Consider the following 72089-nt stretch of genomic DNA (forward strand, 5'->3'; position numbering starts at 1 on the left):
ATATATGATTGATTGATTTGAGTCCACTTTATGCACAGTTAGGCTAATCAGGACTGGACCTACAGTTTAAAGTGAAATCCCAATCACTTGTGCCTCCACCGGGTATCGAACCCGGGACCCCTTCATTACAAGGCGATGACGCTACCTTGCGCCATCGGGGAGGCCATTTCAAGTATAGTCCATGATTGTATCTAGTAGTATATGAACGAGATGTGTCCCTCCATTCAAACAATACGTGGCTTGTCCCTATAAGTGTGTCACTTATAAATTAAGTTTCCGAAAGCAGGTATTATGCATGGACAGAACAAAATATACTCGTGAGAAATTACAAAAATTATAAGTAAGTTCGTGGCGGGAGTCATTGACGGTTTTCCCCACAACCTATCCGCTTTAGGTTCCGGGTTCGAGTCCTGGTCTGTAAATATCTTTTTTAGGTGTCTCTTCATTAATTTAATCTAATTATCATCCATCTTCATAGTTTCGATTAATTATAAAAGTCACATAAAAGCGAAGCAAAATAAGAACAAATAAAAATAATTGCAAAATGATTACAATGTCAGAAGTACGTTTGAAAAATAAAATGCGGACAGAAGATTCATTTTCAAACAGGTATTTGGGTAGAATTGTGTAGACAGACAGCATGCTCCCGAAAGTTGCCAATCCACATGTGGCATGACCTTCGATACTGGGGTTGTGCTTTTTCAGGAAAGTTTGCTCGACGCTCCTCAAGCGTCTTATCAAGAATGCCTCGGTGTTTGCAGCATTACCAACTTATTTTCCGTCGGGAAAATCTTTTTTCTCCTATTTAATCTGCGGTTGACTCTACAATACAGCATATTAATCAAGATACAACAACTGAATTACGGCGAAGTAGGTTAGAAACCCTGCGTGCTCAAGAGCAGCTTCGATAAGGCACCTGAATTGTTTCGAGCTGAACCAGGAAATGGGCGATGTTTATTCCCCAAGGCCATTCTGTAAAACTAATGCCACAAGAAGTTTTCTGTGTGGATTTGTGAGCATGAAATTGTAGGTTAATGATAGTACTACAAGACGTCAAGTGGATTTATTTTTCTGTTTCGTTATTTTATATAGCTTTCCTACCTATATAGTTTGAATAACTAATTAATCATTTCATAAGCAGACAAACACGAAGAAGCCGATCCCGTGGCAAATTGGTTAGCGTAATAAACTGCGAAGTCTAATGTCGGATTAGATTGATTGATTTAGTTTATTTTACTTCGCGTTTTGTGCCTCTAGGCTAATTTGCGAAGATGGGGATGAGTGATGAAATGATGAAATTGATGAATGGACATTCACAAACAACCAAGCCCGACCGGGATTCGAACCCGGGAGATGTCGGATTAGAGCCTGGACTAGAAAATATGGATGGGTTGGGTCATTGTCTTTATACCACTTTCATCACCTATCACATCCTTTATCATCGCGATTAACCGAAAGTGGTAGACGCGAAATAAAAATAGAACCTTTGCATGGAAGTCCGAAAGAGAGGCAAGGGGGGGGGGTGCACGACCCACCTGGAAAATGAAAGTCAACCAAAAATTATATATATATCTCACACAATTCCATTTCAGCTGCAATAATATATGTTAATTATTGCATGAACATAACTAGCTAACTAACTAACTCTCTAGCCTTCTTAAACCCGAAGGTTCATGGCTGCAGAACACAGGCCTTCCATCTGTCCCTATCCTGAGCAAGATCTATATACTCTTTTCCATCCCTACCGATTTCCTTTAGGTCTATCTCAACGTTGTCCCTCCATCTTCGTCTTAACCTTCCTAAAGGTCTCTTACCATCAGGTTTCCCAACAAGAATCCTATAAACTCCTCTTTCCTCTCCCATTCGTGCCACATGGCCTACCCACCTAAGTCTTCTTGATTTAATTATTCTAATTATCTCCTCATCCCTTTTAGGTCCAAATATTTTCCTAAGGATCTTATTTTCAAATAAGATGAATATGATAACTTCAAATTAAAGCAATGTTTTTTGAGGAGACAACACTGTTATGCACCTTGTTTGCCTCCCTCCCCCCGGAAAAACTACCTTGCTTGCGCCTCTTTGGAAAAAATCCTGCAGACGTTCATGAACCTTTAGTATCGACTTCGGAGTATAAAGCATTGATTCTTCAATGTATAGAGCGGCAATATACCGCGGCAGCCTCTTACAGAGTATTTGCCAGGAAATATCAACACGAGAACAGGGATAGGAATTCCTCTTATTTTAGATTTTCTCAAACTAATTTCAAGTATCTGGTGAAAATTCTTTCTATTTAGTATGCAAATAAAGGTTTTAAATTTGAATGGGCGTATTAATTTTCTGGGTTTTTCCTAGAGACGATATGAAGCACTGCGGATACGAAGGGCGAACTCAACAAAGTGCATTGTGAGGGAAATGCGTTTCAAGTTGTCAGGCACAATTCGAGCTCCACAAAAACTTGGTAACTGTAGATCGGAATGTTTCATGCGTGATTTTCAAAGATTTTATGGAGTTTGCACTGTGCCTGGCAACTTGAAACGCATTTCCATCACAATGCACTTTGTTGAGTTCGCCCTTCGTATCCGCAATGCCTCATATTTTCAATTACTTTGAAGCATTTTGGACCATTTTTTATTTTTATAAGCAACTGCATTAATTGATAGAATGATCTTAAACATGAAACTAATTGTTTTTTCCAATGATTGACTGTTTTCTTTGCCTTTCATTACGCTAGGTCACTCAGCCGCTGTCTTTGTTGTGAGCCTAGATTAAGTGTGATTGGAGCTTATCCTATATGCTCTCTTCATACAACATGGCTGTCGGCTACATGTTTGACATCTTAACACAACTTCTTTGAAACATCGCTCATGAAATGTATTTCACCTATCGTCCTACGGGAATCAGAGGAACGTAACTACAAAAATTCTGTCTTCAGTTTCGTTAAAAAAAAAATCCTCTGAAGAGTATTTGGAGAAAATCGACATTTTCCACTTCTAATTCTTATCTGTAAGGCGGAGTCACGTTTAAGAGTCATATTCCTAAGAATACATTATTTCCTCTCCTATTAATTTGATAAATTAGAGTTAAGTCGCTCTGGTTCTCACACACGCTATCAGCCCCTATTTTCCAAAATTTGGCACGTTAGGTATTACGCCAGATGTGTCATTGGGTATGATGCATTTTTGTTATATGCCTGTGGAGATTCGAACAGTGTTCTCGGCTTGCGAGCCAGGTTATATCGGCGTCAGCGTCCAACGTTTGGAGCGCATACATTGCTCTAAGCAGGATGCTCTCTACCTTATGATGGGACACTTTTTTACCCATTAAAGTTATTGTCCGTGGCCTGCAAGCAAAGTTCTTGCAACAAACTGCCTCGAGAGAATTATGCGTAGGCTATGTGTGACTTTTCTGTTTCTCAGACCACGTGTGACTACCTACAAATTATGTGAAACAATAACATAAACAACTTCCCATGTGAGTATGAGAAAACACTTGCATTCTAGCCGGGTTCGATTCCTGTGATTCGAATTCCACTTTAAACTGTAGGCCCACTCCCAATTAGCCTATCTGTGCATACAAGTGAACTTAAAACAAGACAAACTTTCATTCTAACCTCAGTCACTTATGGGAGCTGCTTAGAAGTAGTAGTGTTGACTGCCATGACTAAAATTTCTGGATCCAAGTTCACTTCCTCTCAACGATTTTATTTGTTGTTTTAAGTCCCCTTTATGCACAGTAAGGCTAATCGGGACTGGACCTACAATTTAAAGTGGGATCCGAACCACTTGTGCCTCCACCGGGTATCGAACCCGGGACCCCTCTCTCGACGATTTGACTGAGTCTGCACTCCTGCGCTACACTCCGCTGTCTATGCAATGTAGTTTTAAAAGTTGTTAACTGAGGTATCCTAGTCACTAATTCCACCGTGCCACCGGTTAGTCAAGGTATGACTCATCATCAGCCAGGCTCGGGCGAAATGCAACTCATTAAACCGTCGCGGACGAACTGTGGCATTTTTCTAGGAATTTCGCTTTCGGACCAAACGCTACTGAACGTACAGCAGTCCCAGTGCCTGCTCCAAGTTGCACAGCTGCTTTCGGAGCCCTTGGTTTTGGAAGGGGATGGGGGTGAGGAAAGGGTCTTTATTTTTCATACTGAAGCTCGTTCATTTCGTTCTCCTATTTCTCTTGGTTGAATTTTCTGAGATACGGAATCTACCTCATTTTCCTTTTCATTTTGTTTTATTGCGTCACCCACGGTACTCTTACATGTACTTAACATTTTTAATTTCCCTGTACCTGCACCCTTTGGTTAGGTAAAAATAAATAGCTGCAGTTCGTCAAATGTTGTATTTTTGTTTTTGTTACCCATTTTTCTCGTACTTCAGTCAGGGGCAATGGAGCTACTGGTAACAGACGTAGTTAGGAAATAGCATGAATTGTTTCTTCCCCGCACTGTAGTTGACCGATAAAAGAACTATGTAAAGTCTCGTTTCTATTACCACAAATTTTACCGCGCAACATGACACGCGGCATGCGACGCTGCATGTGCCAAGCATTTGTTGAAATGGAAACTGTCTGCAACATGCCGCGGCGCAAGTGCCGGGGACAAAATTGCCCCAAACGATTAAGACACACAACGTGCGCGGCGGACAATGGAAACAGCCTGCAGCAAGTTCCTGGGGCATACGAACTAGAGTAGGAACAGACGACGCGACTACAATCTGTGGTCCAACAAAATTTAATAACAATGCAAAATCACTTGCAGTCATTCTTACAAAGTTTTCGTATCCACTTTGAAGACGTAAGTCTCTCATCAACGAGTTAATTTTTTGCTAGAAAACTTCTAATCCACCATCTAGGTTGTTTTCGCCTCTTTTTTTAGAAATTCATGATACGCGCCTGCCATAACCACAAAACCCGCCATAGCTTTATTGTTCATCTTTACCCAAGTTAAATCACCACCAAATTATTACAATACAAGAGAAGGAACACTGACTACTCTAAAGCACTGCACAACGCTACACTGCGATCCTGCACTCCAGTGTTGTTGCGGACGTATTTTGAAGAAGTAGTTTTGAATTGGAAGCAGTACGAGTACACTAAATGACGCGCAACATGCGCCGGCACATGTTGCACGTCATGAGTCTGGAACTTGTCTGAATGGAAACGTAGCTTAACAGAAACAGAAGGCTTTCACGATTTGTCTGAATATTAAAGTGATCTCTTCTTTCACACCAAAACATAAATAACTATTCTCAGATTTGAAAACGTAACAGGGGTGTAAGGGGTGACCTTCCACGTATTACACCCAATCGTCAACTTCATTCCACGTAGTACACCCTGGACTGCTCTTTGCAGACTAACGAGGCTCTGGCGACTGACCCTATGGCCAGTATAATTCTGTGTGTTCTGTTTTTTGTCATGTGTGCTGAGTGCCCCTTTAGAGCCTCAGCTTTTTACCTAAGTCAGAATATTTTAATATTTCAGTTATTCGATATTACAGTTACGTTATTTGTTATGGTAAGGGGCTGGACCCCGTATAACGTGGCGGTTGCAAAATAGCCTAAGTGCTGACGCACCCAAAATTAAAAAAGAAAAAAATGTAACAGGGAATATAGCTTTAATAAATGCCTATAAATATTTCACTATCGTTTATATTTATGTACATGTTGTTAATTTCGAAATATTGTGAAGAAATGCAGCAAAATGCTACATATTCGATTACTAATTTGAGCCACTATACATGTTATGTTTTTATTTCATGAACAATGCGACACCACAGTTCCCGAGTTCAGATCCCAGCCTGTGTATTGTTTTCATTATTTTCTTCGTGATGTCCTTTCATCAATTTTGTCATTGCATCACCCATCCTCGTCTTCGCGATTAGCCAAAAGTGGCAGAAAACCAAAGTTAAATATAACAAATCAAATCAAACATTACTTGCAAGACAAGAATGGATAGGTTATTTTGAAGCTTCTGTTATTAAAAGCAAATTGTGTGTAGCTTTCCTAGACAGAAGTTTCAAACACAGAAAGTGATTGATTGGATAAGGGCTGTGGATTCCTACTCGAGCAGAAAATATATATGTTTCAATTTATTACTTACAACAATAGCAAACTGATTTCCCGCTAAATCAAAGAAAACTTGCATTCACAGTTACAAATTGACGTGTTGAATGACCTTAACTACAGATTTCTCTCACTCCAATTCTGATTAATCGAACAGCACACCACAACGTGGGTCATTAAATATTTCCAACTTACTCTCGAGTTCCTCAACTAAAAATAAATTGACTGCGAGACAAAAACTCCTCTCCGATAACACATTATATGCAGAGTATACGTAAGTTGAAATTCCATCATAATAATTTGAATTCTTCCAGTAGTAGCTACAAATATAATTTTTCATGCATATTTTCTTAGCAGAATATGAAGTTTCTCACTTCAGATGGATAACATATACACAGTATTTCACAAGCGTTTTTAGTTCGAGCTAGTCGTAGGCCTAATATGAATATAAACGTGACTTCATTACTTAGTTTAAAAAAGTGCCAGGCAATCAAAATTCGAGGGTATGCCTGAAATTATTTGTAGTATCTCATGTGTCAAGGGGGCTTTATAAGTAGTAGTAGTAGAAACTTAATTATACTGCATGTTGCAACTGAAACCGTAGCCTCGAAGACCGAAGTCGTTGAGTGGTCCACTCATACACTCGGTACCAAACATTCCAAGTTCGAGTAGACACCTGGGCATGGCTGTTTTTTTTTGTAAGCATCCCTTCATAGATTTAATATGATCATCATTCATCTTCATCGTCGCGATTATCTACAAGTGGCAGAAAAGCGATATAAAACAAGAATAATACAAAAGTATAACAAACAAAAGAGGATAAAAGGATGAACTGAGTTAATGATAGGAAGTTTTATGAAATTACTGTTTCTTGAAGAATCCTGTCCTTTGTTACGATTGTATTTCTCAGTCACACGTTGCTCAATGTTCACGTCGACTGTCGTCCTTACGTACTTGAAAATTACTTTCATGTCTGCCTATGCTCTTCTTTCAAACGTGGTAGGTGGGCGCTCTGTCTGTTTCTACACCAAAAAAGTTTAATGAACCTCCTGTCCAAGAAGACAAGAATTACTGAAAGTAATTTTCAAAATTGTAAGCGGATGAGGGCCCTTGTAAATGATAAAATATACTGTCCTTTTATTCGCTTAGTTTTGAGAATCACTTCCCATACAATTCTTGCCTTCTTGAGAGTCCAATGGCCCTGTCTAGCCACAAACCAGTTGCACAAACGCGGTTTCGTTTGTTTCGTACAACAATTCCATCTAACGTTTCGTTTCTACGTAGTTTCTACTTGCTAAAAGTGCCTTTCATATCGCCCCAGGGCGTTGTCTACTCGGCTGCTTCGTGACCGAAGGTCACGTGTACAAAGTTTGAGGATTCACATTTTCCGATTTTGCGTGGTGCTGCTGCTGCTACGAGCGAACACAAGTGAAAAAACCTTGGACGAAAAGTCCGCGCACAGCTCTTCTACTCTTCAGCTCGGCCCATAAGGAAGAACGGTCAACTCTCCCCCTCCCCTCCACGTGGTAGTACAGTGCACAGGAGTTGCGGGTCTGCACAGGTTTCTTTCCTTGTGGTTCAGTTCGTCTTATCAAGGTCGTGCAGCAAATAATTATTTTTCGTCTTCCGATAGGAAAAAGCTTGCCTCTCGCTTACGTGGATGAACGCGTAGCACAGATGATTCCTTGGTTGGTCCTTTATGTTTCGTCCTTCAGCAATTTAATCTAAGCATGAATCATTCTCATCGCCAAACATACTGTATTTTTTAATTGATGTAACACATGTAAACTGAAAGAGAGAGACAAAGAGAGAGAGAGAGAGAGAGAGAGAGAGAGAAAGATATACATAAACGTTTTCTTACAACAAACGTTTGTTTTCTATCGTATAAAGTGAACGCACATGTTAAAATTCATCTTGCATACATAATCAAATTAGAACAAATCCACGTAAAGTGATTTAGTATGCAGAAAATAAATATATTTGTGATAAATACATAGTTAATCAGTAAATTCCAATAACCAGAACTTCTGTCACGCTGAATCTTGTTTACGGATGTTTTCAAACGTTTTGTTTTACAATTTCATTTTTTCACTGACATCCAAAACGAAAATACGTATTATAATTTAATGACTTTCAAAATGTCAAATGCTGTAATGTTAGTATGCTGCCGATCATAATTGTGAGGCTTCTTCGAAAACGCCTTCGATAACGGTATTTACTATTCGTAACGGATATGTGTATCACTTTTTTGAAACAGACTTTTGTGAAGGGAAAGAACTGTAACGTTACAAAGGTAACGAGCACAATTATACGAGAGACCTATGTTATTCTCTCCGGAACACGGCATCGGACACGTTATTGCACATCGGAACGTCTGTATGATACCAGCTATAAATAACGTTGTTGCTTTGAAGCAAAGAGTGTAACGTTTTTACAGTCGTGACCTCAATTAAGTTACTGGTTAATTGTAACGTTACTATCACTTTCCACACACACTAAAGTTACTAGTCAATCGTGACGAACTTGTTTCTTACCCTGTAACGTTACTGGTTGCCGGCAATGGATGGAACGTTAAAGCGTCACCTAACGACCTACTGATTTACAGATCAGTTATGGTTCGGTACCGTTATGCACACCTGTAACGTAATGTTCATATACCTGAGGTAACGTTTCTGTTCACGAAAAAAGTTATTCAGTTTCTGGTTGTAACGTAACGGAAACCGTAATTGAAAATACCGTTCCATTTCGTTACGTTACGACTCCCTGCGTTGAATAGCGTAAGCGCTATGTCTGCTAGGAACAATGGAAGCATTTCTTTCTTCCGTGGTTCATCCCAGTTCATAGCGTTTGCTATACTTTCGAATTTAGGAAAGAAAGTTTCCACTTCTTCTGGGCTTTTTCCGTTAAAGGGTGAATGGTAGAGGGCTTGTGGGATATGTGTCGTCATGATCAGGGGATGAGTCTGGTTGTCTTGTTGTGGGGTACTTGTCAAGGGGGTGATGGGTTTTCGTTTTCGCCGGGGTGTTTGTAATCCGTCCAGGAATCTTTGGTATTTTGGATGAGCTGCCGGGGAGGCGTCAGGGCTGTCGGTGTTTGGGGGAGCAATAGCTGTTGCCAATTATAAGATTTGATCGAGGGATTCGTTTAATTCTGCATGGAGGACTCGTTCATCCGGTGGGGGGAGGGGGTGAGCGTTAGTGTTGTGTTGGGATAAACAACGATGTGATTGGTTAGGCTTTCAGTCTTAGGAGAGGTTATTGGTGGAAACGTTAGTGATTTGGGATAGCTTACATTAAATGTTACAGAGACTTGGAAGTTGAGGGAGGTAGAGCTTTTATAGCAGTGATTGTAAGAGTAGTAATTGGAGGATAATAAAAAAAATAGTCATGGAATGCTTATATCTTCAACAGAGGTGGAGTGGGAGGGTCTAGAGTCGAAGGTAATGTGATTAATTGAAGTTGCCCAGCATCTGCACTGCACCATGTTGCGTGACCTAGGAATGTAGCTCAAAGGTACAGCGATTTGGAAACAGAATGGCGCCGTTGGTGTTATCGACGGAAGGAAGTATGAGGTAAATTAAGTGAGCACTCTCTCGTACTACTTGCCTAGCCCAAACTGCCGCTGGCTGACTGGTTTCTCGATAGCCCCTTGGCTTGTTGTTCGTGAGTCAGAACGACACCCCACGTGCCTGGTAATGCGGCTGGAATCAGACTGTCCGTTTTCCCAAAAGACTAGGTCTTTTATTTACAATTACAAACGACACTTATGTGTCATTCTTGCAATTTTTGTCTCCTTCGTTACTACCGGGTTGAACTCCTCTATCAGGAAGACAAACCCGGTAGTGGCGAAGGAATTTCCTTGTTTAGCCAGCGGCATGCATGATGTTGTTTGTTTTAAGTGGGTCAGCGTACTGTACAGAGAGAGTGATGTATTTCATGATTTTCGAGGTTCACCCATTTTCCCTCATCAATTATATATATATATATATATATATATATATATATATATATATATATATATATATGTATGTATGTATGTATTAAAGAAACATGGAATACGTGCACAATGTAGTTTTAACATGTTACATATGTATTTTCTTATTGAACGTAGCTTCATGTTGCATAAATAAAACAATGTTCTTCATGAAAGTTACACATGTCATATGTACAAAAGGAATTGTATTCGTCATTTTTGTCTTTCAAAAATACAGTTTCTGTTGCTTGTTTTCCATTATTAGCTAATGTGAAATTGAAAGTGTTGAAAGAATACGAGGAAAAATGCCAATAATAATTATACCATTATTATTATTATTATTATTATTATCAGCCTATTATTATTATTATTATTATTATTATTATTATTTTGGCACGTTTATCTTCTTCATACTTGTCACCCTCCAGACAAAAATTCGTGGTTTCGCCCCTGTACATATATATGTTTATACTTCCAAAGAATTCATTTAAACTCCCCTCATGACCTGGAAATATTTCAAATACACAGGTTACAATTTATAACCTATTGTAGCACGGTATAGGATATTTGAAAATTGTAATATTCTGATAGAAGAATGGCAATGTGCTGATAAGTGAAAATATGATTTTTGAGGCAAGATGACGAACCCTTCATTTTTCTTACCCATGAAGACTGGATAGTGTTCACGTTGCAACGAACGGTGGCACGATGTAGGTGATTCATTTATTTCTGACATGCTTTGAGATCTACGTCGCTTTGTATGTAGACAGTGATCATATGATTCGACATTCTACTGTTTATTTTGAAAATGTTTGACTTTTCATTGTTTTGAGCCTACCACACGTTCAAGTGGTAGTACATTTTGTGTATTAGCCTACATGCATTGATAATATATTTTATTCTTCATTCATCTCAGAGTTTTTGTTTTTCATCTTGCCTAACATAGTTTTTGAACTTACCCACCCATTGGGGCAAGTCGGCCCCTTTACACTGCTATGTAAATTGTTCTACCTGCTTTACGTAACATTGTTGCTATGATAGCGTGTGTAGCACCTCTTGTATATCTCGCATATCTGTATCTTGGCGGGTTCATTGAAGTTCTCGAAGTTCCAATCTGTAGAAGACTCTGCCTTCGTATGTATCACAGTTATTCGTAAATTGGTTAGTCATTTGTCATGGCGGGATCTCTTGTAGCAAGAGGTTCTAGCTATATATATATCTGAACAATTAGAGTGCGCATCAAATCTCCTGCATATGGCGATAGCCAATAGCAGCGCACTGCAGCGGTGCCATGTCAAAATCTCACACGGAAAACAGACAGCGTGGTTGAGAGAAACGCCTTGTCACGGAACTAGGCAACGCCGCACGTCTGTGATTCGCTGGTGCTGTTCAGCCGTTGAAGGCCATATGCAGGAGATTTGACGCGCACTCTAGGTCCATTTCCATGTAATAGTCTCGGAGTTATGAAGCAAAATATTTCGACATCGTCAATTTGCCTCAAGTTCCTCTAATCATTTTACGCAATGTTTTGTTCGTCAGAAAGTATGCGTAACGGTGTGGTGAACATTCTTTCATGCCAGTACAAATTATTTATTTATTTTTTCGTTACCAGATATTTCACTAACATCGCATTTTCTGTAGAATAGTCAAAATCGTTTTCTATATTTGGTTTGACAATGTTGTTTTCGAACTTTCTCTATTTAGAATTCTCTATATTACATATTCCCCTTATACTGAAACAAATAGTGCTTGCAGACTGGCAGCCTAAAATTCCGGCTCAAAGCCACGTAACGTATTTCCAAATGATCTTAGATTTGCTTCGGAACTACTGTCACAATTCTTCAGATACAGTATGGGTAAGTCTATCTGAGGATTCTTTACAACTGAATTAATGAGAAAGAAGGATTCAATTGCTACATAATATACATGGCGATACATAATTTCCTTCGAAACCCCTGAGGGAATTATGAATCACCCTGTACTTTTCCACAAGTATTAAAATGAAAACACGTTTACTTTCTGAAATGCTCCAGAAGTAAACCAGCCTGTGACGAAACTGCAATTTTTTCCACACAATACATCCCAAAGGTTAATTTGATTTGATTTTGTTACTTAGCGTAGCTTTCCTGCAACTTTTGGCTAGTCTCTTACGGGTCTCCCGCGTGGCAGTCAGACGCCCTACCACCGCGGCCTAGTACAGTCATGGACACTTCTGCGTTGTAACAACTACATTGAAAGTAATTAGATCGTTACAAACCAGAACTGCCCGTGACTGTACATCCCAGATTCTGCATTCATGTAGGCGAACGAGGCTGTGGCGCCTGACCCATCCAGTATAACCCTCTGTAGAAGTTTCAATGTGTTATAATCACTGTTTATCTTCTTCGTCGCAATTATTCAAAGTCGAAAAAAGCGACGTATCAAAGTTTCGACAATAACATATGCATGCTGTTGAGAAAAACATAAAATCAAACTCCACCAAATAATGCCACAAATAAATAAAAAAAACTATTAGATTATTCATTTAGGTTCTACAAGAAAAAACAATATAATTTCTTAACAATAATGTGAATTTATTATTGACGATAATGCACATCACACTTTTTTCCACAGTTTTCTTAAGTAGAAACATCACAACAAAACAATAATCCGCTGTACAGTTATAAAAGTAATTCAAACATAGATTTTGCTGCGTAACCTATATAATATTTATACATGTCGAACATACATACATACACACACACTTAATAATATTACATGTGCTGCCCAGATAATCGTAATTGTGCTGTTTATTCGATTACAGCAAGGACATATACAAACTGTAAATATGCAATATTACTCAAGGCAATACTGCTTCTAAAAACTCATTATCACAATAAAATAAGATATTTTGTTGTTTATACCTGCGTGGTCAATGTTCATTTTCGATATATTGAATAGTCATAGTGTTTTCAAAGACAAACATATTTTCCCACGCCTTTTCACAGACATACAAAGTTGTGATATAAATTATTGATTTACCACAGCTGGAGTGTTAAAATCTTTAGCACATTCAGAGAACAATGCTTACATATGCTTTGACATTCTCAATGTTAGTTTAACGTCTGATGAATTCTTGAGTAGAACTTCCAAATATACAATTACGAAGTATGTACATGTGAATATGTACAGCGAACCGAAAAGAAAATTTATCATTTATACAGTGCAATATGCCCAAGTATATATTCAGAGCTTATTTAAAATTCATTAATGATTTTGTTTTCATTTCGAAGTACAAGAATAAAGAGAGCAATTGTAGTAAATCAAAATAGGACCAAAACGAAACAAGCATTATTATATAAAGTTACATCCTGAGCAAATATGCTGTGCACAATGTTTATTGGCTCTTTACATTATGGTTAGCTTTACATGAGGTAGAGGAAAATAAATGAAGAGACACAAAAACAGCACAAAGTGAGTCAATTTTTCTAGTTTAGTTCAATACTATTTTCATGATTAAGTATAATCTAAACTAAAATTAATAATTATTGGCTATTTGCATTTAGTTCCAGTACTCGAAAATTTGTCAACAAATGATTTAGTTTATCAATGTAGTCGTTCGGGCATAGGGTATGGAAGCTGGACCGAAATAGGATGTTTTAGGAAATACAACAGGATTTAAAATCTCTCGGCAGTGATAGGTTTGGCTCAAATTGAAAACATCCATGGATTTAGTAATTGAAGTTTGTCCGTGGGTGTATGAACCAAATATTATCTTGGGTATAGGTGGGTTTCATGTGACGTCAGGACGCTTACAGCCGCCATGTTTGCGTCCAATTTTATTTGTCGTTTGCAAGGAAATTTCCACCACGTAGCGTTCGTTACATCTGCAGCAATTTGCACGTTTTTTTTTAAATCGCGAATGTCTGTGTTAGTATCTCCCTTCCGCCCGCTTGCATTCCGTATGCTTACAAGAACTGGCCTCAAACATGGCTGCTCGAAGTCACAATTCAACAGGTGCAACACACCTATAAGGAAGCGCGCTTTAGATGTGATGCCACATTTCGCACATGCGCCTGAGCAAGAAATACTGCTGTGGGCGGAGAAAATTCCGTGACGTAATTTACAGCTTCCAATATGCACCGAGATTTATGGTAAAGAATGCCGGTGCAAAAATAGATTAGGACAAGAAAATTAGCAGGAAAACGTATCGATGTAGCTAAATTGACAAGAAAAATGCATTACTATTCGGGGGTGAGTTAAAGATACATTCGTGAAGACTGGTCGTGTTTCCAACGCCATCTATAAATTGCAACGCAGGAGAGCAGGTGCAAAAAACGCAAAACCCATTCTCTTCCAAAATGTCAACAAGAAAGAAAAAGCTGGAATTATGGACACTCCACAAGAGAGGTGGATATCATTTCAAATAAATCCTGAAACCCACACCTGGTATCATGCGACAATCGAATGCCGGAAATAATGCAAAATGATTCATCCTCAATTTTTGTTTGAGTTTTATCTGCTTCTATTATTTAGTTCTCTCTTGTCATTTTTCACATTTAGATGTCAATGATACCGTTGCTAAGGGAAATGTGTGTGAGCGAGATAGGCCTGTGCTGAAGTGTTGACAGATTTCATAACAGTGTGAAGAAGAGTGGTGCGTTAATGACGAAAACAGAAAAAAACTCACATGTGCAAGGGTTGATTACAGACATGATGTATTATGCACATGTGGGATCAAGGGGCGTTCTGATTCGATTTCGGATGGGGGTACAAGACTGTGGTTTGTATCTCTCTTTAAACTGTAGCCTATACGTACTGTGCAATTCCAGAAAAAGAACAACTTTTGATTACGAATATATGATACAAGTGTTTCTAAACTCTAAAATTTGTCTCTAAAAAGTTACCTCATCACGTACTATTTCACTAACTTTGATTCAGAACATCCAGATTTATAGATTACCAGTTGTGCCAGTCTGCTACCATTAAATTTATTTTTGTATACTGATGGCAGACTAAATTTGAAGAAATTTTGCTATGCAGAAATTCTACTACTTGTAAATTTCTTGGTTATATTTTTCATTTTATCTTTCATGAATCGTGTACAAAGAAATAAAATAAAAAAAATCTTCTAAAGTGTCAGTTTGTTACCTCCGGAATTGCTCTACTAATGTATATCCTTCATTTCAACTTAAGAAATTGAAATTAAAAAATTTATTATGTAATTGTTGTGGCAAAGTTGCCTTTAGTTTCTCATCATAAAAATGCTTGCGACAAATGAACAGTACTGGACTAAGAACATATGAACATGAATTACTCTGTTAAACAATGTATACGTGGACTTCCTCCTGTAAATTAGCATATTATTATTTTTCTCTCTGCCTTGTAAACACACACACACACACACACACCTTGAGAAATGAAAATGTTCCCTACAGAGATGAAATGGGCTAAAATAGCCATATTTATACAGAAATTTTACAAGATAACCACTGAAATTTTTAATCTGCAACTTCTGAATGTTGCAAATAATAAAAGACTAGAGAAAAACAGGTATTATGCATACCATAACTTATCAATAATGTATGGGAATTATTCGTACTACCAGCTAATTACAATCGTCATCAAGATTCCTTAATTTAAGTTAATTTAAACGTTATTACACAGAGTCGTTGCCTTGAACGTAATAAATTCCTGTTACATTCAATACGTTCACTTTATAAGATACCGTCTCAGAAAGATTCAGCAATATTATTGTCATTTCTGTGATTGGAATTGTAATAGAAGCTTCATTATTATATCTTCTTAAGGCATTACATCCAAAAATGACTGATTTTGTAAAAGATATGACTCAATAAATCTATACGTTGATACCTACAATGCTATCAACCAAAAGTGACCCATATGATCATTTCTTTTGCAAAAACGGAAAGCATTTTCTCAATCTCTAACACTTTATGACAATGTAAAGCATGGCTTTAATAATGATATAAAATATTTTGTAAAATTTGCAACAATTTACCCAGCTGGCTACTGCTCCTTATTGCGTTAGGAATCACTGCTCTGTGACAAATAATAATAATATATTATTTGTCATGCCTTTTTGGTTAACATCAAGAACAATCAATGTTGCCACAGTTGAGAACTGTGATTACCTTCCGGATTCTCTTACTGAAAAGTTACCAGAACCTACTAAACCTATGAGTCAAGAGAATATATACTATATTAAACAAACTTTTTTTATATTCATGGAATGGCCCAGCACAACATTTTTGTCACGTTCTAACCTTTCATACCTATTCCTGCAGCTGCTAAACATTAGATCGACATGACACTGTTCCGATAGATATCAGAGAGTAATTCCTAACGAAGACTGCATAGTTATAATTAAAATCTCCCAGTTCCAAAAAATCTGTATAGAATTCTAGCCAACTGTTCTGGCCAATAGTGTAAAAAATATATCCGATTTACTGTCATTTTGATTAAGTTTCCTAAGTTCTATTACTAGTAACCAATAATTTATGTCACTAATATTTTTAAACAAGTGTCTACGCCATTATTACCAAATATTTAGCACGACGGGAACAGGCCAGCTATAATCTAATGCAAAATTTTATAAGCCACCAAATTTTCGTTGTTTTTTTTTTTCAATTCAATTAAATTTAAAACATTACAAGGTGATAGCCCACCAGCAAACCACAATGGTTTACATGGTTGTATTTCTACACCATGTGCGATTTCCTGGTAGCTTGAGCATTAAGCGACGAAGAATAGCACACAGAATTACATGAGGATGAAATCTTATGATAGATAACATTAAGATAGAGTTTCTTTACACGTGGGGAGAAACATGTAACATGCTTCACGGTGGACACAGTCGAAGGAGGACGAAGTTGAAAAAAAGAGAAAGTGTTTTCAAAAATGTTTTTAGACAAAGTATTTCTAGCACCATGGCGCCTTCCATCTAAGGATTTAATATCAATGCTTTCTAAGTCATCGCGACTTTCCAGTGCAACTAGCTCAGCTTGACTATATCGTTGCTCTCATCCTACGCTACATGGTATGACCCGTATTCTCACTTCAGCTCTCCTCGATGTGGAAATCTTCTTAACGTCTCAGAAGATTGTCTCGAAAGATAGTCCCCCCTATGGACGGCGCCTCTCGAATCGTGCGTTATCTCGTTTTGAGCTAAGTTCATTGTCTTCAAGCGACCGTGCAAGAGTTTCTCTTCAGCATGTGCTTGTTCCTGGCTCCACCTGTGGTCGAGTAGTTGGGCAGGGACTGTCTCCTCCTCTTCACGGCGGGGCTGAGGTTGTAACGAACCTTGGCTTGCGACAGGAGCTCCTTGAAGACGGTAACTATATTGGAATTCTCCTTCGCAGAACACTCGACGTATCCGTTCTCCCAGTCGAACAGGACGACGGTTTCGGCAAGTTCCCTAGGGACAGCTCGCTTCTCCAGAGGAAGATCGGCTTTACTCCCGACGACCACGATCGGAATCTGAGGGTATCTGGAATCGATGATGAGATCCCTCAACCTCCGGACCTCCTCCCACGAGTCGGCGTTGTCCACGGAGTACACCAGGATGAACGCGTCCGCTGACGATATGTTGAGGGCCCTCATGGCTGGGAATTCGTACGCTCCTGTGGTGTCGAGGATGTCAAGTATCAATGTGGCGCCGTCCACTTCGTACTCTCCCCTGTGCATCTCCTCTATCGTCTCCTTGTATACGGGTAGAAATTTGTCGTAGAGGAACTGCGAGATGATGGCTGACTTGCCGACCCTTGCGGAACCCATCACGACCACCCTGTACTTCTCCTTGTGGGTGTCGCTCTCGGAGCTGAGGGAGGGGAGCCGCATACGTTCTCCTGCGCCTGGCATCTCGGGAAGAAGTGGTCCAAAGTAGAAGAGTAAGCTGAGACCAAGATGTGGTAGCTACTTGCAGAACAATCTCTCAACAAATGGTACCTGCAATCACAAAAGGAACAAGTCAAAACTTTAGAATTCTCACAAACAGAAACTTATTAAGCAACTATGTATACAAGAACCTTCAAACATAGTAAATATAACTATAGAATTCATAATATCAACGTGTAGCAATGTCACAAGCTAACAATGGCAAAGAACAACTTGAGACCGTGAAACGAGACAAAGTAGGAATATATAGTGTTTTGCTCAGGAGATTATTTTGAATGTGTAAGTAATAACACACTAACTTCAGCAATAGCAACAAGGACGAATCATGTTCAACCATTTATTGGAATTTGGTAAATGCCTATATAATTTGAGTAAACGAACAAAATTCAATAAGGAATAAACTTCTTGTGCCTTGGCAACTTTGAGAACTCACTCACTTTGGAAACTATCATGTAGAAGATGTAGAAATAACAACCAAAAGAACAACATAAGATGGTAGAAACATTTGTCTTAATATTGATAATGAAGAGGATTCTGAAACCAAAATTAATCACAAATTCGTGCCCCAAAAACAAGATGTTGAACCAGGTGTACATGGCTATAAAACATCTCAATATTCAAACATTGCTAAATCTCTGCGCACGCGGAAGGGGGTTAGTTGCCTGTTAATATTTTCACGAAGCAGTGTAGAGGGTTTTTATCGTTGTTAATCAACAATAGTATACTCTTAAAAAAAAAGACCAAGCATTTTCAATCCGATGAAAATTATAAGCAACGATGTGGTGTGGGCATTTTATTCTTATACAATTTGATGCGTCAATGACAAAGTGGGGTCTAACAAACTCTTGTACCAACTGAACGAAGACTAACATTGTACATTATTACATTGTTTAGGAACTGCACAAGTTCATTCTGATGTCGGACTAAGATTTGTAAATAGCGCACGTGGATTCAATTCGCACCTGTGTGTGCGGTGGAAGTTTTAGTTTTAAGAATAGACATGGATTTTGTTTAGATTCGGCTATCGTCTACATGCAGTAAGTATGAGTGTCATTTCCACAGCAGAAGTATGGCGTGTATATAATTAGATACGCTAAAATTTACACTTAATGCACCCAAGAATGGGAATTTCGCGGACTCTGGACCAACTGTAGATACGTCCCCGTCTTGTACGATCAATACAGAGTTGGTACAACAGTTACATGTAATGTAGTTTTTCTTTCTCGGTCTGATATTCGATCAAAACCTTTGCTCACTAGTTTGTAAAAAAGCACTGCAATAAAAATACAATCTGCAATGATAAACATGATTCTACAAGAAATAAAAGAAGGCTTGTATGGAATAATTATATGATTTAATGATTACTATTGATGCTAACATTTGGTATGTCTCCCTCATATTCAAGTTCGATTTCCGTTAAATTCCGACAAGACTTCATTGCATACAATAGATTCTAATGGAATCTTCCTCACAAGCTTTTGGCCACCATTTTGTCAAAATAGTCACGATGACCTATGGTATGCACTTCTGAATTTCGGAATTTTCTTTCCAAAGCGAATCCACTTGGAAGAAATAGAAGAGATAATCAACAACGATGACGTTACTTTTAGATCCAGTAGCCTCAATTCCCTTAAATGGGCAATCCACATTCAGAACCGGAATAAAGAGCTAACACAAACGCAGACATGTTGACGAAGCTTTTTAAAAATATGGGAATAACCTTTCTGAAGGTCGATTGAATCTAGCTGATACAACAGTAGCTGACAGGCAGATCTTTTCAAACGGAGTTGTCGAGCAAACAACGACGACAACAATGTGCGTCGTTATGGCTTCCATTACAGCTCTGCGATCGATAATATAGCACTGTTTCACGAAGGCAATGACCTTTAATGCAATGCTTCTGCCTATGATCAAGTCGCTGGCACAAATAGCATCGTCTCACTTTGCTTCTATTCACAGAGACTTTGGCCTTTGTGAGAAACGACGTGAGATTCTATTCAGGCAGGTCTTCTCGTACCTTCCACGGAGTCTCGAGGCACACTAAGGCAACCCTTAGAGCAGGCTCACGTGGAACTTAACAACACGTGCCGCGAGTTCAAGATAATTGCGCTTCCCTTCTTTTGAAAGGGGAGAATTTAACCTGGCAGTTCCCCTTTGGAGATTCCGTTTCCTGCTTTGTTGCCCCTAATTGGATGGCTAGGAAGGGAGGAATTCTGGGAAATGCGAGTCAATCCTCAGACGAAACTCACTGCCATGGCGGAAAGGGAAATGGTTGAGGATCTATTACAGGTCACGTGGAATCTACACAATAAATGCATTCGCTGGAAAACTTCAAAATATTTGTAAATTTGTTCCAAAAGTGCAGTATATTGTTAATATTGAAAATATGGTGTTTCGGTAATTCACTGGTAAAATTGTGTCTGCTTACTTTACTTTAGTGTCTGCCCTATTTATGTAGAGAGGACTAATTCAGATTGTATCTATATCACTGATAGCATTCGAACCGTGAAATATATCCCATCAGGAATGAAATTCGAAATCCAACTACGACCCGATACCCATTACAGTATTTGAACCTCCCCCATGACGTAGTGAGGTGTAAGAGGTGACTCTCCCTTAATCACTCATATCATAATCTCTCAGTACACCCTGCACTTCATTTTACAGGTTAACAAGGTTCTAGGGTCTGGACTCACAGACAGTGTTCAGCAGTCAGGGGTTGTGTTCTGTTCTCTCCATGTGTCTTTGTGACTGTCCTTTCATAAATTTCAGCTTATCACCAATTATCCTCATCAATGCTTTTGTGCCACTTTTCGCTAATCGCGAAGTAAAATAAAGCAAATCAATCAGTCAACCGATGACGTACTTGTAACATCATCGCCCTGTAATCAATTCGTCCCGGATTCAATATCCGGTGGAGGCAAACAGTGCTTCGGATTCCACTTTAAATTGTAGGTCCCGCCCCGATTAGCCTATCTGTGCAAAAAGTGGACTTAAAAACTCAAAAAGTTATTACATTATTATGAAGGTCTGCTCTGACTTCCTATATAACATAATTGTTATGGAATAAAATTCTATTTAATCAAGCTTGATTAACTCGTTTGCAGTTGTTAAGGCCAGCGAGCGCTCCGTACGGTGAGAACTTCCCGCCTGCGAAGCCCGAGCTTGCGTTTGCGAACAGAAACACACTGTTGAGGAAGGCGCCCTCCTGCGTATTCTGCCTTGATTACAATAACACACTGCACTCCTACAGCGAATCGGATGACGAGAGATTCTCCACTGCACGAATACGACCGACGAAGCCTCCTGCCTCAATCACAACATACTTTCGTCCGACCCTGTGGCCGAGCGGTTAGCACATCGCGCTGCGACGCCAAGGGTCCCGGGTTCGAATCCCGGTCGGGCTTGGTTGTTTGTGAATGTCCATTCATTAATTTCATCCTTTCATCACTCATCCTCATCTTCGCAAATTAGCCAAGAGGCACAAAACGCGAAGTAAAATAAACAAAATCAATCAATCAATCAATCAACAACATACTTTCCGCCCTTCTCAACGCTACAGTTCACACGTGCATGTGAGAGCGCTCTTTCACGAATACGGCGGGTTATAGTTGAAGTCCTGATTCGAATGCAAGTTCGGGATCTTTGACATAGGTCGAGAGGAAGTCGACCGGAACGTTATCAGGTTTCGAGCCAGCGGCTTTTTTTTTTCCCGGAAGCGGTGTTGTCACTTGTACCTACAGTGTTTAGACATCCGACACGAACTGCGATGACGTTACACTCCCAAGGACTCCACATTGTATATAAATAAAAATAGTGCAACACAATATCACAAGGGGCCTCCCCGATGGCGTAGTGGTAACGTCGTCGCCTTGTAATCAAGGGGTTCCGGGTTCGATACTCGGTGGACACACATGGCATAGAGTTTCGGATCCCACTTTAAATTGTAGGTCCAGTCCCAATGAGCCTCCCTGTGCATAAAGTGGACTTAAAACAACAAAACAAAAAAAAATACACAACTTAGCAAAGATAACCGAAACCTCACGTTATGAAATCTCTAAAGAAACTAAATTGGCAACATCTGATTTACTCCACGTGAACTTGACAAGAACCTTCAGTTCCTAAAACTGGCGCTATTGGTGGGAAAGAGGGTAGGATTTACTGGGCTTCACGTGGACTCGACATATGGTTGTCAGAGTGAAACTGATCTTTCGGAACTTTTCTTGAAGTAAAGTGGCGTTCGAATCGGAACTTCAACTTTACCAGACCTCATTTAAATCTCCTATTCCGTGTTTCGCTTGACGTAATAGCTAAGGAACTTCTCGACTAACCTTGAGTAAAAGATGCAGAATGTGACGGTGTCGTGGAAGACCTTGGTGTAAACCATATCTCCTTATGGTTCCCGACCTTCAGATTGACCTGAATCCTGTCGACTGAACTGCCTACAAATGAGCTCTTATGAAAACACATTCTTGCAAATAAAAACGCCTCTTTTTTTATGGTGTTTAAGGACAAACAAAGATTCTTTCAGCAGTGAATGGCACATTCAATAAACCTCACAGGTGTTCCTACAGCGCCATATGTCTGTAGATTAGAGAAGGCTGATAAAGGCTCGCTGGCAAAGCTAGCTAAGCTCGCTCCGTGTTTGGCATGGCTTTAGCTGCATTTAGGCCTATCCGGTTAGCGGAGAATTGGGATAATATCTTTCTTAAGTCGACGATTAATTTGACTAAGTATTTCTTGTATTACTATTTTATACCAATTGTCTTGGACATTCGCGACAATGATGATAATGAAGGGAAAACTTCTAAAATATATGAGAACAAATATAATATCTCGTCAACATGTCCAAAACAATAATTTGGATAATAATTTACTTTGTACTCTTCTCAAATAAAGAATACCTGGAAAACACTACGTGCGGAAGATTCTTTGTTCAGGATAACGAAACACCATCACTCAGCAGACCTTTCGGATGGCGTAGTGATAACGTCGTCGCCTTGTATTCAAGTGGTCTCGGGTTCGATGCCCAGTGGAGGCACATAGTGGTTCGGATCCCACTTTAAACTGAAGGTCCAGTCCCGATTAACATGAGCCCCCCCTCGATAAAAATTCACCAAGTGTTTTTTTTTTGTTCTCTCTTGTTCTCATTACCATTACGCCATTGGGAAAAGCAATTTGTGAGGAGGCTTCATCCAAGACTTTATCATTTTCATTAATTTCATCTCAACGTCACTCACTGTCACCGTCACGATTAGTCAAAAGTGACAGAACAGTGACGACGCGAAAATGACAAAAATACAAACTTTAGATACGCATGTATGTATTCGACCTTGATTTCCTGATGCTCGGATAACAAAACCCGGTTCGGGTTCAGATGTGAGGCATCACGTTACCAATTATGGATTGAATATCAACTGACACCAAATCGAAGCTGGGTTTGGAGTGTTGCCACTTCTGTGTATAAAACTCTCAATTGAACATCAGGATGGATCTCTAACCTCAGTCTAAGGGTTAAGATGAGTTAGTAAATGGATTGGACCAATGCATAGGCTCCTCATCTTTGCGATTAGCCAAAAGAAAGCGGCAGAAAAATAAAGTTTAAAAAAAATCAGCAACGATCTGTAGGCAGAATTCTCCATATTCTACGTCATCTTAATTGTAATATGTTGTCATCACAAACCATGCACGTAAAGAAACTCAAGATTGAAATATATATGCTTCAGGGAATAAAAGTAAGCAGGACCTAATAGAAAATTATAGACTCGAAATTTTAAACTTCACGAAATAAGAATTGAATTTGAAAATTTTCATTAGAAAATTTTGCAGTACATTACTGTTTGTTTCAATTTCACTCGATGCTCAGTTAGGCTAGCTAATCGGGAGTTGACCTGCAGTTTATTGGGTACCGAATCACTGTGTAATGTGCCTCCACCGGCATCAAACCAGGAACTCCTCCATTACAAGGCTACAATGTTACCATCGGGAAGACTTGATTTCGTTTTCCATAGATGTGTTAGGAAGGCGTCAATTTTCCCCAAACCAAATTTAAATTTTCAAATATATGTTTTGCACTTAGGATTAAATTACCCGAGAAAAGAAAAATATATAATTTTAATTCCCCCGAAGTTTCCTTACAATTTTTATAATTTTCATTAAATTTCTCTGTACCGTGGGATATTTTCGTTCGTTAACACAGGACTGGAGCTCCATTCGAACCAAAGGGTATCTCTCTGTTTGGGGACAGTCCACAACCAATGATAAAGCATCTCTTATCGGCAATTCCTGATAGGGCGACATATGGACAAGAGAGGTAGTTAACCTCGCATAGTGCTGTCCTCGCCCTCGGAGTGTCTGAAGGCCTTTGATGTGTTTCCTCCACTTTGGAACCAATGGGTCGCTAATAGCGTTTACCTGTTCCGCGACGAGACCGGCTAATAAGAATCTTAATGGAACGTGACAGGGCGCTAAGTGGATTCGAACTTCGGTACATTAGCAAGGGAGGTTCTCGTTTAATGTTCTTGGTTTTTTTTTTCAGACCGACGACGTCACACAATGACGTCAAACAGTGACGTCGCGTGTTGACCTGGATTCTCCCAATGGAAAAGGAAGCTCATTCGAGACATGATCGAGAACGAGGCAATATCAAGACAACATCCGGAGGTTCTCTATTCGAGTCCCAGCCATAGCGCACGTGTTCCATTGAGATTGTTCTTTTAGTTAAAAATGTAGAAAAATGACTTGAATTAGACAAAATGTATTATCAAAATTCAATTTGTCACTAACACATTAGTAGATCTACACCTAAAAAAAACAATGTTGGGAGCTTCCATATATGGAGTTTCGCATCTTATATTATCGCCTTATAGAGACATTCCGTAGTATATTATTCCACCTAACTTGCACCTACTGCACTTAAACATGAATTTTGCAGCTATTCTGCCCATAAAACATTTTGAAGTGGGCGAATTAAAGTAAGAATGTTCGATTACACCGGGTGATCCAAAAGTCCCGGAACGGTTACATATCGTGAGAAACACACATCGAATCGGAAAACGAAAAAATACGTGTTTAATAAGTGAAAGAAAGCTATTCAATGCTATCACACTTGATTCCCCACCCCCGCCCCGGGGCAACTGTGAAATTTTAAATGGAAACCCCCATTTTGTATAGCAGAATCGGAAAGAGGACTTCATTCCGAGTCCAACGAGCAATCACCCATCCTCCTAGCTCAATTAGGAACGGAGATATGGCGATTTTAAATTTTCACCCCCCCCCCCCCCCCAAACGTGAAAATTTCATAAAACCCAAAAAAATTGAAAGGGACGCTCTGCCCCTAATTGAGCTAGAGTGATAGCGATTGCAGATTCGGAATCTTCACGTCAAGATCTTTCAATTGAGTATATGGAAAGGAGGGGGGGGGGGTCCTACGATCACATGCAGATTCCGAATCTGCAATCACTTACACTCTAGCTCAATTAGGGGCAGAGCGTCCCTTTGATTTTTTTGGGGGGTTTTATGAAATTTTCACGTTTTGGGGGGGGGGAGGTGAAAATTTAAAATCGCCATATCTCCGTTCCTAATTGAGCTAGGAGGATGGGTGATAGCTCGTTGGACTCGGAATGAAGTCCTCTTTCCGATTCTACAATACAAAATGGGGGTTTCTATTTAAAATTTCACAGTTGCCCCCCGCCCCACCCCCAGGGGGCGGGGGTGGGGAATCAATTGTGATATCATTGAATACCTTTCTTTCACTTATTAAACACGTATTTCGTTTCCCGATTCGATGTGTATTTCTCACGATATGTGACCGTTCCGGGACTTTTGGACCACCCGGTATGTGACTTTCTGCAAATCGAGGGAATTTTTGGAAGAAATTAGAAATCTTTGCCTTGTGGGAGGAAAATTCTCCCTCGCCGATAAACGATTAAGCTTTGAGTTCACCAACATAGAAAGGTACAACATAATTCAATACAAATCATTCTTTTTGTATTCAGAAACCAGTGCCAGGGATGAGTGAAGGTAAAGACTCAAAGATTCTCTACTGGTGAGTGCATACGTAATCAAAGTATATCTTAATTTCTCACAATACTTTCTTTCTAATGTTTAAAATGAAAAATTATATGATACACATGAATGTACTTAAGGTTCTCTTGATTTTTTTGCACCTAAATATGCAATTATATCTTTTTTATGCAACATTAATAATTAATATGAATATATTTTTCTCCCACCTAACCGGTCAAAAGTTTGCACCTAAAGATTCGGGCTCTACACATTACTTTTAGAAGCAAGTCCAGGATTAAAGGAGAATGGCCTTATGGTAAGAAATTCTAACGTCAGCCTCCGTCCACGTAGTTAACCCTGGAAACTTTATTCGTGCAGGTAAACGAGGCTCTGGCGCCTTGATCCAAGATCTGGACTATCTCGCTATGACATGTGGTTTTAAGCTATGGAGGAAAGGAGAAGACTACGCTCGCGTAAACCCAGGGTATGAGTGGTTAGACACACCCATCTCCCCCGTTCTCGGCATTTTCAAGGAAGTAACGATGACATGCCACGGCAGCCAAGTTGCAAACTCCTAAGAAATCAATTTGCTAACTGCATATCACCATCATCTCTTTACTGAAATGAGTAATTTTATTCACAATTTCTAATTGATTGTTCTTCTATAATTCGCTCTATAAGTTTTGAGCTTCGCAGATAGCATATAGCCTAGAATATACGCCTCCTGATGTACTGTACACATATAATACATATATAAACGGAGAGAGAGAGAGAGAGATTATACACGCTGGGTATGCATCTGTGTCGATGGGCAGTTAAGGTTTAATTTGCGAAATGAAAAGACTAAGGTGTTTGAAGCTGTTGTGAACTAACTAACGCTTTAGCCTTCTTAAACCCGAAGATTTGTGGCTGCAGCAACACAAGCCTTCCATCTGTCACTATCCTGGGCAAGATCAATTCAATCTTTTCCATCCTTGCTGATTCTCTTTAGGTCCATCTCAACGTTATCCCTCCATCTTCGTCTTGGCCTTCCTACAGGTTTCCCAACAAGAACACTGGAAGATTTTCTCCACGCGACGCCACTACAAGATAACACTGGCGCAAGGTACAAGACAATTTCATTCAAGTCCACTTTATGCTCAGATAGGCTAATCGGGAAGTTGGGACTCGAACCGTCATCCCCACACTTCCACGCCCATCTTATTGAAGACCAAACTTAAGGCAGCTCTTGAGGGCGTCAGAGCCTCAATCGACATCTCAATGCGCCTCATCCGAAAGGTTGTTATGGCAACCGCCCGTCCACGCATTGGAAATCTGCTTGCCCGTGCGGAAGCAGCTTGTTGAGGGTGGACCGGGTGACAGTTCAATCTTCTCCCTCTCTGCAGAATTCCAAGAAATTCCAGCGTCCCGGCAGACTGGAGAAAACACGGATGATGTTTTCCTCCCGACACGCTGAGGTTTCAATTTCCAGGGAGACAGAGAGGAGAAGTGCTGAACGTGTCCGTCTGCCTTGTTTTTAGACAAGTTTTCAAATACACTACGACGCATTTCCGTAGAAATTATGGTCATTGAATTATCGATAGGTCATGTGGTATGGATGACTGGATCTCTCGGACAAACGGAGGCCACTGCTCCATAACATGGACTAGCGTATCTTTCCAATTCATCAAGCATAACCTATTTGTCCCCATTTAGCCCAACGTGTATGTATCGGGTGGTTATAATTAAAGTGACGGTGTTCAGAGTGGTACAGCACGGGCTGTAATGAGAGTAGCAGTCTGAAACTTCGTAGATATGCTAATGAAGCAATGCGCTCGCGAATTATGCAAAAAAAAAAAATAGTTCCAATTCTCGCCACCAGGGTAAAAAATGGCGCTGTAAGCAGTCAAAACTTGATATAGTTACAGGAAAAACACTATAAATCGCAGAAAACAATACTCTTTGTAATAAAATATCGCTACAATTTCACTATTCGAATTACATGAACATTACTAAAGGAAAAAGCAAGAAGCGTCACCAACCATAACCAGGGAGCTCACACAATGGTTAGGCAATGTCACAGACTTTGACGTCAGAGTTACGGAAAATTCCACGTTTTGACTGCTTACAGCGCCATTTTTTACCCTGGTGGCGAGAATTGGAACTTTTTTTTTTTTTTTTCATAATTCGCGAGCGCATTGTTTCATTAGCATATCTTTGAAGTTTCAGACGGCTACTCTCATTACAGCCCGTGCTGTACCACTCTGAACACCGTCACTTTAATTATAACCACCTGGTACTTGTTAGGTCGCTTTTATAGGATAACCACGACGATGAGGATGAATGGTAACTATAATGAAATTCATGAAGGGAGACTCACAATGCCCACTCCTGGTTCAAACCTGGATCCTTTGGTGGCGGGGTCATACTCCAGCATTCAATGTTCTAAGCCACGAAGACGACATTTATCTCAACTTAGTCTTCCATGGATCCTAAACTAACCATTCACAGGGCCTCCTCAATTACGTGGTGGTAACGTCGACGCATTGTAATCAAGAGGTCCCTGATTCGATATCCGGTGGAGGCACATTGCACAGTGGTTCGGATCCAACTTAAAACTGAAGGTCCAGTCCCGATTAGCCTTCCTGTGAACTTAAAGTGGACTCAAAACAACAATCCAAACTTACCTCACATTCCTCCTATCTTAACTTAATGTTACACCTATCCTAACTGAATAAACTTTCTAACCTATCCTAACTAATTTTCCACTCTATTTTTTGCCTAACATTCCATCAATCATACCTTAACATTCAGCGTATCCACAGCTAATTTATTAATTCCACCTATCGTAATATATCCTAGATCTCCATATATTCCAAAGCTAACCTATTTGACCTGACTTTTCACTTATATCCTATTTCAACCTTCCACCAATCCAAACCTAAGAGCCTTCCCGATGGCGTAGTGGTAACTGTCGTGCTGTAAATAAGAGGTTTCAGCCCGACGGAGGAATATAGTTGTTCTGAACCAACTTTAAACTGTAGGTAATTGATTGATTGATTGATTTGCTTTATTGATGATATGATGAAATTGATGAATGGACACTCACAAACATCCATGCCCAGACCGGGATTCGAACACGGGGCAAACTGTAGGTAATGAAACAAACTTTGCACAATCTGGATTCGAACCTAGAACTCTTGGCTATACACTACTTAGCCATAGAAGTCAGCATGATTTTTTGTAGTATACTCAGACCTATATAAAGAGTCTAGGTGGTACAGGCGTTAGAACGTCCAACTGTCAAGTGGGAGACCGGGGTTCGATTCCTGGTGTGTCTGCTCTCTAAGGTGGTGAATAATCCCAGCAACGCTCCCAGTAAGGAATGGCTCTAGGGATCTAGCCTCTGATTAAATTGATACCTTGGTTAACACTGAGGGTAAAGGCACGGTGAGCGTGGTGATGATCACATCACCTCCACGTTTCAAGATTGTTGGGGAGCTTTCACCTTTGTTTCAACTTTACTTACACCTATATAATTATGCTTGTACGTAAAAAAATACAAATGTTTTTAACGTGTTTTTATAAAAAGAGTCTCTTTCTGAGAAAATCCATCAGAAACTTGGAGCTTTACTCTATGTTCATTAACCCCTTAACCTTGTGTGTTCCTAATTACTATCCTGCTCTTCATGGCGAACGAACGAGAGTTCTCACTAATTGTGCAGCCGAAGTTGCCCGAGGAGAAAAACCGTCTTCTTCTGCTCGCATTTGTAATTTTGAAGCACGATTCTTAATTAACTACAAAGTCAATTAGAAGGAAAAGAAAACAAACGACTGTCTTCAAACCTCTGTTAACGTGTAAGGCAATCACCAAGGTCAGGTTTAATTCTAACGTACGCTGTTCAGGTATAATTGCATACTCTGCTTGCCAGATTAGATTTCGTAAAAAAGTTATTTTCTTTAACTGTGAAGGAGTGATACAAGAGAAACGTTACAGTATACTATCCCTAGAATCTCTGGAGCATGGCCGCGCGTAACGGCAGAGAAGGGGAGGCAGCAAGTGGGCTGAGCGAAGCTGTATACGCTGCTGCAAAGGCTGGTAACTGCAGTCGCTTTCCTCCTCCACGCAATCCCGTTCCTTCGAACTTTCATTGGTCGAGCCAGAGATTTCCGGGATAGAGTTTAGATTTGTCAATTTGAGGTAAAAATCCGGTAATTTAGTGAGGCTAATTCAATGAAATAGAAAATATATAGCCTGTGGGCCAGAGCTGTTTCCAGATGAAGCAAATTGGATGTGAAGTCTTGCCTAAGTATTTCGTAGCTACAGGCAGGGAAGACATGGGCATCGTCTGCCTGCACATCTAAGTACTGCTCCAAACGTGAAGCAGGGGTGTAAGGGGTGTTCTTCCACGTAGTACACCCAAATGTCAACCTCACTTCCACGTTAGTACACCCTGTACTGAAGACTAACAAGGCTCTGGCGACTGGCCCCATGGTCAGTATAATTTTGTTTGTATTGTCCTGTTGTCCTTATGTGTGCTGAGTGCCCGTTTACAGCCTCAGCTTTTAACAGAAGTCAGTATGCAACGTTAGAGTTGTTCTTTGTAATGATAAGGGGCTGGCCCCCGTATAATGTGACGGAAGCAAAATAGCCTAAGTGTTGATGCTCTCACAATTTTAAAATCAAATTTAAAAAAAAAAACGTGAAGCAGCCTGCCACCTTGAAATAGTTAGGCAAGACTTGATGTTCAATTTGTCTCGACAAAAGACGATCTATTCCTGCATCTCAGCCACTCCATCTAGCCTTCTAACTCATTGCAGCGTGCTATGAAGGCACGTAGAGGGATGTGGAGGTAAGGAACCACATATTCACGATCTCGGACATTTTTGAAGTCGATGTGGTCAGCACCATGCACCTGTCGCCTTTAACTCCACAGGGTTTCCCCAAAGCATTCATTTTTATTAGTGAGGCTGGGTAAACCCCAGATCCGCTCAATATAGAGATTTGCTGTGAAGAAATGCCCCTAAGAATCGAACTCGGGTTTCCTGCGTGGCAGTCCAACGACAAAACTCTGGACCACCTTGGTTCCTACTTTCTTGTATTTGTAGAACTTCACATGGTCCTGCGTGTGCAATACAGTCTGGTTATTTAGAGTTGTTTTTCTATATAATTTAATAGCGATGAAAAGAATGATGTAGGCCAAACGTAAATACAAAATACTGCATGTTTTTGCTTGGCTATTTTTTTGTTTCTAAATTTCCGTCTCTCCTTCCTTCCCTTCTCACTCTCCCTCTCTCTCTCTCTCTCTCTCTCTCTCTCTCTCTCTCTCTCTCTCTTTCTGATCTCCCCAATGGTGTAGGCGTAGTGGTAACGTCGTCATATTGTAAACAAGAGGCCCCGTGTTCGATACCCAATGTAGGTCACTTTAAGACGTTCCCTCCCAGCGTGATATCACCAATTCCTCCCTCCTGCGCCAAAGTGGATATTGGACTTTATTTCGCAAATTTTGCTTGTTCTTCCTGTAAAAAATGCAACAGCCAAAACATTTTTATGTACACTCAACTCGCCACGCCTTGTCGGTCATGCCTTACGCGCATCATTGTTACATCGGTCACAATGACCAACATGGCGTGATTGGTGTGAGCCAGTTTCGGTCATTATGAAGTCGCGATTAGCCTATCTGTGCATAAAGTGGACAAATCAGTTAATCAATCAACATAATGTAATGAAAAATTACCCAACGATTAATGTATAATGTATAAAAATATGTGAAAAAAGTCGGGTTACCGGTGGTAGATGAGGGGAAACATGAGAAATAGTCCACTGTATTAAAGAAGCCAAGAAACAACTTCAGGAAATCCACTTATGAATTGGTAAAAGTTATTAATTTCAAGACTTTATACCACACCAGCGAATGACATTTCTGTAACCTTGAGGAGAAGCAGTAGTGTATGCCAAGAGCCAGCCAGCATGGAACGAGGTAATTTGGGATGAGAAGTAATCTTTCGGTTATCTTAGCGATTGGAAATTTCCGTTCTGAAGTCGCATCCGCTCCATATTGCATCAGTGGCACCATTTCCCCTACCCCTCCCCCTCAGCCTCTCCCTTCCATAAGGTTGCCACTCCGCCATCCGCAGGAGGAAGTGGGTGGCGAAGTTCCCTGCGAGCTGTCAGAGGTCGAAGGTAAAAGTTTTAACGGGTGATTTGTCCGTTCGAGAACCTTTCTCCACCTTTCCAAATCGTATTTCTCGTTTCCTTCTCGAAACTTCTGCATCTAGTTTCCCGTTTCCCTTATTATCCTCCCCAACAGGTGTTACGCGGAACTTCTGCAACCTGATATTCAATCGGTTTTCCGTTTAACTGCCGCTTGACTTTATGAGGAATGCCGAAAAGGTGGAGGAAAAAGTAAGACGTCCTACGGAATCTTTTCCTACAGATTCGACTGGATTGATCGATACGTTTGGTTTATTGCACTTGTGGATAATCGCGAAGATGAGGATGAGTGATGATATGAAGGGACACTCACGAAGAACGCTCATGCCCAGGCTAGGATTCGAACCCAGAACCCCTGTCGTCGTAGCGCGCTGTGCTAACCACTCCGCCACGGAATGAAATTGTAGCAAATCTGGTCTATTACGAATTCATCCAATAAGAAGTTTTGAGCCAATCAAGTACGTAAATGCCCTCGAAATAAATATGCCGAGTCGGTTTGAAGACCACTACAATTTTATCTATTTTTAAAATCAGACGTTCACTTAGCGTAGCCTCCAATTCTAGATTGGCTACCCTCTTCGAATTCTGGATACACCACTATGTATTTTATGCTGTATTCGTCAATTTTGTTAGGAATTCTGGATTTACTGCTTATGTCTCCAAAACGAATACCATCATCAATTTGGAACGCTTGATTCACAATTGAAATTTCGAAACTTAGAGGGCTTCCCCGTCGTCGCCTTGTAATCAAGGGGTCCCGGGTTCGATACCCGGTGGAAGCACATAGTTGTTCGGATCCCACTTTAAACTGTAGGTCCAGCCCCGATTAGACTTACTGTGCATAAAGTGGACTTAAAACACCAACTCAATCAATCAAAAATCGAAACTTGGATTCGCTACCAGAGTAGCTACTACATTTGGCATCCATTCTTCGAAATGAGGATTCAACGAGCTATGCATTCACCGCTTAAGGCACGAATTCTGGATTCACCCCCTAAATCTTGAATTCTGGATTCACCACCTAAATCTCGAATTCTGGATTCACCACCTAAATCACGAATTCTAAATTCATCGCCTAAGGTACGGACTCTGGACTCATCATCTAAATCTCTAAATCATCATCATCTGAATTCACCGCCTAAGGCACGAATTATGAATTCGCCACCGAAAGCGCGAATTCGGAATTTATTAGCTAAATCTCGTATTCTGGGTTCATCTCAAGTAGAGTCATTGCCCATGTCCCAAGTACCAGAGCCTCTAAATTCTGGATTGGACACCCCAGTCACGAATTCTATATTATGCCAGAACGTAGAATCCTCAGACCGTGACAAGGATACGATACCCAACATCCATTACCAAAATCGAATGAGAATCGTTACCTGAATGTTGGAAACATAGGGTTCAGCCAATCCCTACCCTTGCGAGGATTATCCTCCCTCAATGTACCAATCAGATGGGGCGTCTGGGCTCTTAATTCATTAGGCGGGCATTTGGAAAACGACTCTTTCTTTCGAACCACGGGTCGTGAGGTACATTTGAATTCCAATTCCTGTTCGATTGATCCAATTATTTTCCCTTTCGCCTCCGCGGTCTGTTGTCCGGGTCTTCGGAAACTAATTTAAGGGAATCGAGGTCCTTTCTGAAGGAGCTTTAAGCAAGATGGACGGATTGGATCGGTGGAGGTAAGCCCTTTACTGACGTCCAATTACATCGATTCTTTCTCTCCTCCTACGTGAATCCTTAACTCGTCTGAGGGGGATTCATTACTAATTAAAGGGTTTAACAGAATCGTACTGTTGCACGTAGGATTACTACCTACGGTCAGGGTAATGCTCGTTCCTGGCATTAAGGAGAAGCATTATGTATTCGTCACTTGCTTATTGTTTGCATGTAGATACATTACTATTGCCAAGATTTGCGTTTAGACCAAGGGCGTATGTTCTAGGCTAGCAAGGCCAACTGCAAAGCCTGAAGCCTAGAGTCAAATACAGAAGAAAAATCGATTAGAAACTGTGAATAAACCTAATTTCAATACATAATGGCGATTCTAAAGCGGCAACCTGAATTCTTATGAGTTGGCAATCTGAATTCCTAGAAGTTAGCAACCCGATTTCTTAAAAGTTGGCAACCTGAATTCTTAGAAGTTGGATGGCAACGTGGGTTGAACGATCTTAATCCTCTCCCTTCCTCCATAGCCTAGGACCACGTGTCATAGTGAGCTAGTCCACGTCTTCGACGTTTAAAAGTTGCTGACACTTCAACGGATCAGATAAGATGAAATTTGGATCACATGCGGTTCGTACCATATTTTTAAAGTATCACTTTACTCAAAACTGCCGATTTCCGTGCCGGAGTGCTTAGCACAGTGTGTGCTACGACGATAGGAGTCACAGGTTCGAATCGCGGATTGGGCATTGGATGCTCTTTGTATATCTTCATCAATTTCATTACAATTACTCATCCTCATCTTCGCGAAAATGGCAGAAAAGCGAAGTAAAATAAACGAAATCAATCAGTGAACTCAAAATAATAAAAATCAGGTCAAATATAACCCACTCTCTTAGCCGTCGATCCCACTACGTCACCACTGAAAGTTCCGGGTTCGATTGATTGATTGATTTGGTGTTTTAAGTCCACTTTGTGCACAGTAAGGCTAATCGGGACTGGACCTACAGTTTAAAGTGTGATCCGAACCACTATGTGCCTCCACCGGGTATCGAACCCGGGACCCCTTGATTACAAGGCGACGACGCTACCACTGCGCCATCGAGAAGGCATGTTCCGGGTTCGAGTCCTGGACTGTGGACTATTTAGTAGTGGTGCATGGTACAAATAATTATATTTTTCGGAATCCCACGTCTTTCCAATGTAACGCCATTGTGTCCACTAATAGCTGCTCATTACGCACGATTGACTCACCTGTATGCACTTGCATTGGAGAACAAGTATATAAACTGACAAAATCAACCCCGGCGTGTCTTCAAAGTGACGCTAAAAGCTTGTTGTGCGCAATGACGTAGAGGTGAAAAGGTTAATGTATCACTCGAATGCGAAACAATGTAAAAACAGTGTCGCAATATGCAGATATTAAACACCAATGTATTTTCCATAGCATGAAAAAGAGAATGTGGAAGTCACTAGCGCCATCAAACGGTTGGACGGCAACTTCAAGTTAGAAAATCATGGACAAGTAACAGGTTTTGGGAATTAGTCTGTGGCCGATATAAAGCTCATAAAGTTATGCACTAAATTTCATCAAATTACATTGTAGAGTGTATTATTTGTATTAAATTTTGCGATTATGGTAATATATTGAAAGAAAAAAACATTTCTTTCATATCTTGATAATCGGGTAATGGTGTTTATTTATAAATACATGTAATACCCGTCAGTATTTTCAATTTATCTGAAGCCAGAAACTGTAAATGGATTTATTGGTTATGAAGAGGAAAACAACTGATATCAGGAAATGCGCACTTGTGTATCTTATTTCGAGTGTTCAGTTGTCTAACATTTATATATCTGCATAGTGCAACACTAGCGTATTCGTTTCGTGGATAAATTCACCGTCTACCGTCTACATTCTAATGACCTTGGACAAAATGCTGTTTTCGGCTTGTCGGTTGTTTACATGGATTGTCTAAATGTTACCGAAATCATCAACGCATTGCAGTACTTACGCCTGTTTCAGAGGTGTTACATGAGTTGGTAATGCGCTTACGCAAATGTTTCGCAAAAGTGTATCACTGTAATCCTACCACAGGTAGGCAGCCGTGGGGAAACGGTTGCTTCAGGGAACCGTTGTGCGTCTCCTAGAAATAATTAGGGGAAACAAACTCACATTTTGCTGTGTGTGGGAGAAGAAGCACGTGTAAATCCCTTGAAGTTCTTGGCTGGAGAGGAAGGGGGCTGCCTAGCAACTACTACGTCGTATAAAGTGGATAGACTGAGCCAAGACAAGGATCAGTGCTCACCGAAGGGTGTTCCGATCGAACCGTCGACTTTTAAAGAATGTCGTGGTTGGTTCAGTCTCCAAGGAAGGAATGTTTTCGAAGATCCAGCCTTTTCAATTAGGTTAGTGGTAGGGGAAACGAAACAACACGAAGGTTTATTAGACGCGGGAAGGCAAGAACGTGGAATACAGCTTCTCTTAGTTTTGATTCCCAGCGAGGTGGAGGAAGAGTGGTTCAAAAGCATAATACACGGCATACTTGGAAATTTATTGTTTTTGTAACTTTTTTTATTGTTGTTTTGCTTCTTGTGTATTTTAGTTAATATCATGACGGTATCAAGGGGGGGGGGTCATGATGGGTCATACTGAAACTTCACATGTACTAAAAATACGGAAAACATGCATGCAGGTATGCCATAAGAACCTATAACATAACAATATGCACTAAAAGTATTGAACGTAATCAACCATTATGAAAACAAGTCTGCTATCCTAAGGAACACAAAGAAAAAGTAAAGTTGCTACATAAACAAGAACTAGTATGTCAAGCTATTCCCTTTTACACAAAGTACAAGTTTTCCTTGAACAGGGTGATTAGAAAGTCAAAATAACAATATAAAAGAAATTGTAAAAATACATACAGTTTTCGTTCCTCACAATATTTGGAGAAGAATATATTAAGCAATAACGTTATTCTTATAGCCGAAATGAGAAGCAAATGTTGCCTAATAGTTTTCCTTGTATAGAGTGTTCTAAAAGTCACATTAACAACGGGAAAGAATATTTGAATTACACTTCAAGTTGAACGTTGCACAATGCCTTTTCAGGCTATTATTTTTGCTATTACAAATGTAGTTAGCCTAATAAATTATGAAGCAGCTATGTAAATCGTGATGTAAATTAAATGACAAATACATCTGTAGCTAGAAATAACAAAGAAAATCCTCCACAAACGGAGGACTCTGAACCACAGTTGACTTGGAACAGCCACAATGTCTCATGAATTTGCATACCCATCACCGTGACATCTACAGAAATAATGTTAAAATTTGTTGGCTAGTGTAATCTCTCAACCTAGCTAGCGAGCCTACCAACAGTGTCGAGCGTGGGCATCAAGGTTAGCAGTTGGTGCTAAGATGACGTCAGCGGCTGCTGCTTGCTTGTTGATTGGTGGCTTCGGGAGTTATGACTCGCTCTCAAGCTACATATGCACAACAGCCAGAGACGTTCCAGAAACAATTTCACTTTATCGAATTCCATTTCCGGCGGGGGGACGTTGCACAATGGTTTGGATCTCCGCTCAAACTGTAGCCTACACTACTGTGTGATTAAAAATTATAGATACTCGAATTTGAACTCCAATTAAAAATTAACCAGTAGACCTACATACAAACGAGTTACATCTAAATTTAACTTATTCAATTCTGAGTTGATTTATGGAATTTCAAAAAGAGCGATAGTTTGCAAAACTATAAAAACCGGCACTTTCTTTGTTCTCACGACGATAAAAAAATAGAAGGTATACTCGAAAAAATAATTATTTACATAGAATAACGGGAACGAAATGTATATGTGTAGCATAATACAAATATGCAGCCAACCTTTCACAGCGTATAGAGGTCATTAAGGCACACAACGTTTCTTACACAAAGTTTTCGTTCAATATAATACCAAAGTCTCGATCAAGACCGAGAGTTTCGGACACTCAGTCTCTGTCTGGTCTCGTGTCGAGTACATTCCGGAACGACTTTACATAAAACTTGGTCGGACTTTAATATCTCGTCTATTGTATTAGTCAAATCTAGTTCGTTTAAAGATATTATAAAAACAAGACAGATGTCAGAAGTATCTCCATTTGATATTTATTTGAATAATATTCTCTCTCTTGCTATTAAACAATTCTTAATTATTTACAATTACAATTAATTATTATCGACACCATGATATAATTTTAATTATAACTTTAATCAATAGTTATATGCTATATTGCTGTGGTACTAACACATTACTTCTAGTCAAACATCTAAGGTATGTTTTCAAATCACAAGAGATATTATCAGTTATCAATTAATAACGAAATTTCATCACTTAATTCACTAATATTCTTCCTAGTTGCGAATACCAAATCAAAATTAGACATGATTAATTCTAAACGTATGTGGATTCTAGATCATGTTGCATGTATCCTATATTATTTTCACAGTTACTCTCAGCTGGAAATTTACTTTCAAACAAATTACACACAATTAATGATCATAAATTTTAATAATAATAACATTAATATACGAAGAGTTGCGTATGTATTGTTTCTGGTAATAATATAAATATTTATATTATTACAACAAATAAAACGAGAGATGAAACAAGGAGTTAGATTTGCTTGAATGATTTTAATTTTTTTTAAAAATCGTATGCTAGCCACGGTATTTGAATGTGATGGAATCAATTCCACTCTTTAAACCCAATCGCAAACACACGTGCATGGTGAATTTACCCTATCCATTTCTCGTACATATAGCAACATCGGAAGAGTTCAATCTCTGGAGCATCTGAATCAACAACTTGCGACATCGAATAATTAATTAGGGCATGCGCGTTGCGTCAAACACATGTTTCCAATTCCCAAGTAAACAGTCTCCCTGAATTATTGCCAGAGCACACGCTGAACATATGTGTCACTTGCTGCAAAGTACACAGCGCTCATTCTACCGCTGAATATGTCAATCCTTGGATGGGAAGATGAGAATGAAGTAGGCTATAGGGACAAGGTATGCAATAAGGCATAATCGGTGCTGCCAACTATGGCGATAAATGACTAAATCCAGTGGATTTGTAATAATGCTTGTGAATCTGGAGTTATTATTGGTTTCTTGGTGACATTTTCCATTAATTTCTGATGAAATCTAGCAGAGCTATTCTGTAAAGAACGAATATAATGTGTAGTAAAAGAAACTTCTGAAGAGTTGGCTACTCTGCAGGACTTGGGGAACACATGAACCTTCGGTAGGTATAGCTATTGTGTAGGCATTTTTGAAGAAGTATACTTCTGCAAAGGAATCATATCATCAGTGTAGCTAACCTGTAGTCTTGTTGGAGGCATTACATATTATTTGCTGGATTTGGTGAAATCATCTAGAAGAATCGCGGTATACGAACTTGACGGGAATTTTGGAGTAAGTATTTGGGACAATGTGAAATAATCTAGACAAAAATTGCATCAGCTTTTCAAACCTGCAGGCATTTTTGGTAGAAGTATAAATAATCTGCAGGAATTGGGACCACATGAGTTAATCTAGAGGAATCAAGACTTCAGTGTAGCTAACCTCTAGTGATATCTGGAGCTAATCGAATCAAGGCATCAGGCTAATCTGCGGCCATTTTTGGAGGAACTATGGGTAATCTGCAGTGTTTCAGGAGAATGCGAGGTCCTCAAGGGGAATCAGTGTAGCTAACTCGTAACCATTTTTGAGGAAGTATACATAATTTGCAGGAATTGGAGACAAAGCTAGGTAGTTTAACCTTAAAGCGTTTTGGTGAAAATAGAGATAATCTGCAGGAATTGGGGACTATCCGAGTTAATCTGGACGAATAGCTGCATCTGAATAGCTTTAAGGAAAGACAAGAGAGATAATTTGCATGAATTGTGCATTCGTAAGAAGGTTCAAAGTACCAACCCTATGTTACTGGTCTTTGAGAGAACGTGACTGGGGAGTACTTTCTCCAAGCTTTCGATTAATTAGCATCGTAAATTAAAGAGGCAAGCCCCTATTTGAATAAAAAACGCGGGAGAAGTTCTTGAACTCTCGGGAGAAGCCTGCAAAATCACGAGAGTTTAGGGACCTTGGAAGATTACGGAACAGCCAGCATCCCGAGCAGACTAGGATCCACCGCAACCTGTTGAGCATCCCCCCGGCTCCAGACTGTTCCCATGGCAACCACGTTTCGCGCTACGCTCGGGAGTATCTGGTCACGTGAGGCTCTGTTGCAGGAGCCCTGGTGGCGGTGGTGGGGATGCTGGGAGATCGGAGAAAGATGCTGGGAGATGCCATCTCCGGTTCGATTGGTAGGGACAGGATGGAGTTCGGAGTCAAGCTCTGGTAGGAAGAATTTACTAGGGTTGATTCGGTTTATTTACTTTGCTTTTCTGACACTTTTGGCTATTCGCGTAGATGATGATGCGTGATGATATTATGAAAGTCAAGAAGGGATATTAACAAGGAACATCCATGCCCAACCCGGCAAACTTTGCGTCGTAGTGTGCTGTGCTAACCACTCCGCCACGGACTGACATATTTAGTACGGTGAATGTATGTATATACGGCAGAGGAAGCCTGAACTGTCATTAATTTGCGTCTCTTATGGCTAATCTCGATTATGAATAGGGTATTAAATAAATTAAGTGAATGAGAACACATACGATGCTGGGTCTCGAACCCAGAACCTTCGTTTGGAAATACTTTTCTTTGAACCAAGTAAATTAATTTTCAGAAACATTACCATTGTACAGGATGTTTATAAAGTTCTAATCTATTTTTCTTGATTCACTGATTATTATGATTTATTTTACTTTGCTTTTATGTCACTTTTGGTTATTCTCGAAGATGAGGGTGAGTGATGACATATAACAGTGTTTACAAAGACAGATATGACTTTATAAACACCCTGTATACTACGTAAACATCCCTACCATACATAACCATATACAAGCTCAAGATTCATCATCACAGGAGCAGAATATGGTCTTACATCAAGGTCCCCTGGGTAAGAAGTGAGAGACACGTGTCGCAGGGGTGACTATGATGACGTAAGCATAAAATACTACAACTATGAGAGAAGTATGGGGATCTATCATGCTCGCGGTGGGTAATTATTTCAGGAGTTTGAATTCCTCTTTAATTGGTTCATGAAATAAAGAACTCATGTTTCCCTGTGGAACAACAACGCACATTGGTTCTAATCTAATTTGAACTGTAGGTCCAGTCCCGATTAGCTTGAGTGTACTCGAAAAAAACTGTATTGCTTCTAGTTTGGTTATTTAACGTCGCTTTTGCACCTCCTTAGGTTATCGGCGAGGATAAGGATGAAATGACGAAACAGACGACGGAAAAACATTACGGTAAATCCATGTCTTGCATTCAAACCTAGGAATCCTAGGACGCTACGTTAACCACTCGCTATAGAAGTCAGTTCTTCTAACCATTATGGTACCCAAGACCCTCTGTACCCCTTGGAGAATGTGAAATATTTTGCATGGTTTATGAAGATTTTGAACGTTTTCAATTGATTTTAGCTCTCGGAAATGTGTTCTTGTGAAGTAAAGTACGCCTGTTACCTTAGCGTGTTATTTTACCGTGTAGCAGAACAGCTCGAAGGCTTCACGCAAGTGAATATAGCACCCAAACGACTTTCCACAACAGCAGATATAATTTTAGGTAGTTAGGTTAGGATTGTTAGGTTTGGTACTGACAGTTATTTTCGACGTGTTCTTTCGCTATTTTAGTATACATACAAACAGTTTTTACTAACAAAAAGCGGCGAAAATTCTCTGAAATTGCAGGTCTTAACTTCCTAGGGCCATTCTTTGGTATCAAGCTTTCCTAAAGCTGGAACCACTTTTACATTACGTAAAACATTGAAATCTGTCGATTAAGAGAAAAATCGACGTAATTCTCGAGGGGGTACAGTGGGTAAACGGCCCCACCATTATCATCTGTTAACATTATAGATAATACTTTGCTTTCAAATTCACATTGCGAACACCACAAAGCAATCTGAAACATTACCTATTGTTACATCGGAAGCTCTATGCAAACATTTGGAAGTTCTTTTTTAAATATAAGAATACATTTCTTCCCGCTTGGTACAATTCTTAACCGGACCCTAGAGTGCGATGTACAGTCACCGTGTTGCCTAACTTTACGGCGGTGGTAGAAGTTGTCATTGAAAATTTGCTATTAAAGTTCACTTATCGTCATATATAAACTGAAAAATTAGTTAGTAATATGGGAAGTTCTGAGTATGTATATTCGGATGGGGGTGATATCTGATATCATTCAATTGATGATGCTTGGTGTAAGTTGAATAGTGTTGGTTGATATACATCAGTAATGATAAAAATGTTAATGTTTATTTAATTCGCGCACGTACATTATTGCTTGATTGATTGATTTGCTGTTTTAAGTTCACTTTATGCAGAGCAATGTTAATCGGGGCTGGACCTACAGTTCAAAATGGAATCCGAACCACTACGTGCCTCTACCGGGTATCGAATGTGCATTAATAAATGTTTCACGAGACGAACTATTCAATTTACTGGATAATTAATTATGATAGTATTGCCTAGCAATGTGCATTATTATTTGTAAGTTTGTAAATTCTATTATTAATAATAATTGTTGTTGTTTGCTCATTTAACGCTAATATTATTGTTTATTACATTTGGTTCATTCGACTGCATTCGTTTAATCGCGACGATGAAAATGATTGGATGAAAAAAGGTCCGCGAAACATATTCAATAACGACCATACGCGTGAGCACGGGGGGTGCTAGGGGTGCGTACGCACCCTAATGTGTCATAATTTTTTTTTGATTTGATTTAGTTTATTTTACTTCGCGTTTTGTGCCTCTTGGCTAATTTGCGAAGATGGGGAAATGATGAAATTGATGAATGGACATTCACAAACAACCAAGCCCGACCGGGATTCGAACCCGGGACCCTTGGCGTCGCAGCGCGATGTGCTAACCACTCGGCCACAGGGTCAGGCTAATGTGTCATAAACAAATGAAAATTTAGAAAGTACCACTGAAATTATGAAAATGATATCGGTGTTAAAAAACGTAAGGAATTTCGTTTCATTTGAGATTTCATGGTCCCCTTCTCCCCGAAAATGTAATAATGTTTACAACAACAGTCACTAATCGCGTAGTACAGAAGGTTTTTTCCACTTCATGAATCGCACAGAGCTCCTCCACACATCGACCCCCACTTATCACTCTCCAGAGAACAGCATCGATTGCTAATGCAATCTTCTTCAACTCACAAGGCTTACCTATTTGTTTATTTACATTTAGACATACACATAACATGAACATTGAAGTAGCAATCGAAACCGCACCCACAATAAAAAGTAATGAAAAAGTTTTATGAAGGAGTTCTCTGCAATTTATAAACTTAAAAAAATAGTGGTTTAATAATAACAAATAGTCCCGGGTTCGAATCCCGCTCGGGCTTGGTTGTTTGTGAATGTCCATTCATCAATTTCATCATTTCCCCATCTTCGCAAATTAGCCAAGAGGCACAAAACGCGAAGTAAAATAAACTAAATCAATCAATAACAAATAGTAATTACAAAAAGTTGTTTTCCTTTTTTTGTCGAGTAAGGTGTACAACGATTTGTTTTGGCAATTTTTCTTACAGTGGAGCACTGAACGAACACGTGAATAATAATACAATCGGAAATTGAAAAAAAAAAATATGTATTTTAGCCACTGTGGCTACTGTACCACGCAGATTAATTTTTAATTTAACAGCTTATTCTTAAAGTAAAAGTACTACAAAAAGTTTAAATTGTAATTTAATACTTGTAATAGAACTTGTAATATTTTCCCGGTGGGCGTTGACCCAGCTTAATGAGGACAATTGGGAAGCTATTTGAAAAAAACTAAAAATAACACAAAAGCTAGAAAACAGCGGCGATGGGACTCGATGCGCTGACCATGCGTTATCCAATGAAAAAGCCGCTCTGGCATGCTCTAGCCCTTAAAGCGCTGTTGGGCCTTACTTTTGTAGTTTTGGAGAAAGTTACAATTCGAACTAGCGTGGTGAATATGACGATTATATACAACAGATGCAACAGCAAACGCGATAAAAATATATGTCCTGTCCGAGAGTCGAACCCGGAAACTTCAAAGTACTAGGCCACTAAGATAAACAAAACATTCAAGGCAACACTGCTTTCACAGTGTGTACATGCACGGATTCGGTCTTGCGATATGTTACACACACGTAACAACACTGTGTGGAAAAATCTTAAGCTCGTATGTGATACGAAATAAGCAGAACGTAGTCACTTACCGGCAATTCTCGTAGAGAGGATGAGTCGACGATTACGTGGCGAGATATCGTAACGTAATTACGTACGTCGAACTACTCTGGAGCACTGTCGAGCGAATACGAGCCAAGGTTGGTTTTCCTTGTATTTATACCAGGCTTCTGCACGGGTTCTCGCTGTGTACGGGAGTAACGTGCGTACATGAGCGGGAGAGAAGTTTGCGACGTTTCTGCGCATGCGCGGACAGAGCGCGGGGAGTTTTCTGAAACTAGAGCGAGGAGGGGGGAGCTGTTGTATCTTCTGGCGGCGCAGAAAACTTCCACGGGCTTTTTCTTTATAGGTTTGGTGATTGTGGACATGTCGCTGGACGGGGAAGTGAAATATTTTGTGCGCTTTTCTCCACTGTTAACTTTTAGATTGTCTGCCTATCATGGCTAATTGTGAAGATTAGAATGAATGATGCTGCAATTAATTAAGATACACTCACAAACACCCTGCCCAAGCCGGGATTCGAACCTTGGACCCCTGGCGTCGTAGCGCGCTGTGCTAACCACTCCGCCACGTTGCCCGGCTTAGTTAACACTTAGTTTCTAATGTTCTTCTTTTTACATTCCTTCTTTCTATCTATTTCGGATATTTTGCGTCGAATTCCTACCTTGTAGCTTAATCGCGACAACGATGATGAAATGATTGACGGAATGAACACAACGATACACCCATTCCTCGAGTCAAAGTCCACCTTATCTATAGAAAGATTAATCGGGACTGGACCTACAGCATAAAGTTGGATCCAAACGAGTATGTACCTCAACCGGGTATCGAACATGGGACACCTTGATTACAAGGTGACGACGTTACCACCACGCTTTCAGGGAGGCCAGGATTCGAACCTGGGATCTTTGATTTGTAGCGCGTTGCACTGACCACTCCGCCACGGAGGCCGTTCGTTTTTGTTTCTCCTGAAGTTTATCATTTAATATTTTTACATAGTTACTTCTTTAGCGCTTATTACGGCGCTATATATTATTTCTCGTACGCATTCCTGATCACGCTGTATATTGCTTTTAGCACTTATTATTGTTAATAGCAAAATTCGAGTGCTCATTTATCTTACTTCCGCGCTTAATTCTTCTAGCCGCATTTATATCGGAACTCAGTTTCTGAGTTCGCTGTTATTTCCTCGTGCTCATTACGGTAGGGTGTATTCTTCCGCAATTTTGCTATTCGAATATAACTACGTGATCGTATTATGTGAAACTGGATTTCATGTTGTGGGTGTAGAAATCGCAGCGGAATTCAACTATATCAACTCGACCTTTGACTATGCCAGGATCTTTTTTTCTCTTCTCGGAAACTCGCTACGATGTTTCAAATTCTGAAAAAGTTACATCTGCTGAGAATTCCTTCCGGAGCAATCACGTGAATCTTCGTTTTGTTTGCTTTCTCTGTTGCCTAGATATCTGCGACATAACATTTGATTACGCTGCAAAAAAAACTGTTACATATATCAAGTAAAAAGAGCTCTATATTAATGCCATTGGAGGGCACTGGAAGCAAACAAATGAAAGGCGAGGAACGTTGAGTCATTGCTTTCGCTGCGTCGTTTTGCTTTTTAATTCTTGTTTTAAAACCACTTTATGTACAGGCAGGCTAATTAGGGCTGGACGTAGAGTTGGTCAGATCCTAACCACTATGTGCCTCCACCGGGTATCAAAGCCGAGGCCCTTTGAGTTTATTTCAGTTCTGTTTTTTTCAAAAGCAACGTACAGTCAGCAGCAATAAAAATCCTGAAATACAGGCTACACTGCAAAGTATTATGTGTGTAACGTTACTCTACCACTACAGCAGAACTTGGTATTGAAACGTTAGTGTGGAAACTTGCTTCTCGCCTTGGAGTTATGCAACACACAGAACGCATTGCAGAGAAGCCAATAATTCAGGATACAAGTGTCCCATTTTTATTGCCTGGGACTGTACATTACGCAAATTCAATCGATCACATTACGTACATTCCTTTTACTCCTTTTTTACCAATCATGACAAGCATGAAAATTTTGCTATGTATTTATTGATAATAATCTGGGTATACACTTGCAGTTTCAAAATAGTTGATATGAAGTAAGTGATTATACTTTTCACTAGGGCTAAGATTTTCATGACTTAGCATATTCTTTTTGGGAAGGGTGATGTGTTCCCCAAACATATAGAAATTCATATTATGAAGAAACTAATTAAGGCGCTTTTTGAGGGCATATTTTGGCATATTTAGCCATTTTTGCGTGATATAGCATATTTTGATGGATTTTCGGTCATATTCAGCATATTTTTGCATTTTCAAGAAATATGCAGTCCTTTTCAAAGTGGATTCGTTCTTACTCCCATGTTAACTGGAGAGGTTGTTTTTTCTTTGGACTGTAGCAAAATCGTTTTCATTTTTATTTGAAACTTTAGAGAAAATATTCATTGTGCATTGCAACTCAGGGCCTATAAAGTTAACTAAAAATAGTACGTATGCGAAAATATCTCAGCATTTAGATATTGATGTTTGAAACAGTCTAGTTATAAGGGCATATTTTTCAAATTATAGTGCATATCTTGTAAAATTTTAGGTCATAAGAGCATATTTTATTTTGCAAATTTTGGTGATTTTTATGTCATAAAAATCCTATCCCTACTTATCACGTTTTAAATTACAGAAATGGACTTGTATAAATCCATATTTGAAAAATATATGTTGAAATCTGACAATTATATTGTTACTAGCTGATTAGCCGGCGTTGCTCGGATATTTATTTATCCCAATCTTATATTAAGCAGAAAAATAATGAATTCTAACTATAGTGTAGATATTTAAAAGTGTAAGTACAGTATACAAATTATAAAGTAAAATATTTTAAAAATTCACTACAATATTAATTTAACTCAAAATAAATTGAACGGCATTGGGAGAGTCACTAATCCAGAAAGCTATGGATTCCACACTAATACAGGTCGTTTTCGATTATTTATACATGTCATCCCCTTCCCACCCCCGCCCCTAGGGGTGCCAGGGGTGTCTTACCTCCATAGTATTTCTTTCCAGATTGTAAGTGATACGTGTATCAATTTTGGTTGAAATTGCTCCAGGTGCTCGAGAGTTATACCGACACAAACATATATACACACATACATCCATTTTTATATTGTAATGATGCGATCATTACTGGATCCTTTTTATGTTATAAATTGTGTATGTCTATGTATTCCTGTACGTTTGAGATCTTGGCGGTAAGTTTCCAGTAACGGGTTAGGTCATTAGCGGGGCCTATAAATAGGAAGGGCAGGGGAGCAGTGGGCCTCAGATGTTTGGCGAAGTACAGCGATGTAAGAGGTATCTTCTTCTCTAAGAGGAGCGGCTGGGCGAGCTTTCTTTCCTTACTATGTGAACCGACGGGGATATTAACTTTCTTTCTTTTAATACACACACTTGCTCTTTTCACATTATTTTAATAGTGCATTTCATGTGGGAAACCGGGTAGACACGTACACATACCTTCAGCCACCTTTTTTGGTACTGAAGGTTATATTTTTTTTTACACGTGGAGCCAGTGGCTACGCGAGTCTACACACACTCTCTTCGGGAAGGGGGGACAGGGTACACCGAAATGTAGATTTTGCGAATAACGGCCAAGAATTAACTTAAGTAAATGTAATATGAATAAACCTATATATCTAAAAGGAAATGGGCGTTAAGTTATAATTTGAAGAAGTACATGTCTATTGCCTAAACTAGCATCCACAGAACTTCAGGTACTGCAAGTTTTGAACCTCGGGACAAGGATTCAAAAATGTATGGTAGTGTATATTGTGTATGTTGCTGAGAATCAGCTTAAAAGCACAAAACATACCTATACAATAGAAAGATTGTTATTTTATTGCAAACAATTCTATGTTAGCCTTAAAAGAAGGAAATATATTGAACATGTTCAATCATGCCGGCGGGCTGCAGAAACTGCGAAGTGGTCGTGATTCGGAAAGAAAAGTTTGTAAAAGCACCGATGCAGACAAGGGTGGCCGATTTCAATTCCACAACCCATTTGTTCAGAGTGCGTAGCCACCGTCAGCTGCAGGAAGTTGCACTGAACTTTGCACGTCCGGAATGAGTGTTCTTATCTGGGTCGCTGCTATACAACTTCCACCATTGCTGGGTGTGATGGTAGAGGGAGAAAGTAACATTTTCATTTGGCTTCCAAAATAAATAAAGATACCAAGCAAATACAGGGTGTCCGGAAAAGAACGTACCTTTTTTCTCTTTCGTTCTAAGTAACCAGTGTTCCAGCACTGATAACAAATAGATTCCAGACGTTTCACTTGAAATATCCTCCGTGCGCATGCGCACTGTTAGTGCAAAATGGCACTGGTTAAGCAACAGAAAGGCTTTTCCGTTGTAGAATATAAAAATTACTTGCGTGATAACACTTCAACGCAGGTTTCGGCGTATGTTTGGGTTTTATCCACCTGACAATGACCACATTAAGCGTTGGTAAAGGCAATTCCTGGAGAAAAGATACTTGTGCAAAGCAAAAGCGCTGGTCGCTCATCGTGCTTGGTGAAGGCAGTGGATAGAGTTCCAAGCATCGCAGCGCAGTTCATGGAACTCAGTTCGAAAGGCGAGTCGTTAGTTGGAAATGTCCCACTCTACGGTGTGGGATGTGCTTCATATGCGATTGCAACTGAAGGTCTACAAGGTGCAACTTGCGCACGCACTCACTGGACCAGAAAAAGCACCTCGCTCAGGCTACAGTGTGCACATGAAGCACGGAGGTCAACTGAAAGTACACCTATACATTTGTAAAAATGTTTAAAACAAACTTGGGGAGATTATCTCATACCACATAAATGATATGAAAAAGGCACACTCTTTTTGGACACCCTGTACTGAGAATAGAAGACAAGACTAGCTGAAGAAGACAAATCTTCACTCGACAGGAAAGGGAGATAGAAACATGCGCGAAACAACCTTGTAGGTTTCTGATTAATATTGCGTTTGTATGCGTTCAGTACTTAGTTTTTTATTGCTTTCTTGTGTTTGTGATTTATGATGGCCGTTACAGAAGACATTACAAGTGAAACCCCACTGTAATTTCAGCAGCACACGATTTCATGGTTCCCATATTCGTTCCATCTGCAGCCGTCACCCCTATTTTGCCACTAGACTCGTCTTACGCGCACTTCTGTCGATCGTCTCTACTAATGTAGACGGACAATAGCAATCAACCTCAAGCTGTACCCTTGCGCTCAGGCAACCCCCATTACACTGAAGTATACCGGGTTGCGTACAATATATGAACTGTAATCAAGAAAAGAGTGCTACATATTTATTCAAGTAACTTCGAAGTTCCTTCTCTTAACTTATAGTGAAAACTAGTACTCACCAACCAAAATTAAATTACGTATCTGGTGAGAACTCGTTTTAATTAAAATTACTACAGTTGAAAGCAGTGTTCACTAGTCGTATATAGTTTAAACCTAAACTGGGGAGTGAAAACTAGTTTTTACTCGTGCTAATTAACAAGATACATGATATAATTCTAATTATCACTAGAAATATACTAGATTTCGCTACAAATACTTGTTAAAACCAGTTGGTCGCCCGTAAACAATGTTCTTTCATGCTTCATTATTGATATTTTTATTGAAAATGCATTCAGAGGAGTTTGACTTCCCAGAACCTACTCCCCTCCTCGGCACCGATTATGCAACATTTTTTTTTCAGAATTGTACATGACTCTCGAGTTGAATCTCCAGGAATTGTTTTTCTCTACACAAAGAATATCATTGAAAGACGATATCAGAAGTTTTTTGAGCAAGGAAAACTAATGGAGTTTATGGGCGTTTGGAATGTATTCAGAGACGGTACATTTTTTACACAAAGGAAATCTAAACTTTGACTTTAAAGGCAATTTTCGCGTCATTTCGACGGTTGTCACTGAATATTACCTGAAATAACTTCCACGTTATATATACAGTATATATAATAAAGAACACCGTTATTCACACACACACACACACATATATATATATAAAATATATTATATATATATATATAAAATTTGTATATATACCGATACCACCTTGAAACGATACCGATACCGAAATCGATGCTTGAAAACTGTAATAATTAAGTTGCTCAAAATATATTTTAATGTTAGTGATTACGTTTTCCACTATAATAATAATTATATACATCCATTTTCCAATATTTTTGCTTAAAAATATTTTAGAATTACATTAGAATATTAAATTACAAGTTATGTTATCCCAAAATTAGGTTTTTTGACACAAAACTAGTGAAATGTTTGAAAAAACTCGAATTTTGCGTGTGTGTATATATATATATCAGTGGCGTATGCTGAGTGTAAGGCATGGGCTATCTCATTATGACACCTGGTCCTAGGCTAGACTCATTCTTGACGGCTTCAAGGAAGCCACGTTGCCATCCCAACGGTAGTCAGGTTGCAAACTTATAAAAATTCAGGTTGCCAACTTTTAAGAATTCAGGTTGCCAACTCCTAAGAATTCAGGTTACAAACTACTAAGAATTCAGGTTGCCAACTTCTAAGAAATCAGGTTGCCAACTTCTAAGAATTCAGGTTGCCAACTCCTAAGAATTCAGGTTGCCAACTACTAAGAATTTAGGTTGCCAACTCCTAAGAATTTAGGTTGCCAACTCCTAAGAATTTAGGTTGCCAACTCCTAAGAATTCAGGTTGCCAACTACTAAGAATTTAGGTTGCCAACTCCTAAGAATTTAGGTTGCCAACTCCTAAGAACTCAGGTTGCCAACTCCTAAGAATTCAGGTTGCCAACTCCTAAGAATTCAGGTTGCCAACTACTAAGAATTTAGGTTGCCAACTCCTAAGAATTTAGGTTGCCAACTCCTAAGAACTCAGGTTGCCAACTCCTAAGAATTCAGGTTGCCAACTCCTAAGAATTCAGGTTGCCAACTCCTAAGAATTCAGGTTGCCAACTCCTAAGAATTCAGGTTGCCAACTCCTAAGAATTCAGGTTGCCAACTTCAGAATCTCCATTATCTTCTTTTTCAAGTCAGCTTAATTCACACAGTTTCTAAGAGATTTCTCTTCAGTATTTTACTTTCTAGGCTTCAGGCTTCGCAGATAGCTTAACTAGCATGGAATATATGCTCCTTATATATATATATATATATATATATATATATATATATATATATATATATAGGGTGTTTCAGAGCGACCCTGACACTACCTTTTTCCTCAAGAACGGGAGATCGTATCAAGTTGAAACAAAAATGCATCACTAAGTTGGGCCCAAAGAATCCGTAGAAAGTATTTGCAACAGCCCGAAAGCCACCCTTTGTGGTTTTAGTGAGGGCACATGCCCCGTTCATGTGATTTTCAAATGGGAAGGTTATGTTTGGAATGCAGATTCGGAAAGACGGGGAAAAAATACGATTGTCATATGAAACATTTGTCTATACCACCTACCGTTTTCCGTGTAGAAAATGGTTTTCCAAAAAAAGGAAGGTGAGCCAAATCGAGTATACCGAGCTTAACAATTAAGATAAGTGCAGCACCATAACAGTTTCGGAAAGTGCAGGACTCAAGCTTTCCAACGATATGCCATATGATGACTGCGGGACTAAAAAAGGATGAAACCGCGTGACCCAAAAAAGGGGGTCTAAAGTTAGGGAAGTACTCGAAAATTTCAAATGGCAAGGGGGTCGAGTAATACCTCGTTATAAAGGTCACAGAAAACGTAGCGAGAATTGGATTTTTCTTTGCATAATTCGCGAGAGCATTGCTTCATTAGCATATCTACGAAGTTTCAGACTGCTACTCTCATTGCAGCCCGTGCTGTACCACTCTGAACACCGTCACTTTAATTATAAACACCTGGTATATATATATTAAAAGGCTCGAAAGCTAACCACCTAACCGTCTTAACTGCAACTTCTTTGCCTAAATAATTTTACAATCAAAGACAATAAACCTAACTGTCTAACCTTATGACGTTCACCTTTTGTCGTGTATGTACACGGAGGTTAATTCATGCACACCTAGGTACTTCATGATATAAAGATTAACACGAGGATACAAAATAACAACGATTTAATACTCAACTTACAAGACCATTTCTAAGATGGCTGAACACATAATCTCGTCCTAAACAAATTTACAAACAATTGAATGTAAATTCAAATATTATGCACACTTAACCTTCCTCGCCTAAATATTTCTGCAGAAAGAGTCTTTAAATCTAATTGCCTAATGAAAGAAGCAAAAAGGGGATTGTAATTATTTCCTACCTTTCCTCCTATAACCCACGAGGAAACTGAAAAGTAGAAAAAATGTCGAAATTGTATGTCAACCGTGTTGGGAGTTTGTCATACCGCATCCGCTAATTACAATAATAGAAGCACAATAAGCCCACGACAGAACCAACGCCTGCTGAACATGATGACTAACACAATAACACTGCATTATGTACACATATGTGATTCGCGCAGAAAACAACCGATTCAGAAACTGACAGGAAGGGCTTTCCAATAAAGAGTCAAGTGGAGCGAAACCAACGCAAATATAATTGGACGTGTAATCCTATCATCCAGTTCGAATTCGTGCGTCAATGAAATAAAAATGGCGGTCATCTTCAGCTTTTCTGGTTACGTATTGCTCTACCCACGGGGCCTCGGCGGTTGGGTGTGACGTGGCAGTGCGTCGCAGTAAGCTCACACCTGTGTTTGAAGGACGGACTCTGTCTACGGTTACTGACCGTTCCAAATCTACATTTACGTGCAAATTAACCCTAGCTTACCCGTGTCGTACGTACCGGTATCGTTAAAATTCAAGAAACCACTTTGTTACTGAATTACTGCTTGCTTTGTTGATTATATATGTGCAGTTAATTATTAATTAATTGATTGATTTCTTGTTTTAAGTCCACTTTATTCACAGTAAGGCTAATCGGGATTGGACATACAGTTTAAAGTGGGATCCGAACAACTTGTGTTCCACCGGGTATCGAACCCGGGACCCCTTAATTACAAGGTGTCATCGGGGAGGCCCAATTATTAATTTAGAAATAATAAACAATTAATGCATGAGTGTCACGCACACATATTTTACCATTCACTAAAACGTCCAAAAAACATAATAATTTTTCATTAATGCATTTTTGTTTATAGAGTGCCTCGATTAACTCGCATTCAAAGATTGCGCCTGATAGACCCATAGTGCATTTTGCCTCCCATTCACATTACATTTATGTTTCTGTGGACAAAATAATGCAGAAATATTGGGAATATCATAGGGGACAGTGTATTGTTTTTCATTTTTTAATAAAAATTTTCACACTTGAAACATCGAGAAAATAGATGTGGCGGGCCTGACAGCCTCCCCCTCCGCTAATCTAAGGTTAATAGTAATTTGTCTATGATATGAAATGATACAGGGTGTTCTTCAAAGGCGCACGCAGATTTAGTGGTCTCTGATAACTGTACATCGTGAAAAAGTAAAGGACAAAGAACTGTTCATCTACAAAGTGATACATGTTTATAGAATAAAGAGAGAGAAAGAAAGGAAGGAAAAGAAACAGATAAGAAGAGAGGGTAAGAAACAAGCGAGGAGAAAGAGAGTAAAAATCAAATGGAGCAAGATAAAGCAAAGGGAGAGAAGAACGAAAAAGAGAGAAAAGGGGTAGCCTCTTTGAAGAGATGAAAATGGAAGGGAGAAAGCCAGAACGAAAATAATAAGAAAATAGAAGAAATAAATATATAAGAAAAAACGAAAATAAGTAGAGAGAAAAGAATAAAACACAGAGAAATAAAAGAAAGAATCAAAAGAAAAAGAACGGAGAAACAGAGACATGTAGAAAGGAAATGAAAGAAAGAATGAATCAAAGGAAACAAGATAAATAAAGAAAACAGAGAGAGAGAGAGGTCACAGTTTTTTGTCTTTTTAAATAAAGAATTACATATCTACAACACGGCCAAATAACGTCAAGGAACTTCCTCAATATTACCTCATAGTAACAACAGGGAAATGATCCGTACGTTCACCCTTCTGCTTTATCTCGTCTCCTTTCCGTAGTTAGAACGGATTTTCCATCTCGTCTTCCACCTTCATATCTGATTCGCATCTTCCGCCGAGGGATTTCAATGTAATTCCCCACCAGAAAACGAGTCGGGTGGCATAGAAATGACATTTCCATCGCAATCTGTGATCCAGCGCAGAATTTCCTGCTATCCTACGCCTCAACAACCTCCCACGCACGACAAGTTTAAACATGCTCAGGCAGGTGTGAAAATACTTAAACAACGTTAACATCTTGGTTATTGCACGTATCTCATTCAATCTATTACGTTAATCGTGACGCTGAAGGTACGTAAAAACACAACGACTTATCCATTTCGTAGGCTACATTCGAACTAGGAACGGCCGGGTGAAGGACCGGTGTCTATAACCAAAGTTCCTTAGTCACTAACAAACTACCAATTTATGTATTCGAGGTATGGCAGAAAAGTAATGAGACTGGTTTTCTTTTGAATATTATTCTTTTTACAAATCAAGGTTATCCCCTTCAAAATACCAGCTACACAGCTACGGAGACGTTGTTTCCATTGTTCGTAGAAGCGCTGGAAGGCTTCTGCTGGAATACCCTTCAGCTCGTCGGTTACGATCTTCTGGATATTATCCAAAGTACCAAAATGGTGCCCTTTCAAGTTGTTTTTAAACCGGGAAGATAAAAAGAAGTCACAGGGACTGAGATCCGGCGAATACGAGGCCTGAGGAACCACAGGAATGCTTTTTTCAAAAGTTCTTTGATTGAGACTGCAGTGTGACATGGGGCATTGTCGTGGTGCAGCATCCAAGCGCTAAAATTTGATGGACGGTAAACCGGTTCAAATTTAACTCGCTACTGATCATTCTCAACGGCAATCGACGATCTGACCTCACAAGAGACCTCACTCTTTCCACATTGTCGTCCGTTTTTGAGGTTGAAGGTCTTCCAGAACGAGGTTCGTCTTCCACTTGTTCTCTGCCTTCTAAACAGGACTTGTGCCATCTGAACACTTGTGCCCTGGATAGAGAATGTTCCCCATAAGCCCTTTGTAACTTTTTATAAGTCACAGTAGCGTATTCGCCAAGCTTTACACAAATTTTGATGGCAAAACGTTGCTCAAACTTTTCTAACGCACAAACACAGCTTCACTTCAGACGCTCTCAACAATCGCGTAGCAACTGTAGCAAGTTCAAACTTGTACTGAGGCAACGGCAGGGATTAACCTAACTGCCATGTGAAGGGGAAGGTAAAAGCGTCGTAGATTCGTGCGCAGTGTTGTCAGTCAGTCTCATTACCTTTCCGCCATACCTCGTATTTCGTATCATTGCCTACAAGCAATAAGAAGAAGCATGCTATGTTGGAGTGGAAAGGTCTTGCGTTCGAATCCTGAAATCGACACACAAGAGTGTCAGAATACGTGTATACCCACACATGTTGAAGATTAAAATCAAGAATTTAGGGAGGCTAATAATTTGATTTGGTTTTTGTTACTAGCATCGCTTTTCTTCCACTTTTGACTTTTCGCGACGATGAGTGATAATATGATGAAATTGATGAAGAGACACTCACAAGAGACACCCATGCCCAGGCTGGGATTCGAACCCGGGGGGGGGGCTATCGTCACGGGGGGGGAGAAATGGGGCTAATAAAAGTTTCGAAATTAGTGTTTCTTTTAAATTCCGATATGCCACGATGCGACGTAAATAATATTTAATTACAAAACCGGGTATGTTCATTATTTATGAAATTAAGTTCTCCACCATAATTCTCTTTTGTTTACTTTTCATTAAATTTTGACACTATAGCGAATTTACATATAAAATTATATTTTCTCTTTCATGATTTCAGTCTACAATTAAACGAATCATATTAATTACATTTGATGGAAATATTTGAAAATGATTTTGATGCAGCGCTTTAGAATATGATATCGGTACTTTTGGAACGTTTTAAGTATGCCAAAACGAACCATGAAGCCAAGAAATAATAGGTTAGTTTCTTATTTGAAAAAAAAAACAACGTCCCATAAACTCGTAACAAACCGCACACAAACAATTGAAGGGGTCGGGTGTAAAACATGGTACGTGACATTGTGGTAATTTTTGAGTTACAAAGTAAAATTTGCCATCCTTCAATTTTCGAGTGAAATTGCCATGTCATACAATTTGCATTGGACTCAGCGAAGCCTTAAGAAATTGGTAAACACAACATGAAAACAACTTATCTACAGTGTAGCTTCTAATAACCTTTTTTCGTAATGAACTCAGAATAGACCAAAATGTCACTTGCCATGTTTTACACCCCGAGTCCTTCAATTCTTATTATCACGCGTGGAGCCTCGTGCTTCAGTCGTCCCATAAGGTGGGCTCTGATTCGAACCTAGGCCTTCTGTCTACGTAGGGCGAAAGTCAATCTGACAAACATGCACGCGCGTACTGTGTTTTCTTTTCTACGTAAAAAGTTCACGACTGAGTTTACTGTGGTGACGCGAACCGTAAAACAACAAACATTTCAATGAAGTTGCTGCATGGAAATCTTCAAGTCGTAAGAGTCATAAAATATGGGATATGTGCATACATTATCGCACGTAAATATCGTATGTGAATATTTCTTCCTTCATCTCCCCTTTTTCTTTTCCTATCGCGACAGTTCATCGCCAACTACAGAAGAACATGGCATGTTCGGGATTCCAAGCTAGAACCTTCGGCGACATGTCGAGCGCTCAATCCGCTCAGCAACCGAGTCTGTTTGTAACTAACTGGCTAACTCTCTAGCATTCTTAAACCAGAAGGTTTATGGCTGCAGCAATACAAGCTTTCCATCTGTCCCTATCATGGGCAAGATCAATCCATACTTCTCCATCCTTACCGATTTCCTTTAGGTCCATCTCAACGTTATACATCCATCTTCGTCTTGTCCTTCCCACAGGTCTCCTACCATCAGGTTTCCCAACAATAATCCTGTAAACTCTTCTTTCCTCTCTCATTGCCCATCTAAGTCTTCTTGATTTAGTTATAAAAATAATATTTGGACATGAATATATATTACGCAGTTCTAAATTATGTAACCTTCTCCAATCACATGTCTCATCATCCCTTTTAGGTCAAAATATTTTTTTTTTTCAAATAAAATGTATGTTCCTATTTTAATATAAGGGACTAAGTTTCACATCCATATAATAGTACAGGCATATCTAAACTCCACCCCACTTTTTCTGCTCACTGTACGAACACATGACCTGAACGAATTCGAGAACAATTCCTATCCTAAAAGTTATGCATCCAGCTACACCTGGGCGCACGCAAACTTGCTGATCCTTCAAGGGGCCACAATACGAAATCGATGACCGTCTCTTACGCCCGTCCTCGCATTCCACTTAGGAAAGTCATTCGATACAAATCCCTCATCGATTGCCCTCTGCACACTCTGCGATATTTCTTCCTCCCCACTCCACCCCCAACCACCGGTACCCCTTCAGAGCAAACTGAAGCAAAATTGGAATTCCACTCTCGCCGCCCCAGAAACCACGCTGCATATAATTCACCCCCCAGAATCCTTGACCGAGATTGAGCTCGAGAAGGAGAAGGTTGGGGAGGGGGGGGAGGGTTTATATCAATGTCCCGGCCTCGCCATATTGACTTCACGATGGGTAACCCCGGTCATAGGGTTCCACTAAGCTAACTGCTACAAAGAAACTTTCCTTGCTTTCTCTCTTAAATCTCGTCGCCAAATCTCGATTCGGAAAATACGTTCTTTGCTTGCTTTGGTAAGTAGGACGGTCTTAATAAAAGACCAAGGGAAAGTTATGGGATTCCGCCCAATTTGGGAATAAACGCAACAGTGTGTTCATATTAGTAAACGGGTATACAAGTGCGTTCATCATGATGTTTTTGATTGATATGGTTTATTTTACTTCGCTGCAAAGAAGATGCATGCCCAGGCCTGGATTCGAACCCGGGACTCCTGGCGTCATAGCGCGCTGTTCTAACCACTCCGCCACGGGGCCCGGCCCCACTCCGTGACTTTTGATGTATTGCAAAATGAGAATGAATGATTACACTCTATCTCCGGAAATTGTGGAGCAAGGTAGGAAGTTACGTCACAGATGTAACCAAATGTGTTAGGTTGCCAGCATACAGGCGGCAAAGCGGACTTTTTTGAACACTTGTAACGCCGAAACGACGCATCAATGTTACTGAGAAAAGTTGTTTTTTGATGTCCTCTGTACATTTCTGTGCTCCGTGGGCGCCATTAAAATGACACTCTGTGTATATGTGTGTATGCATATAATGTTTAGATCAATATTGCCTTCCCTAAATTTGTTTGAAGTCAACTCTATTGAATGTGTGTAATAGTGATGCTTAAAGGAAAACAGGGATTCGTGCGTTAATCAGGATTAGACTCCAGGTCCACGCTAACCACTAGATCTGCGAGGTCGGCTGAGTGTCAACATCGAACAAACAAATGCACGCCTAACAAATATGTCTAGTTGTTTCGGGGACGCATAGAAAGCGAATTGATCATTCGCAGTGGCGTACCCCTGGGGTAGTCCTATCTACTGGGACAACAGACAGGTATAACAAGGGTTGGCATGTTTAAAACAAAAGTATTTTAATCAACTTGTTTTAAATGTTTAAAACACATCGCTTTGTTTTTTTCACAAATGTTTAAAACATTTAAAACAAAATGTTTTAAACATGTTTTTCTCAGACTTGTTTAAAACACATTTTGATACTTGATGTTTGATAGTTTGTGGTTATTTGCGTGTTTTGTAACTATGCTTTTTCATTCAATGCCTGTCATTCTGTTTATTGTGCATAGAAAGCTGTTCAGTTGCTGAAAATGTACAGGGTGTATCAGAAGTCCCTTACCACCACTTTTAAAATCCGCAGTGATGTATTTTCATGGAATTTGATATGGGCGATGCAAAATATGCCTAGGGGGACCTTTTGGAGTATGTCACGGGGACGGCCGCCATCTTGGTCCCGCCATCTTGAATTCAACTTTTGTATTTAAAAAGATAGGTGGGTCATGTGATACATGACCATAGGCTAGAATCTCGCCAGTATTTCAAATCTGAAATCAGATTTCTTGTAACTTCATTTGGTGAAAAGTTATTGGCAACTGAAAGTGGTGTTTACCTGCTTGTTGCAGGTGCTGAACCATGCCGTTAACAACTGAGGAATGCATCCAGATCGTTAAACTGTGGGGTGGGAGAAATGCCCGTGCAGTGGCTGTCGATTTCAACCTGCGTCATCCAGAACGTCACCTTGTGTCACATGTTGCAGTGGCACAGATATTAACCAAATTCGAGGAGACGGGCACGGTCTTGGACAGACCGGGTAGTGGACGACCGCGGAGAGTCACGGATGAAGCAACTGCTATGGCAATGCTGGGCTCCTTCTCGACGTCACCGCAGCGAAGCACACGTCGTATAGCAATGCAATGTGCTATGAGTCACAGTTCAGTGTACAGGGTGCTACAGAGGCACAAGTGGCATCCGTATAAGGTGCAAATGCAGCAACACCTCTCCGAGGACGATCCAGATCGCCGCGTGCAGTTTTGCGGTTAAATCCAAACGTCGCTATACAGATACTCCATTCCGATGAAGCGAACTTCTATTTAAATGGAGGTGAATAGGCAAAACATGAGCTATTGGTCGCATGACAACCCCGCATGCACAGATCCCTCCAGAATGACCGGTGTAGGCAAAATTATGGTGTGGGCAGGGATATGAGGAACACGGATAATCGGTCCTTTTTCATTCAAGGAAATTAAATGCGGAACGATACCTGAGGATGCTACAGGAACAGATACTGCCAGCTCTGATGTCGGAAGATGGTACATTTCCCAGGTTTTTCCAACAAGATGGTGCGCCTCCCCATTATGGCGTTCAGGTGCGTCAGTACCTGGATGAACAATTTCCTGGAGCATGGACTGGTCGACGTGGGCCAGTTGAATGGCCTGCCCTATCACCAGACCTAACTCCAATGGACTTCTACCTTTGGGGACACGTTAAGGCTATGTTGTATGGTGTGAAAATTCGTGATCTTCGTCATCTGAGGCAACGTATCATGGCTGCCTTTGAGCAAATTTCACCAGATACCTTGTTCGATGTCCACAGTCATTGGGAGACGCATCTGCACACGTGCATCGCCCAGCACGGACATGTGGAGCACATTCTGTAACAGGTAAACATCATTTCAGTTGCCAATAACTTTTCACCAAATGAAGTTACATTAAATCTGATTTCAGATTTGACATACTGACGAAATTCTAGCCTATGGTAATGTATCACATGACCTACCTATCAATTTAAATAAAAAAGTTGAATTCAAGATGGGGGAACCAAGATGGCGGCCGTTCCCGTGACATACTCCAAAAGGTGTCCCCCTAGGCCTATTTTGTATCGCCCATATCAAATATGCTGTTAGGAAGGTAAAAGAAACTAACGAAGGACTAAAATTAAATGGTATGACTCAGTTGTTAGCATATGCAGATGATGTAGACTTACTGGGGGATGATGTGAATACAATTAAGAATAATGCTAAAATATTTTTCAAAACTGCTAAAGAGATAGGTTTGGAAGTTAACAAAGAGAAAACTAAATATATGCTTACAGGGGTGTAAGGAGTGACCTTCCACGTAGTACACCCAAATGTCAACCTCACTTCCACGTTAGTGCACCCTGGACTGAAGACTAACGAGGCTCTGGCGACTGGCCCCATGGCCAGTATAATTTTGTTTGTATTGTCCTGTTCTTTTGTCCTTATGTGTGCTGAGTGCCCCTTTACAGCCTCAGCTTTTAACGAAAGTCAGAACATTTTAATATTTTATGATTTTAGTTCTGCAACGATAGAGTTGTTATTTGTAACGGTAAGGGGCTGGACCCCGTATTATGTGACAGGTGCAAAATAGCCTTAGTGCTGACGCACCCACAATTTTAAATTCAAATTCACATTCACATGCTTACAGGCCGAAACCAAGTGTTAGGTAATAATCAAAATCTAATTATTGATAACAACTCGTTTGAACCAGTTTCCAAATTCAAATACTTAGGAGTAATATTAACAAATGAAAATTATATCAAAGAGGAAATAAAAAGTAGGCTTAATTCAGGAAATGCATGTTACTTCTCTTTTCATAAACTTTTATCTTCTCGTTTAATATCTAAGAAACTAAAAGTTAAAATATACAAAACAGTAATTTTGCCTGTAGCATTATATGGATGTGAAACTTGGTCCCTTACATTGAAAGAGGAACTTAAATTGAGAGTATTTGAAAATAGGATCCTTAGGAAAATCTTTGGACCTAAAACGGATGAGGAGACAGGTGAGTGGAGAAGGTTACATAATTTAGAACTACATAATTTGTATTCATGTCCAGATATTATTAGAATAATTAAATCAAGAAGACTTAGGTGGGCAGGCCATATGGCACGAATGGGAGAGGAAAGAGGAGTTTACAGGATTCTTGTTGGGAAACCTGATGGTAAGAGACCTGTAGGAAGGCCAAGACGAAGATGGAGGGACAACGATGAAATGGACCTAAGGGAAATCGGTAGGGATGGAAAAGAGTATATAGAACTTGCTCAAGATAGGGAAAGATGGAAGGCCTGTGTTGCTGCAGCCATGAACCTTCGGGTTTAAGAAGGCTAGAGAGTTCGTTAGTTAGTTAGTCATATTAAATTCCATGAAAATACATCACTGCGGATTTTACATGGGGGTGGTAAGAGCTTCTGATACACCCTGTATATTGAATTAACAAAGAAACGTATGGTGATGAATACCCGTGGGTCACGTTTAAAACACCAGGCTTGGTTTTCTTTTTACAGGTGTTTAAAATATTTTAAAAATTGAATACTGCATGTATGAAACCGTTTTAGTTTATCACTTAACACACTTCAAAATATGCACATTGTTTTTAATGTGAATATTTAATTGCATTCACGATAAAATGTCGTATAAAAAAACAGAGTAGCTACCACATGGACTCAGTGGGACCTGGCAACTGTGGATTAGTTGAAACTTCAGATTTAAGACTAACATAAATGTGTATTTTAAGAAGTTAGTCAAGCGTTTACATTATAATAGGAATCAGTCCATCCTTGGATAATTAACAGATTCCTTATTAATAATTTTTCTTAGAAAATAAGTCTTCTTGGCATTATGTTTTAAACGTTTTATTTGTTTAAAACTTTTTTTCGGTTCTTCTTTAAAACACTGTTTAAAACATTTAAATTTTTTTTAAAACAAACCAAATCTGTTTGTTTTGTTTCTTTTTAAAAGAACACAAATTTTGTCCCAACCTTCCCTTGAGCTAGGGTTACCAGACGTCCGGGTTTTCCTGGACATATCCTACATTTTAGCCTTATGTCCGGCGTCCGGTAGGAATTTGAAAATTATTTGTTATGGAACCATTTCAAATTACGGTTATTTCTTAATATTTGTTTGCCATTACAGGTCATAATGAGAGAGTGCTTTCACTTTCATTACCATCAGGACAACGGAATCATGGGAGAAATTTTATTTTTCAAAAAGTCTGTAAAAAATTTGATACTGGGGTTCAGTATAATTTCAGAGAGCTTGATTGTTCAGTCTCTCATAAATATATTTTGACTAAAACAGACATTCTGATAAAAATTCGCTCCTCTGAAAGTATGTGCAGTGAGAAGTGCATTGTTTACACATTTGGAAAATTTGCATTTAAGAATTCATTATGAAATCATATTTTTTTGAGAACCTCCTCGATGGCGCAGCGGTAGCGTCCTCGCCTTTTAATCAAGGGGTCACATAGTGGTTCGGATCCCACTTTAAACTGTAGGTCCAGTCCCGATTAGCCTCACTGTGCATAAAGTGGACTCAAAACCTCAACTCATCCATCCATATTTTTTTGAGGTTGATAAGTGTAAAATTTTCATTAATTTCTAACGTGTCCTAGAAATGTGTATTATTTATTGTGAATGTTTTGTATCCTACATTTTGACTTAAAGTCCTACATTTTGGGACATTATGTCCTACTTTTCCCTTATAGCGATCACGTAATCCTACCTTGGGCATGGCACTGTCTATTTCTGTATCAATCCGCCGTCTGGAGAAAGTGCATTGTTCCACTTCCGTCATTGTCCACCCTGGTCTATTGTGAAGGGCTCTGTACTCATTCGCAAACATGCTGGTGCTGAAGGTAACGTACAATGATCCCTGCGATCATTACGCGTTTTGTAAACATTCAAGCCGGCCCATTTTAATTACCCAACCTCCGATTGTAATCTCCATTGAGAACAACGTTACATAACAGAGAATCCCACACAGCTATTGGACACATTCATCTCAAATACAAACACGCTCTACTTCTGAAGAGAATTTCCTGGCCGACTACATGGACAATGATGTTTACACTGTGCGTAACAGCGGTTGATGTTTTGTTGTGCAAGCTACGGATAATCCTAATATTGCGACCGAGTTGCTAAATATACTCCTGCAGACTTGTCGAGACGAGTAGGAAGAGGATCTGCATAATCGAGATGAGATGGAAACTTCTCTGAGAATCTCGTCTTATTCTTTAGTATATCTCAATATAAAGTATATGAAAATTTCGCCCGTAAATCAAAATGTAAAGTGTATGAAAATTTCGCCTGTAAATTAGTAGAATGTAAAGTGAATTGGTGAAGGAAAAATTTCAAGGTATATCAAAATTTTGCTTGTTGACTAGAATGTGAGGTCAATGAAAATTTCGCCTGCACAGTCACCCACCGGCAATGCACATGGGACAACTCGATCCTGAAATATTCGTTTCCGTGCAAGGCGTTATGTGTGTTGCGATAAGTGCATTTTAATACCACATTTTCAATGGCAACGTCTACCACCGCCGTAGAGTTAGGCAACATACATTACGCCTTGCAGGAAAGCGAATATTTCAGGATCGATGTGTCCCATTTTTATTGCAGGTGACTGTACGAGGTACATTAAAATTTCCCCGGTAAATTATAATTTGAGGTAGGTATATAAAATTCCTCGTGTACATTAGAATGTGCGGCATTAAAAATATTGCCTGCAAATTACAATGTAAGATATATGGAAATTGCGCCTGTAAATTAGAATAGGGCCTCAATGTGATAATTTCGCCTGTAAATTAGGCATATGCAAAGTTCCAGTGGATGTCTAAATATGATTTAAATCATGTGGTTTCGGATAGTTCTTATCTTTTCACGCCGCTTTTCTCTTATTCTGGCAAATCGTGACGATGATGATGAATGACATTTGGATAAAACTGACGAAGAGGTTCTCGGAAAGAAGCACCCTTGCCCAGACAAGAAACCTTACACGGAAGCTTCGATAGCGAGACCGTGTTTCGATCCCCCGCTCGACCACCGAGATGGTTTCAGATAGGATATACGTGTAAAAAAGCTAAGCTTGCCAACCCTACAAGTAGTGTAAGTGTATTGTTTCAAAATAGTACTTAGTAGGTATGCATTTGTAGCCTCTGTTTTTTACCAATCGAATATCAGTTTTTGACATATTTTGACAATTTTTTGTCGATGTTTTAGCGTTTAGCGATGTTTTAGTAAAATTTCCCTTTTTTCCCACTCGTACTTGGTAGGTATGCATTTGTAGCCTCTTTTTTTTATCAATTGAATATCAGTTTTTGACATATTTTGACAATTTTTTGTCGATGTTTTAGCGTTTAGAGATGTTTTAGTAAAATTTCCCTTTTTTCCCCCACTCACACTTGGTAGGTATATCACGATCTTACGTGATATAACTTAACCTATCCTTTTTTTTTATTACGTGCTAAACTACACGAGAGCCTCTACATGCTTTGACCTACTTTAGAGTAGTGGTTATGGACCGTTTGAACGTCATTAATTGGGGATCAAAAATACCTCAAAAACTCACTTTCTCTCCACGTTCCGCGCCTCATTTATTGCGCTGACGATGTTTCGCAGCGTAGAAAGCAGCACCAAAACCTCAAAAACTCACTTTACTCATTTGGGGATCACCAAAACCTCAAAAAAAAAACTCACCTTCTCTCCACGTTCCGTGCCTCATTTATTGCGCAGACGATGTTTCACAGCGATGAAAACAGCATCAAAAAACTTTTAAAAAAACTCATTTTCTTTCCACGTTCCGCGCCTCATTTATTGCGCTGACAAAGCGTGATGAGTAAATGCACTGTTTCATCCTTGAAGGATGAATGCACCTTATCATAATTTTTTTCCAAGTCCGGGACCATGTTTATATATCGTGACCTTTTGTAAACCTCTCTGTCGCACACACACATATCCGCGCGTGCCTGTATTGTGATGCAAGCAAACAAACAAAAATAATAATTGTTTTTTTTAGTAGACCCAAATGGAGAGAGTTCACCAACCGAAAGTGAGGCTCGGTGAGGCTCGCCTTAATGGTTTTTTCTTGTAAGGCACAAGCCTCATTTTCTCGCAGTGTTGCCAACACCTCACTCGATCACGATCTTACGTGATATAACTTAACCTATCTTACGATTTTTTTTTACGATCTTCAGTGATATAACTTAACCTATCATTTATTCTTTTTATTTGCACACCGAACTGTAGTAGACCCAAATGGAGAGAGAGAGTTCACCAACCGAAAGTGGAGCTCGACTTAATGGTTTGCTCTTGTAAGACACAAGCCTTATTTTCTCGCAATGTTGCCAACATCTTACTCGATCACGATCTTACGTGATATAACTTAACCTATCTTACGATTTTTTTTTACGATCTTCAGTGACCTATCATTTTCTTTTATTTGCACACCGAACTAAATTACATTATATTTTATATAACCTTGTTGATTTTTTTTAGTATGTGGCAATTTTTTATGAATTTTAAAACTGTTCCGTCACCCTCTCGTTTTTCACGTCGTACGCGAAGGACTTCTCTGCAATCAGGATGACGCTGCATAGAGTATCGGCAGGCAGCGCGTCGTGGAACTCGCAGACGATCTTGATGTTGGTTCGATCGTTGACCACCACCTGCTTCCTCTTCGTGGTATTGATGACGGACATCGGCCTGCGGGTTTTGAATTCGCTGGGCGTGTAGTACATGTCGACGCTTCCCTCGGTCACGCGTTTGTAAGAGGTGTAAGCTTCGTAAAGTTTGAGGTAATCGTCTTTGGTCATGTCGAGGTTGTAATTCTCGCGCGGGAAGACTTCGTTCCTCCCATTCTTGAGATAAACGTTCTTGACCTTGCAGTCGTCGAATTTGCTGGAATCTTTTTCCTGATTCTTATCGCGCCCGGTCTGAAAGAGCACTACGACGAAATCTGGCATGTCGAACTGTATGTTGTTGAACTGCGTCGTCACGTCGAATTCCATGTGACTTCCCGACGCCAACTTCTGCACGCACAGGTAACCGTGAAAGTGAATCGGCACCTGCGGACTCTTCAAGATCTCCGCTTTGTACTTGAGGGCGTAGTTCGTCTCGTATTCCACCACCGGCATTCTCAACTCCATGCTCCGTATGACACACTTGGCTGCTTCGGGTAAAGTGTTGGCTATCGGCGTGCCGTCCGGACCCAAAGTAGCGTATCGCATCAGTGCGTCGTTGTCGTTGGCCACTCTTCGAAAGCTGATCCTCAGTCCTCCCTTCCACATGATCTCCTTGTAGTCGGAGAAGAATCCCGGAAGCAGACGCATGGGAAAGAGCACCGTGTGACTTCTCGTCGATATTTTGGTCCCCGCTTCGAATCCTCCCGCCTGATAGTATGCTGCGTCCGTTTTGGATAATTTCAACGTTCCCACTGCCGTCGACGTGATGCCTGGATAATCGATTCTGTCGATGACGGTGTTGTGTTTCCTCACCTCCACCTGCGAGAACAGGTGAGGCACGAAGTTGTCCACGAGTATCAAATTTGCTGCTGCGGGAAAAGCGTCTCCGCTTTCTTTCTTCACTACGTCGAATTGAAGGTAAAGGACCGCTCTGTGAGGATGAACGAACCCGTCCCCTACGTCCACGTCGTATTCGATCTCCCGGTTTGCTTCGTTCAAATTTCCGAGCATAGGTTCTATTCATATTTTTACTCACGTATAGGTAGGTGTACATGATGAATCCGTAAACAGATTTTTCCTAAGTCTTACCGTTTCCAAGATAACCCCACTTCCGGTCGCTATTTTGGATTTCCGCACAAAGGTTTTATTCATATTTTACTTACGTGTAGGTGTACATGATGAATCCGCAAACAGATTTTTCCTAAGTCTTACCGTTTCCAAGAAAATCCCACTTCCGGTCGCCATTTTGGATTTCCGAGCATAGGTTCTATTCATACTTTTTCTCACGTGTAGGTGTACATGATGAATCACCAAACAGATTCTTGCTAAGTCTTACCGTTTCCAAGATAACCCCACTTCCGGTCGCCATTTTGGATTTCCGAACATAGGTTCTATTCACATTTTACTCACATGTAGGCGTACTTGATGAATCCGCAAACAGATTTTTTCTAAATCTTACCGTTTCCAAGATAACCCCACTTCCGGTCGCCATTTTGGATTTCCGAGCATAGGTTCTATTCACATTTTACTCACATATAGGCGTACGTAATGAATCCGCAAACAGATTTTTGCTAAGTCTTACCGTTTCCAAGATAACCCCACTTCCGGTCGCCATTTTGGATTTCCGAGCATAGGTTCTATTCATACTTTTTCTCACGTATAGGCGTACGTGATGAATCCGCAAACAGATTTTTCCCAAGTCTTACCGTTTCCAAGATAACCCCACTTCCGGTCGCCATTTTCGATTTCCGAGCATAGGTTCTATTCATACTTTTTATCGCGTATAGGTGTACATGATGAATCACCAAACAGATTTTTCGTAAGTCATGAATTGGAGGGTTCTATGACAACCTATATTAATTCTCGTAAGAGAACAGAAAACACACAAAAAAAAACAACAACAATACTGTGGTCACTACAACAAACAGTCTTCTTCAACCCCAATCCAACAACCCAAAAATCATCATCCTAACTAGAACCATGTAACTATCTGCCATCTGTTAGAGGTTTTGTGAACTAAGTGGTGCTTTGTTTGTGTGTAAAAAAAAATGCAATGCTTTTTGCACTTGGTTATCATCACCTAACATGTTATTAATTGTTTTTTAAAATTAATTACAACTGAAAACTAATAATTAATATGATCTAAAGTTACTAAATAAGAGTATACAAGTAATTGATATAATTTTTTTGTTCTTGTTGCTAGTGTTGGGTAATTACAGTTGTTGCAAAATATTAGCTCTCGAGTATGACAGTTCCTGAGTTTTGTTGGGTATATATAGACGAATCGAAATTTTACTTGTTATGTTAAATTGTATGTTAGGGTACATGGTAGGAGAAATCATTGTATATTAAAGCGCTCTTTTAATGATTTGCCTATAACTGCATACAGGCAGCCGTAAATTTAGCATAAAATATCCTGATCCTGTTTCTTCTAGCATGTGCGACGTTTGTTGTGGTGGGCTCTTTGGGGGAAATGTGATTCTCCCAGTATGTCATCTGACTTACTAGCATATGCGATACGAAGGACCGGATGTGTATGTGGCTTACTAGGATTAGGCTCATGGTAATGAGGTCCTAGTAGCTGAAACGTTGTCGGGGTATTTTGCATTTTTTTTTTATTAAGCATAGCAGTGTGTTTTCGCTTATTTTAATATCAGGCAACAATGTTAGAAAATGGCCCCAAGAATACAATTTAAAATCACTAATGTGATATGAAACTTTTTTTTTTACTTGTGTGTATTTGAATATGAAAGTGAGGTACTTTAAATAATTGAGGGGAACAATCACAAATAAGCTTGCAACGGTATTGGGAGGTGTCACGAGTTCAAATTTTAGACGATTTCTGTTAATCTGCTAAGGCGATATCAGTACGAAAATTTGTAAAAAAGAAGAGGCAATTTTAGCTAATGGCATCGATGAGGATGAATAATGATAATTATGATGAAATTGATGTGTGGCACTTAGAAAAAACAAAAACTTCAAAGTGTATTGCACCAACAGCTACCCCCTCCCCAAATACAAGGCAGTTAACAGAGGTGTATTTTTGTTGGTTTACGAGTCTGAGGGCTTAAGTTAGTATGTTCACTATAGCTATACATATTAAAAAATGAAATGACCTGAGCAATAAAATATAACAATACCGATTCTGGCTTTTTGTCGGATGACGTAGTGGTAACGTTGTTGCAATCCCACACCCTGATGGCGTATAGACTTAAATGTTTTGCATAACATGAAATACTGTTAATGGGAATGTGTTGTTTCTAATGTTCAATATAGAAAGCAGATAACAAGAAAAAGAAGAAAAGAAATGTTGCAAGTAGATACGGAGCCTCAACCCAAACACATACATGATCAGACAGGATGTCAACAATGCATTCATAACTAACATGTGATTATTCAAAAATTGAAATAGTGCATTGGGAAACAATCAACTAACTAACTCTCTAGGCTTTTTAAACCCGAAGAGAGCAAAATACAAGCACAAGCGTAAATAATTAAATAAGTTCGAATCTTTTGATCTAGGTATGGATGCAGACAGGTACTAAGTTTTGTGTGTGAACACAATTGATAATGGAAAATCCCCTTCAATATAATAGCATAGTGGTAATGTTGGTCTTGCCTTGTTCCTATCGATAACATAGTGGCTACACGAAGAAAGAAATAAAAAAAATAAAACACTGTCCCCTATTAAGAAATACTTCTCGAAATTATTCAACTACTTTTTTCTCTTCCTATCTTCGTAACTAAAAAAAAATGTTTTGTCAAATGTTTGGCTGACTATGAAAATATTGAAACATATGATGTAATAATAAAACGTTGTTGCATTGTAATCAAATGAATTCGTTGAATATGTAGAATATGGTAGGATATATCTTAAAATGTTAGAAGCTTCCAAAAAAAAATAAAACTCCTGTAGGATTTTCCGTGTAGCAGTGAGACACACTAACTAACTAACTAACTCCCTAGCCTTCTTAAACCCGAAGGTTCAGCAACACAGGCCTTCTATTTGTCCCTATCTTGAGCAAGTTCTATATACTCTTTTCCATCCCTACCGATTTTCTTTAGGTCCATCTCAACGTTGTCCCTCCATCTTCGTCTTGGTCTTCCTACAGGTCTCTTAAGTAGGCTTAATTCAGGAAATGCATGTTATTTTTTTCTTCATAAACTTTTGTCTTCTTGTTTAATATCTAAGATACTAAATGTTAAAATATCCAATAACAGTAATTGTGCCTGTGGATGCGAAAACTTGATCCCTTGCATTTACATTGAGAGTATTTGAAAATAAGATTCTTAGGAAAATATTTTTAAAAGGGGATGAAGAAACAAGTGAATGGTGAAGGTTACATAATTTAGAAGTATATAATTTATGTTAGTTTCCAAGTATTATTAGATTGATGATTAAATCACAAATACTTAGGTGGGCACGAATGAGAAAGGAGATTTTACAGGAATCTTGTTTGGAAACCTGATGGTAAAGGACCAAAACGAAGATGGAGATGAATCTAAAAGAAATTTGTAAAGATTGTAATAGAATATATATAAATTTTGCTCAGTATAAGTACAAATTGAACTGTAACCACGAATTTTCAGAATCAAGAGTGCTAGAGAATTAATTAATTAATTAATATTTAATGTAATAAAAGTGGTAATATAGTATTCTTATTGAGAAGAGAATTTCTACAAAACTTATTTTCCTCGTACGTTTACTAATAGCAGTCACATTTGACATATTTGACTAATCGCGAATCAACGTACGGAAGCCGTTGGAAGCAGTTTGAAGACTGAAATGGCTATGGAAGGACACTTATTATAATGTTAATATTTTAGTATAATGTTTTGGGAATTGCTTCTCGATAATGTTTGGTATTTAATTTAATCTGTTGTTAGATAAGATACATAATTATTAGAATTTAAGGATGGAAAATATGAACAGCGAATGAATGATAAGTTTAACTAATCGTGAAGATGAGTATCACAGTACGTTTTATCGTTTCTTATATAAACGATAAAACGTACTGTGATACTCATCTTCACGATTAGTTAAACGTATCATTCATTCGCTGTTCATATTTTCCATCCTTAAATTCTAATAATTATGTATCTTATCTAACAACAGATTAAATTAAATACCAAACATTATCGAGAAGCAATTCCCAAAACATTATACTAAAATATTAACATTATAATAAGTGTCCTTCCATAGCCATTTCAGTCTTCAAACTGCTTCCAACGGCTTCCGTACGTTGATTCGCGATTAGTCAAATATGTCAAATGTGACTGCTATTAGTAAACGTACGAGGAAAATAAGTTTTGTAGAAATTCTCTTCTCAATAAGAATACTATATTACCACTTTTATTACATTAAATATTAATTAATTAATTAATTCTCTAGCACTCTTGATTCTGAAAATTCGTGGTTACAGTTCAATTTGTACTTATACTGAGCAAAATTTATATATATTCTATTATAATCTTTACAAATTTCTTTTAGATTCATCTCCATCTTCGTTTTGGTCCTTTACCATCAGGTTTCCCAACAAGATTCCTGTAAAATCTCCTTTCTCATTCGTGCCCACCTAAGTATTTGTGATTTAATCATCAATCTAATAATACTTGGAAACTAACATAAATTATATACTTCTAAATTATGTAACCTTCACCATTCACTTGTTTCTTCATCCCCTTTTAAAAATATTTTCCTAAGAATCTTATTTTCAAATACTCTCAATGTAAATGCAAGGGATCAAGTTTTCGCATCCACAGGCACAATTACTGTTATTGGATATTTTAACATTTAGTATCTTAGATATTAAACAAGAAGACAAAAGTTTATGAAGAAAAAAATAACATGCATTTCCTGAA

The 72089-nt window shown here is 39.3% G+C and overlaps 1 protein-coding gene across 1 annotated transcript; it reads right to left on the reverse strand.

Annotated features, from left to right (window-relative positions):
* Positions 1-12612: 12612 nt before the first annotated feature.
* LOC145999623 (ras-related protein Rap-2c-like) lies at positions 12613-44295 on the reverse strand. The gene is made up of 2 exons (XM_083136716.1): positions 44163-44295; positions 12613-17986 (listed from the first exon to the last, which is right to left on the reverse strand). Exon 2 carries the CDS (start codon positions 17897-17899, stop codon positions 17222-17224), a length of 678 nt encoding a protein of 225 aa, XP_082992842.1. The 5' UTR covers positions 17900-17986; positions 44163-44295; the 3' UTR covers positions 12613-17221.
* Between the last annotated feature and the right edge of the window lie 27794 nt (positions 44296-72089).

This window comes from Lepisma saccharinum, chromosome 15 (genome assembly GCF_977018435.1).
Source record: "Lepisma saccharinum chromosome 15, izLepSacc3.1, whole genome shotgun sequence".
In the NCBI taxonomy this organism is placed as follows: Eukaryota; Metazoa; Arthropoda; class Insecta; order Zygentoma; family Lepismatidae; genus Lepisma; species Lepisma saccharinum.

Coding starts and splice junctions, on each gene's coding strand:
- LOC145999623 (XM_083136716.1), bottom strand. CDS start 17,899: ATGCCAGGCGCAGGAGAACGTATGCGGCTCCCCTCCCTCAGCTCCGAG.